A 72,089-nucleotide genomic window follows, 5' to 3' on the forward strand; every position below is an offset into this window, starting at 1 on the left:
GATGGAAATAACTGTTTACCAGTATATGCGGCAACAAGAGGTGCCTGAAATTACAGAAACATTTCAGTCGGCTAAACTATGCCGCTCTTGTAAACTTTGGATATTCCATCCATGAAAACCCGAGATGGAAGTATTAATTTAACTCTTTGTCACTTTCGTCAAATCATCTGGGAATAATGGTAGACATTATCCTGCTAAAAAAAAAAACAACAAAAATCAAGGTTTAGGTTGTGAAACCAATCAAAGTAACATCTACTTGAAGGCCAGGACTTAGGGGCGCTCAACAGAACATTACCCAGATCACCACATGGTCTCCACCAGCTTGTGTTCTTCACATAGTGCTTCTTGTTGCCCTTTCTTCCATCAGTAATTGATGTACAAGCTCACAGCCTTCCACATGATGGTAAGAAAAACGAAATTCACCAGCCCAGGCCACCTTCTTCCATTACTTCATTGTCCAGTTCTGGCGTTGACATGCCTATTGCTGGGACTTTTGGCAAAGACAAGTGTCAACATGGCGACTCTGGCTGACCAGACTATTACAGTGTGGAAGAGCACACATCGCTAGTCTACTGCTCTTCATTGGATGATTTCTGGTAAATACTAATTACTGAGAACCCCCCACAAGAACTACCATTTAGGGGATGCTTGGACTAAGTCCTTTACCCTTCACAATGTAGTCCTTGCATAACCTGAAATTAGCTAGTGGTGATGTGACCAATAGTTGTGCTGCAACACTCTTCTTAAACATATATGGCGGCAACTTTCCAGTCCTTCAATCGGTTGCATAAAAATAGAGCTTTTTTTTTTCATTTTTAAACAGCGCCAATCTTGTCCATGTTACAGCTCAATCCCATTATCTTGCTTACTGTAATACCATACAGGACCATGAACATGAAGTGGGGCTACTTTGTTTTTCTACTCTCATGCTACATCTTTTGGAATGAAGAAATTAAAGAAACTAAACTTGTTTAAATGTTTATTAAAGGGGTTGTCCAGCTTTGGGTTGCAAGTCTGCAGTCACTCTATGCGTTAGGATTCTCCGACGCGGGTGATCATGTGACAGCAAGTATGTGATTTGCATACTTCCGGCCAGAATCTGAGTAGACGTGTCTGGCTTCGCTCAATTCACTTATATTGAGTGAGGCTGCACACGTCTAGTTCACACGTGACCGCATGTGTGCAAATCACACACTTGAGGTTACGCACCCATCAGCTTCCAATGCTGGAAAGGGAGAATCCTGACTTCGCACAGTGTGTGCGTTGTAAGGATTCACAAGTCTGCAGCAGTCACATAGAGTGACTGCAGGCTGAAACCCTAAACCTGGACAACCCCTTTAAATGTAGTATGAGTGCATTCTGTTTGCCCTGTTCCTGATTTCCTGTTCTTTTGCATGTTTATTACACTTAAATGTACAGTGGGTACAGAAAGCATTCAGAACCCTTTAAATTTTTCACTCTTTGTTTCATTGCAGCCATTTGGTAAATTCAAAAAGGTTCATTTTTTTCTCATTAATGTACATTCTGCACCCCATCTTGGCTGAAAAAAAGCAGAAATGTAGTAATTTTTGAAAATTTATTAAAAAAGAAAAACTGAAATATCCCATGGTCATAAGTATTCAGACCCTTTGCTCAGTATTGAGCAGAAGCCCCTTTTGAGCTAGTACAGCCAGGAGTCTTCTTGGGAATGATGCAACAAGTTTTTCACCCCTGGATTTGGGGATCCTCAGCCATTCTTCCTTGCAGATCCTCTCCAGTTCCGTCAGGTTGGATGGTGAACGTTGGTGGACAGCAATCTTCATGTCTCTCCAGAGATGGTCAATTGGGTTTAGGTCAGGGCTCTGGCTGGGCCAGTCATGAATGGTTACAGAGTTGTTCTGAAACCGCTCCTTTGTTATTTTAGCTGTGTGCTTAGGGTCATTGTCTTATTGGAAGGTGAACCTTCGGCCAAGTCTGAGGTCCAGAGCACTCTGGAAGAGGTTTTCATCCAGGATATTTCTGTACATGGCTGCACACGTTTCCTTCAATGACAACCAGTCGTCCTGTCCCTGCAGCTGACAAACACCCCGCATAGCATGATGCTGTCACCACCATGGTTCACTGTTGGGATTGTATTGGGCAGGTGATGAGCAGTGCCTGGTTTTCTCCACACATACCACTTAGAATTATCACCAAAAAGGTCTATTTTCTTCTCATCAGACCAGAGAATCTTATTTTTCATAGTCTGGGAGTCCTTCATGTGTTTTTTTTTTTAGCAAACTCTATGCGGCTTTCATATGTCTTGCACTGAGGAGAGGCTTCCGTCGGGCCACTCAGCCATAAAGGCCTGACTGGTGGAGGCTGCAGTGATAGTTGACTTTGTGGAACTTCTCCCATCTCCCTACTGCATCTCTGGAGCTCAGCCACAGTGATCTTGGGGTTCTTCTTTACCTCTCTCACCAAGGTTCTTCTCCCACGATTGCTCAGTTTGGCTGGACGGCCAGGTCTAGGAAGACTTCTGGTGGTCCCAAACTTCTTCCATTTAATGATTTTGGAGGCCACTGTGCTCTTAGGAACCTTGAGTACTGCAGAAATTCTTTGTAACCTTGGCCAGATCTGTGCCTTGCCACAATTCTGTCTCTGAGCTCCTTGACCAGTTCCTTTGACCTCATGATTCTCATTTGGTCTGACATGCACTGTGAGCTGTGAGATCTTATATAGACAGGTGTGCGCCTTTCCAAATCAAGTCCTATCAGTTTAAGTAAACACAGCTGGACTCCAATGAAGGAGTAGAACCATCTCAAGGAGGATCACAAGGAAATGGACAGCATGTGACTTAAATATGAGAGTCTGAGCAAAGGGTCTGAATACTTATGACCATGTGATATTTCGATTTTTCTTTTTTAATAATTTTTCAAAAATGCCTATATTTCTGTTCATTTTTCAGTCATGATGGGGTGCAGAGTGTACATTAATGAGAAAAAAAAATGAACTTTTTTGAATTTACCAAATGGCTGCAATGAAACAAAGAGTGAAAAATTTAAAGGGGTCTGAATACTTTCCGTACCCACTGTATCAGATCACCAAACAAATGTAAATATTAGACAAAGATAACACAAGTAATCACAAAATACAGTTTTTAAATGAAGGTCTTTATTATTAAGGGAAAAAGAAATTCAAACCTATGGGGCCCGATGTGAAAAATTTGAGTGAGCCAAAATTCCTTTAGAGCGTTCTAAGAGACTCTTTGACAGTTATCGCAAACGCTTGATTGCAGTTGTTGCTGCCAAGGGTGGCCCAAATAGTTATTAGGTTTTGGAGGCAATCACTTATTCACACAGGGTCCTGAAGGTTTGGATTTCTTTTCCTCTTAATAATAAAGGCCTTCATTTAAAAACTGCATTTTGTGTTATCTTGAACTATTACAAATTTGGTGAACTCAAATGTTTAAGTGTGGCAAACAAGCAAAATAATAGGGAATCAGGAAGGGGGCAACACTTTTTCACACTACTGTATATACTTTTCTTCTCCAGTTTCCAGCGCCGCTCTGGTCATCTTCTCACTCGACAGAAATTACGACTCGCTGGATCACACTTGTGTTTATGTGTGAACATGAAGTTGCATTTAAAAAAATCTGAACGACTGCTTCTTTAATTATGATAATGAGCACAATTTAGCGCAAAAAGGGGTGGATGGGTAAATACTTTTTTTCAACACATTACATTGTGTAATTCAACCTGAACTCTATTAATATTTTTAAAATTGAAGAAAGGTGACACTATCGGATCCAATATGATAACTATTCCTTTCCATTCAATCATTTTTCCATTTCCTCCAAACGCTTGAATTATAGCACAAATGACAACACAAATGAGAAATCCAAATAAAATCTCAACTCCCCTTACAGCGTGTTCCTTCCCCGATACAACGTGTGCTATTTATTCCTCTTTATATCACTTAATCAGTTTATTTCATCATTAGGTTTGGATGAAACATCTGGGATCCTTTTTAATTTTAGAAAACTATAAAAAGAATCATTTTTGCCCCTTTTTAATAACAGCTTTAGTTCCGTGAATATATTTATATTCGGGAAAACCCATTTTGTGAAAGTAATTTTGCTTTATCGGCATGCACCGTGCCAACGGCATGTGGCCTACCTTTGTTTTTTACAATGGTCAGGAAAATGTTTCCGCTTAGCACTTAATCTAAACTAAACAAAAGTAGCCCTGTTTTAGGAACACAAAATAAGAAAAAAACTGCCCAAAGATAGAAAATTAGCTTGATCCAAAAACTGTTACCTTATGGACAACGACATGTACCAAGACGGAAAATTTGTGATCAATTGGGGTCAATTCGCGAAATAAACCTTTACCGGAGAGAATTGGAGTTGCTGTACCCCAAGCAGCTAAATGCAACATTTACGCGGGTACTACCAATCACAAGCGCGTTGTAGTCTTTTTCTTCTGCTGGTTGGTTCTGACGATCGTCCACCAGCTGGATAACACACGGTAATGGCTTACTCTCCGGATCGTCCATCAATTTTCAAGAAAAACTCCTTTGGATACAATATGCACCAGTTTTGTATCTCGAAAAATACACTGGTGGAAATTAATATCTGGAGCTTTATTCCAGCACCTACAGTTATCTATGATTGTTGAGGGTCTTTGGAACTCCCATCAATTACAAGAACATGAAAAGAAAAGTGCTCATGCACGAGACCATTTTGTCAGGGTTGTAGAGTCAGTCGGAGTTGGAGCCCATTTTGGTGGAGTCAGAGTCAGTGTCATGGAAATTGAGGACTCAGAGTCGGAGGTTTGGCTTACCGACTCCACAGCCCGACCATTGCTCCATGTACTCTCTATGTGGTCGTATCAGTGGGGGTGCGTACTACCACTCCATTCTCATGAGACTTTGGAACCCCCATTGAATGTCCACCTTTGACTATCATTTTGCTTTTACATTCTTATAGAAATTTCAGTCCTTGTTAATTTCATAAAATACATTTATATGGGGTCAGAGCTCCAAATCTTTTGCATAAACAGTCTTAAATTCTGTCTGCCTGCCGTCACTTTGAGGGGGAGCTTTTTATGAACAAATTTCAAGGGAACTCTGAGTCTCGAGATGAATCCCTGATAGGATCGTGTGAGAATCCCTGTGCCTAAAAAAAATATTGTCCAAATCTGGACATTAAGTTTAAAGGGAACCTGTCACCCCGAAAATCGCGGGTGAGGTAAGCCCACCGGCATCAGGGGCTTATCTACAGCATTCTGTAATGCTGTAGATAAGCCCCCGATGTTACCTGAAAGAGGAGAAAAAGACGTTAGATTATACTCACCCAGGGGCGGTCCCGCTGCTGGTCAGGTCAGATGGGCGTCTCTGGTCCGCTGTGGCGCCTCCCATCTTCTTTCCATGACGTCCTCTTCTGATCTTCGGCTCCGGCGCAGGCGTACTTTGTCTGCCCTGTTGAAGGCAGAACAAAGTACTGCAGTGCGCAGGCGCCGGGCCTCCCTGACCTTTCCGGCGCCTGCGCACTGCAGTACTTTGTTGTGCCCTCAACAGGGCAGACAAAATACGCCTGCGCCGGAGCCGTGGCTGAAGATCAGAAGAGGACGTCATGGAAAGAAGATGGGAGGCGCCGCAGTGGACCAGAGACACTCATCCGACCGGACCAGCAGCGGGACCGCCCCTGGGTGAGTATAATCTAACGTCTTTTTCTCCTCCTTCAGGTAACATCGGCGGCTTATCTATAGCAGTACAGAATGCTGTAGATAAGCCCCTGATGCCGGTGGGCTTACCTCACCCGCGATTTTCAGGGTGACAGGTTCCCTTTAATCTCTACCTTGGTCCAGTCTTATCCAATATTGCGATGCAAAGGAATATCAGTATAAACATCCTTTCTGTGCATTTACAAACGAATCAGTTTTATTGGTCACCCTTCTCCAATGCTAGTGCTTATGTAACAAAGGGAGGATTTAAAGGGGTTGTCCACATTCAAGTCTGCAGTAACTCTAAGTGGTGGAAAAATACAGTGCTAATCGCTGAGAAAAACAAACGCAGAACGACAATGCTGGAAAGCATCAGTGCTAACCACTGAGCCACAAACATAGAACCCCAGTGCCACAAGGAAACAGTGTTAACCACTGAGCCATAAACCCAAGTGCTGCAATAAAACAGTGCCAACCACAAACATAGAACTCCAGTGCTGAAAGGCAACAGTGTTAACCACTGAGCTATAAACACAGAACCTCAGTGCTGCAAAAATACAGTGCTAACCACTGAGAACAAACGCAGAACCACAATGCTGGAAGGCAACAGTGCTAGCCATTGAGCCACAAACATAGAACCCAGGTGCTGCAAGGCAACAACGTTAACCACTGAGCCATAAACACAGAACCAAAGTGCTGCAAGGTAACAGTGCTAACCACTGAGCCACAAACACAGGACCAAAGTGCTGCAAGGCAGCAACGTTAACCACTGAGCCATAAACACAGAACCAAAGTGCTGCAAGGTAACAGTGCTAACCACTGAGCCAAACACAGAACCAAAGTGCTGCAAGGCAGCAACGTTAACCACTGAGCCATAAACACAGAACCAAAGTGCTGCAAGGTAACAGTGCTAACCACTGAGCCACAAACACAGGACCAAAGTGCTGCAAGGCAGCAACGTTAACCACTGAGCCATAAACACAGAACCAAAGTGCTGCAAGGTAACAGTGCTAACCACTGAGCCACAAACACAGAACCAAAGTGCTGCAAGGTAACAGTGCTAACCACTGAGCCACAAACACAGAACCAAAGTGTTGCAAGGCAGCAACGTTAACCACTGAGCCATAAACACAGAACCAAAGTGCTGCAAGGTAACAGTGCTAACCACTGAGCCACAAACACAGGACCAAAGTGCTGCAAGGCAGCAACGTTAACCACTGAGCCATAAACACAGAACCAAAGTGCTGCAAGGTAACAGTGCTAACCACTGAGCCAAACACAGAACCAAAGTGCTGCAAGGCAGCAACGTTAACCACTGAGCCATAAACACAGAACCAAAGTGCTGCAAGGTAACAGTGCTAACCACTGAGCCAAACACAGAACCAAAGTGCTGCAAGGTAACAGTGCTAACCACTGAGCCAAACACAGAACCAAAGTGCTGCAAGGTAACAGTGCTAACCACTGAGCCACAAACACAGAACCAAAGTGTTGCAAGGCAACTATGCTATCTATTGAGTCAAAAACACAAAATTCCAGGCCTGCAAGGAAACAGTGCTAACCATTGAGCCACCGTGCTGCGTACACAGTACGATATGGACAATACCTTTTGTCCCAGAACATCTTGAATGCCTTCTCAGTGTTAAAAAAAAACAACAACAAAAACAAAATAGGACAAAACAATAATTTTCACAAGAAGTAAAAGTCATAAACAAATCATGACATTCGGAACGTGGAAACACTTCCCATAGAACGAGAGTCAGAACCAAAATGCGATTATCTCTGATTACAAACATTTATTCCATTTCTTCTTCTGGTTTACTGCACGTTTGCTTTGACCTCGGGCAATTTCTTTAAAATCCAAGACCGTAACTGTTCTAATTCCTGTAGACTGAGTTCATGAAAAAGGTTTGGGAAACTGTGGAAAGATGAAGTCACACCAAGCTCTTTCAGTCGTGTGCAAGTCTTTTCTCCCCACTGGTGAAAGACCAACTCATCAGCCTGTCCATGGCACTGAAACAATTCCGGTAGGTTCTGCAGAGTCGCTTCAAGGTCCTGAAAAATATGGGAAAAAAAGCGGTCAAAATAGAAAAAAAATCTATAAATATATATATATAAAGAAACATTCTGGTTTTATCAAATTCATGATATAATGGAACGTTGGACAATTTCCCTGTAATTATTAACCTTCATGAAAAATTTGCTTTGATCATATGACCGACACACACATGCATTGCTCGATACAAGACCTGATCTGATCATGACTATTCATAAAGTGGGCTGGCTGACTGGTCAATAGCTAAGCCAGCCCCCTCCTCCCTCTATTTATACTATGGCCACCACAGAGAAGGGGGCTGGCTTAGGTCCTGAAACGAGCCATCAGCCAGCCCTTTTCATGCACAGTTCTAGTCATCTGCCAACACGGGAAATGTGATGATCAGATTGACGTTAACAGGTAAAGATGAGAACATTTGCGACAATCTGATTTTTTTTGCAAAAAAACCTGCCATTTTGCAGGATTATAAAATATTGGGAATGGGTTAAAATTTATTTAAAAAAAAAAATTAAACCTTGACCTCACAAGCGTACATCCGCTACGATCTTTACTGGCATCTTCTGCGTTGACTAGGTCCCACTTGTCGCGGGGCCTAGTCAGTGCCAAAAGCTCCATGGATGCCACCAAAGAAGACAACCGGACCGGAGGAGGGCTGCACGGTGGGACAGCTGAGGGCTAGGTGGGTAAAATTGTTTTGTTTTTTTGTTTTGTTTTTTAAGAGACTTTGGAGTATAACAATGCACAATAGATTCACATGAAATAAATTTGATGTAAACAGAATTTAAAGGCCAAATTTGAGTAAATTTGCTGAATTCACAATTTGTCAGGGTCACTCATCCGTTGTAACAAGTCCCAAGTCCGTCCCAGCATCAGAACTAAATTTCATCCAATGCAATAACAATTTGAAATCCTAAAAACTTTACCCCCGGACCAGCGCCACAGATTACAACTACTAATTTAGGCTTATGTCTCTTTTTTTCAGTTGGACAACCCCGTCAAGCTGCCCATAGACATTAGATCTGCTCTGACTGGTTTGACTTGTTGTATTTCTTCGGTTATTGAAGGAAAGGGTCAGATTGGAGATTGGTGGCACCGGAGGTTTTCGGCCTGCCTATTGTGTTAGAAAAAAAAAAACCTCTCTCCCACACCTGCACGTGAATATTGGTCTTTTTAGGTGTTTTTTCATCTTTCTGGAATCACTTTGAAATTCCTTTAGGATGGACCTGTTCTTCCTGGTATCATGTTAGTGCTGAGCTCATCACTCATAACCAATCACATCTCTCCATTTATGCTCCTCCTCCCATCTCAAAGATGCAATCTCCGAGACACCAAAGCTGCAGCTGCATCCCCCTCCTCTCCCATCCTCCCTCAAAATTTTAGTGCATCACTATAAAAGGATTTTTTGAGGACTGGGGTCTTTGGAGGCAGAGAAAATCAAACTATACGCTACTGGAAAGGGTGGGGTTACCACTTATTATAACATTTATTACAAAGGTTCAGGTATCCACAAATATTACTGACTTATGCAAAAGAATAAAAAAGTAAACTATAGTAATAGAGGTTTTCCCGGTGAAAGCAAGTTACCAATAAAGGTCTGACTGCTGGGATTTTTGTTCCCGATGGAGAACTTTTATTTCAGTTACAAAATGGAGGTTGGACGCTCGACCATCATTATGGAATACAAGTCACAAAACGCCACAACAAATTCATCAGTGATACAAAAAATCAGAAGTTCGGTGACAGCCATCAGAAAAAAAAAATCTCTTAAAGTGTACCTGTAACGTTGCTCCTTGTGGAGCGTAACCTATCAGTATAAGGAGACTTATAGGCCTTGTGGAGAGTGACATGCTAGTGTATGGAGACTTACAAGCCTTGTGGAGAGTGACATGCCAGTGTAAGGAGACTCATAGACCTTGTGGAGAGTGACATGCCAGTGTAAGGAGACTCATAGGACTTGTGGAGAGTGACATGCTAGTGTAAGGAGACTTATATGTTTATAAGTCTCCTTACACTGGCATGTCATTCTACATAAGCAGAAATGTTACCCTTTAGACCGAGTCAGAGGCCTCTCATCCAGCCAAATCAGATCTCATGTTTTGCACTGAGGAGTGGCGAACACCCCAGAACACTGTCTGAAAATTGAGATTCTGGTTTGGTTCTCCTAAGTCATGTGACATGGCTCGTTAAAGGGTCAGTCAGTCCTGACTTTTAGGGTTCCCACTGACCATAGGTGGTACTAGAATACAAGTCCTCTTTCTCTAAGAGGAGGCAATTTGCATATTTAATGTACAGCTAATATTTTAGGCGACTTTTCAAAATAACACTATTCTTGGCCACATTATGACTTGTATTTGGATATTACATGACTTGACAGTAGATAATATCATGTCTCCTGTACACAGCACAGACGGACGAGAGGGATTCATATTTTCCTGTTTCTATGCAGTACATGCTCAGAAGCATGGAGGACATTATGCAGAGGTACTGAGCAGTGTAGCTGTGAATCCAGCATTTGGGTGAGATCAACACTCACTAGAAAGCAGCCTGTTCTGACACTGTGCTTCTCCTTCAGCCCACCTTACAAAAACTTGAAAAGAGTTGTAAAGCTGTTTTTCAGAGTGAAAAATGATTTAGAAAGGCAGGAGGAGGAATGGTTTGTATCAGGTGAAAGCACCATATACCTCTGATAAGATGTATTACCAGGTTTCCTTATTACCTTATAAACCACAGAGTTTTCATTGAGGAAGCTGGATAGAGCAAACACCCCGGGAACATCTCTATGGTACCGATAAGCCAAGTGCATAGCCATAGCACCACCCATTGAAAATCCACCTGAAAAAAGGAAAGAAATATATAATCACGAAAATGTAATTAGTAATCAAATGAGAACATCCTCAGCATTTACCATCCAGCCAGGTTGTCAAACCCCAAGCACCTACATAAAATATTGTGCAAGAAGGAATCACTAGTGACAGATGCATCTCCAAAGGTATAGAGTCGTACTGCAGTGAAAAGCATTGCTGTTTAATGCAGTCACATGTGCAGGCGCTGTGTACATACATTACATTATTTATACTGTATGATATTCCAGAGCTGTACTCACTATTCTGCTGGTGCAGTCACTGTGTACATACATTACATTACTGATCCGGAGTTACATCCTGTATTATACCCCACAGCTGCACTCACTATTCTGCTGGTGCAGTCACTGTGTACATACATTACATTACTGATCCTGCGTTACAACCTGTATTATACCCCAGAGCTGCACTCACTATTCTAATGGTGCAGTCACTGTGTACATACATTACATTACTGATCCTGAGTTACATCCTGTATTATACCCCAGAGCTGCACTCACTATTCTGCTGGTGCAGTCACTGTGTACATACATTACATTACTGATCCTGAGTTACATCCTGTATTATACCCCAGAGCTGCACTCACTATTCTGCTGGTGCAGTCACTGTGTACATATATTACTGATCCTGAGTTACATCTTGTATTATACCCCAGAGCGGCACTCACTATTCTGCTGGTGCAGTCACTGTGTATGTACATTACATTACTGATCCTGAGTCACATCCTGTATTAAACTCCAGAGCTGCACTCACTATTCTGCTGGTGCAGTCACTGTGTACATACATTACATTACTGATCCTGTATTACATCCTGTATTATACCCCAGAGCTGCACTCACTATTCTGCTGGTGCAGTCACTGTGTACATACATTACATTACTGATCCTGAGTTACATCCTGTATTATACCCCAGAGCTGCACTCACTATTCTGCTGGTGCAGTCACTGTGTACATATATTACTGATCCTGAGTTACATCCTGTATTATACCCCAGAGCTGCACTCACTATTCTCCTGGTGCAGTCACTGTGTATGTACATTACATTACTGATCCTGAGTCACATCCTGTATTATACTCCAGAGCTGCACTCACTATTCTGCTGGTGCAGTCACTGTGTACATACATTTCATTACTGATCATGTATTACATCCTGTATTATACCCCAGAGCTGCACTCACTATTCTGCTGGTGCAGTCACTGTGTACATACATTACATTACTGATCCTGAGTTACATCCTGTATTATACCCCAGAGCTGCACTCACTATTCTGCTGGTGCAGTCACTGTGTACATATATTACTGATCCTGAGTTACATCCTGTATTATACCCCAGAGCTGCACTCACTATTCTGCTGGTGCAGTCACTGTGTACATATATTACTGATCCTGAGTTACATCCTGTATTATATTCCAGAGCTGCACTCACTATTCTGATGGTGCAGTCACTGTGTACATACATTACATTACTGATCCTGAGTTACATCCTTTATTATACTCCAGATCTGCACTCACTATTCTGCTGGTGCAGTCACTGTGTACATACATTACATTACTGATCCTGAGTTACATCCTGTATTATACTCCAGAGCTGCACTCACTATTCTGCGGGTGCACTCACTGTGTACATACATTACATTACTGATCCTGAGTTACATCCTGTATTATACCCCAGAGCTGCACTCACTATTCTGATGGTGCAGTCACTGTGTACATACATTACATTACTGATCCTGAGTTACATCCTGTATTATACCCCAGAGCTGCACTCACTATTCTGCTGGTGCAGTCACTGTGTACATACATTACATTACTGATCCTGAGTCACATCCTGTATTATACTCCAGAGCTGCACTCACTATTCTGCTGGTGCAGTCACTGTGTACATACATTACTGATCCTGAGTTATATCCTGTATTATACCACAGAGCTGCACTCACTATTCTGCTGGTGCAGTCACTGTGTACATACATTACATTACTGATCCTGAGTTACATCCTGTATTATACCCCAGAGCTGCACTCACTATTCTGATGGTGCAGTCACTGTGTACATACATTACATTACTGATCCTGAGTTACATCCTGTATTATACCCCAGAGCTGCACTCACTATTCTGCTGGTGCAGTCACTGTGTACATACATTACATTACTGATCCTGAGTCACATCCTGTATTATACTCCAGAGCTGCACTCACTATTCTGCTGGTGCAGTCACTGTGTACATACATTACATTACTGATCCTGAGTTACCTCCTGTATTATACTCCAGAGCTGCACTCACTATTCTGCTGGTGCAGTCACTGTGTACATACATTACTGATCCTGAGTTATATCCTGTATTATACCACAGAGCTGCACTCACTATTCTGCTGGTGCAGTCACTGTGTACATACATTACATTACTGATCCTGAGTTACATCCTGTATTATACCCCAGAGCTGCAGTCACTATTCTGCTGGTGCAGTCACTGTGTATGTACATTACATTACTGATCCTGAGTCACATCCTGTATTATACCCCAGAGCTGCACTCACTATTCTGCTGGTGCAGTCACTGTGTATGTACATTACATTACTGATCCTGAGTCACATCCTGTATTATACCCCAGAGCTGCACTCACTATTCTGCTGGTGCAGTCACTGTGTACATATATTACTGATCCTGAGTTACATCTTGTATTATACCCCAGAGCGGCACTCACTATTCTGCTGGTGCAGTCACTGTGTATGTACATTACATTACTGATCCTGAGTCACATCCTGTATTATACTCCAGAGCTGCACTCACTATTCTGCTGGTGCAGTCACTGTGTACATACATTACATTACTGATCCTGTATTACATCCTGTATTATACCCCAGAGCTGCACTCACTATTCTGCTGGTGCAGTCACTGTGTACATACATTACATTACTGATCCTGAGTTACATCCTGTATTATACCCCAGAGCTGCACTCACTATTCTGATGGTGCAGTCACTGTGTACATACATTACATTACTGATCCTGAGTTACATCCTGTATTATACCCCAGAGCTGCACTCACTATTCTGCTGGTGCAGTCACTGTGTACATACATTACATTACTGATCCTGAGTCACATCCTGTATTATACTCCAGAGCTGCACTCACTATTCTGCTGGTGCAGTCACTGTGTACATACATTACATTACTGATCCTGAGTTACATCCTGTATTATACCCCAGAGCTGCACTCACTATTCTGATGGTGCAGTCACTGTGTACATACATTACATTACTGATCCTGAGTTACATCCTGTATTATACCCCAGAGCTGCACTCACTATTCTGCTGGTGCAGTCACTGTGTACATATATTACATTACTGATCCTGAGTCACATCCTGTATTATACTCCAGAGCTGCACTCACTATTCTGCTGGTGCAGTCACTGTGTACATACATTACTGATCCTGAGTTACCTCCTGTATTATACTCCAGAGCTGCACTCACTATTCTGCTGGTGCAGTCACTGTGTACATACATTACTGATCCTGAGTTATATCCTGTATTATACCACAGAGCTGCACTCACTATTCTGCTGGTGCAGTCACTGTGTACATACATTACATTACTGATCCTGAGTTACATCCTGTATTATACCCCAGAGCTGCACTCATTATTCTGCTGGTGCAGTCACTGTGTATGTACATTACATTACTGATCCTGAGTCACATCCTGTATTATACTCCAGAGCTGCACTCACTATTCTGCTGGTGCAGTCACTGTGTACATACATTACATTACTGATCCTGTATTACATCCTGTATTATACCCCAGAGCGGCACTCACTATTCTGCTGGTGCAGTCACTGTGTATGTACATTACATTACTGATCCTGAGTCACATCCTGTATTATACTCCAGAGCTGCACTCACTATTCTGCTGGTGCAGTCACTGTGTACATACATTACATTACTGATCCTGTATTACATCCTGTATTATACCCCAGAGCTGCACTCACTATTCTGCTGGTGCAGTCACTGTGTACATACATTACATTACTGATCCTGAGTTACATCCTGTATTATACCCCAGAGCTGCACTCACTATTCTGCTGGTGCAGTCACTGTGTACATATATTACTGATCCTGAGTTACATCCTGTATTATACCCCAGAGCTGCACTCACTATTCTGCTGGTGCAGTCACTGTGTATGTACATTACATTACTGATCCTGAGTCACATCCTGTATTATACTCCAGAGCTGCACTCACTATTCTGCTGGTGCAGTCACTGTGTACATACATTTCATTACTGATCATGTATTACATCCTGTATTATACCCCAGAGCTGCACTCACTATTCTGATGGTGCAGTCACTGTGTACATACATTACATTACTGATCCTGAGTTACATCCTGTATTATACCCCAGAGCTGCACTCACTATTCTGCTGGTGCAGTCACTGTGTACATACATTACATTACTGATCCTGAGTCACATCCTGTATTATACTCCAGAGCTGCACTCACTATTCTGCTGGTGCAGTCACTGTGTACATACATTACATTACTGATCCTGAGTTACATCCTGTATTATACCCCAGAGCTGCACTCACTATTCTGATGGTGCAGTCACTGTGTACATACATTACATTACTGATCCTGAGTTACATCCTGTATTATACCCCAGAGCTGCACTCACTATTCTGCTGGTGCAGTCACTGTGTACATATATTACATTACTGATCCTGAGTCACATCCTGTATTATACTCCAGAGCTGCACTCACTATTCTGCTGGTGCAGTCACTGTGTACATACATTACATTACTGATCCTGAGTTACCTCCTGTATTATACTCCAGAGCTGCACTCACTATTCTGCTGGTGCAGTCACTGTGTACATACATTACTGATCCTGAGTTATATCCTGTATTATACCACAGAGCTGCACTCACTATTCTGCTGGTGCAGTCACTGTGTACATACATTACATTACTGATCCTGAGTTACATCCTGTATTATACCCCAGAGCTGCACTCATTATTCTGCTGGTGCAGTCACTGTGTATGTACATTACATTACTGATCCTGAGTCACATCCTGTATTATACTCCAGAGCTGCACTCACTATTCTGCTGGTGCAATCACTGTGTACATACATTACATTACTGATCCTGTATTACATCCTGTATTATACCCCAGAGCGGCACTCACTATTCTGCTGGTGCAGTCACTGTGTATGTACATTACATTACTGATCCTGAGTCACATCCTGTATTATACTCCAGAGCTGCACTCACTATTCTGCTGGTGCAGTCACTGTATACATACATTACATTACTGATCCTGTATTACATCCTGTATTATACCCCAGAGCTGCACTCACTATTCTGCTGGTGCAGTCACTGTGTACATACATTACATTACTGATCCTGAGTTACATCCTGTATTATACCCCAGAGCTGCACTCACTATTCTGCTGGTGCAGTCACTGTGTACATATATTACTGATCCTGAGTTACATCCTGTATTATACCCCAGAGCTGCACTCACTATTCTGCTGGTGCAGTCACTGTGTATGTACATTACATTACTGATCCTGAGTCACATCCTGTATTATACTCCAGAGCTGCACTCACTATTCTGCTGGTGCAGTCACTGTGTACATACATTTCATTACTGATCATGTATTACATCCTGTATTATACCCCAGAGCTGCACTCACTATTCTGCTGGTGCAGTCACTGTGTACATACATTACATTACTGATCCTGAGTTACATCCTGTATTATACCCCAGAGCTGCACTCACTATTCTGCTGGTGCAGTCACTGTGTACATATATTACTGATCCTGAGTTACATCCTGTATTATACCCCAGAGCTGCACTCACTATTCTGCTGGTGCAGTCACTGTGTACATATATTACTGATCCTGAGTTACATCCTGTATTATACTCCAGAGCTGCACTCACTATTCTGATGGTGCAGTCACTGTGTACATACATTACATTACTGATCCTGAGTTACATCCTGTATTATACTCCAGATCTGCACTCACTATTCTGCTGGTGCAGTCACTGTGTACATACATTACATTACTGATCCAGAGTTACATCCTGTATTATACCCCAGAGCTGCACTCACTATTCTGCTGGTGCAGTCACTGTGTACATATATTACTGATCCTGAGTTACATCCTGTATTATACTCCAGAGCTGCACTCACTATTCTGCTGGTGCAGTCACTGTGTACATACATTACATTACTGATCCTGAGTTACATCCTGTATTATACTCCAGATCTGCACTCACTATTCTGCTGGTGCAGTCACTGTGTACATACATTACATTACTGATCCTGAGTTACCTCCTGTATTATACTCCAGAGCTGCACTCACTATTCTGCTGGTGCAGTCACTGTGTACATACATTACTGATCCTGAGTTATATCCTGTATTATACCACAGAGCTGCACTCACTATTCTGCTGGTGCAGTCACTGTGTACATACATTACATTACTGATCCTGAGTTACATCCTGTATTATACTCCAGAGCTGCACTCACTATTCTGCTGGTGCAGTCACTGTGTACATACATTACTGATCCTGAGTTACATCCTGTATTATACCCCAGAGCTGCACTCACTATTCTGCTGGTGCAGTCACTGTGTACATACATTACATTACTGATCCTGAGTCACATCCTGTATTATACTCCAGAGCTGCACTCACTATTCTGCTGGTGCAGTCACTGTGTACATACATTACATTACTGATCCTGAGTTACATCCTGCATTATACCCCAGAGCTGCGCTCACTGTTCTGCTGGTGCAGTCACTGTGTACATACATTACATTACTGATCCTGAGTCACATCCTGTATTATACTCCAGAGCTGCACTCACTATTCTGCTGGTGCAGTCACTGTGTACATACATTACATTACTGATCCTGAGTCACATCCTGTATTATACCCCAGAGCTGCACTCACTATTCTGCTGGTGCAGTCACTGTGTACATACATTACATTACTGATCCTGAGTTACATCCTGTATTATACTCCAGAGCTGCACTCATTATTCTGCTGGTGCAGTCACTGTGTACATACATTACATTACTGATCCTGAGTTACATCCTGTATTATACTCCAGAGCTGCACTCACTATTCTGCTGGTGCAGTCACTGTGTACATACATTACATTACTGATCCTGAGTCACATCCTGTATTATACCCCAGAGCTGCACTCACTATTCTGCTGGTGCAGTCACTGTATACATACATTACATTACTGATCCTGAGTTACATCCTGTATTATACCCCAGAGCTGCACTCACTATTCTGCTGGTGCAGTCACTGTGTACATACATTACATTACTGATCCTGAGTCACATCCTGTATTATACTCCAGAGCTGCACTCACTATTCTGCGGGTGCACTCACTGTGTACATACATTACATTACTGATCCTGAGTTACATCCTGTATTATACCCCAGAGCTGCACTCACTATTCTGCTGGTACAGTCACTGTGTACATACATTACATTACTGATCCTGAGTTACATTCTGTATTATACCCCAGAGCTGCACTCACTATTCTGCTGGTGCAGTCACTGTGTACATACATTACTGATCCTGAGTTATATCCTGCATTATACCCCAGAGCTGCGCTCACTGTTCTGCCGTTTTGCTGGCTATGATCACAGTGTACATACAGCTATTAATAGTACCCTGCTTTAGATTGATAATAAATGCATATGGTGGAATAACCGCTTTAACATAAACCTAATGAAACTGAACCCAAAATAAGCAAAAATATCTTATTCCAGACCCGCTCTCCACTCTGCCGTTGGGTAGGGGGGCACTAAGAGTTTACGGCCGCAGTAATGTTATATATGCACTCACACATACTAAACCCTCATATTTTATGGGCGCTGTTGCATAAGTCGTTCCGCGGACTAAACCCATTGAAATCGCATTTACTTCTGAGAAAACCCAAGTTACATTTTACACCCCGTTAGTCACAGCCTGGCAGATACACGGAGATGACTCACGTACAATCCTCTGCGATGCAGTCACCTCCAGCGTTGAATATTAAGTAATGATACTTTCATGTGGTGACTGCTATGTACAGAAGGCTGAATGTATGCACAGATTACCCCCATCTGCCCCCCCAAACCCAAAAAAGAAAAGTTATTTAAATGGAATTTTCCACGGAAAAAAAAACAAAAAAAAAACTCTGTGGCGTATCACTCAATAACCCGGTATTCCCAAGGTATAGACTGTAGTAAATTCTTTGCAGACAGTGATTTCAATAAATATTTATAGTTTGCGGCAACATTTTATGATTCGGAGAGATAGTATTTCAGAGCCGAGATCGACGTGATGCATAAAACACATGCTTTATCCTTCTTCTTTTTTTTTTTTCTTTTTTGAGGTCGGTAAGAATAATGCGAGTCTTTCTTGACATCGCTTCCAAAAAATGTTGACATAATGACTTGCCCTCTACGTGGAGAAACCGTTCGGCATTTCATAAAAGTCTTCACAAGAGCGAAAGGTAATTTCCTGCCAGGAGCCGAAGTTCTGTGTGTTTCTCCGCGGCGCACGTGACAAAAGGAGCAGCCCCGAATGTTCCATGAGTTCATTCCGATCGGCTTGGGTCAGGGTATCGTCTATCAGACGTGCGTTACATCTCTTCTGATCTACTAACAATGTGTTTGGGTTGTGGGAAGCGGCTGGGGAAAAAATCAGGAAAGGGTAAATACTTATGTGATGATTATTTTCCTTACTTTAGTTGTATATTAGAATTTTTATTTATCGTTTTCTTTTTTTTTTTATTGTAACTTTATATTGTTTCTGTTAAAAGGTGTAGTCCCATGTGTCACCGTTTATGCCACATCTGCAGGATAAGCCAAGTGATAAGGGTGAGTCTGGGGACCTCGGTCTGCCCGTTCCTGCCCTCTGCACCCTCTATATAAGACCCGGGCAGAGTGCGGTAAACAAGCCACATCTGGCTCTTTGGCTGTTCCTGTCCAGCACACGGAGCGGGAGAGTTAAATGGCTGGAAACGGTGGCATACCGCACCAAGCAGCCAAGAATACAATGATGGAACGGCGCAGCGGGGGCGATGATGTCGCTAGATCATGCCCAGCTCAATACACATGCTGCACAGACCAGATCAGCGCATTAGGGAACTGGGTTAGATAAGTAGTTATTTAGGGGTTTTTTAGTTGTCAAGCAATATTTTGGGAACACTGTGGGGCATCATCCTGTGTCTAGGGAGGCTGTCTGGTCCATCATACTGTGTTTGGGGGGCTGTGGGGCATCATACTGTGTTTGCGAAACTGTGTTTAGGGAGGCTTTCTGGTCCATCATACAGTGTTCCGGGGGCTATGGGGCATCATACTGTGTTACGGGCGGCTTTCTGGTCCATCATATAGTGTTCGGGGGGCTATGGGGCATCATACTGTTTGTGGAGGGTTATGGGGCATCATACTGTTTGCGGAGGGCTGTGGGGCATCATACTGTGTCTAGGGAGGCTGTCTGGTCCATCATACTGTGTTTGGGGGGCTGTGGGGCATTATACTGTGTTTGCGAAACTGTGTTTAGGGAGGCTTTCTGGTCCATCATACAGTGTTCCGGGGGCTATGGGGCATCATACTGTGTTTAGGGCAGCTTTCTGGTCCATCATACAGTGTTCGGGGGGCTATGGGGCATCATACTGTTTGCGGAGGGCTATGGGGCATCATACTGTTTGTGGAGGGCTGTGAGGCATCATACTGCGTTAAGGAAGGCTTTCTGGTCCATCATACTGTGTTTGGGGGGCTGTGGGGCATTATACTATTTAGGGGGCTGTTTGATCTATCATACTGTATGGGGGGCTGTGGTGTATCATACTGTGTTTAGGGGGGCTGCCTGGTCCATGATGCTAATTGGGGGGCTGTGGTGTACAATACTGTATGGGGGGCTGTGGGGGTCATCAATCTGTGAGTAATGAATCATAGGATCCATCATGCTATCTGGGGGGCTGTGGGGTCCACTATACTCTGTGTGGGGGGCTGTGGAGTATAATACTGTATGTGGGGAGCTGTGTAGGAACTGTCCGGTGTGTGTGTGGGGCAGTAACGTAATAATACTGTGTCTGGGGCATCATAATGTATGTGCGGGGCAGTGGAAGTACTTTATGGAGAACTTGGGGGGCATCATACTGTGTAGGAGGTGCTTTAGGGACATATTACTGTGTGTTGGCTGGGGGTATCCTATTGTGTGTGAGGCATCATACTGTGTGTGGGGCATCATACTGTGTGTGGGGCATCATACTGTGTGTGAGGCATCATACTGTGTGTGGGCTGTTGATCAAGGTACACGGCTGAATAACAGGAGAACTTTATAAAGAGCAGTAAATTATATGGTATTGACTAGCTTTTACAGGTAAGAATGCATATAGCAGCCTTGCAGCGCTGGGGTCCTGGGTTCTAATCCCACCCAGGACAACATCTGCAAAGAGTTTGTATGTTCTTTCCGTGTTTGCGTGGGTTTCCTCCGGGCACTCCGGTTTCCTCCCACATTCCAAAGACATACTGATAGGGATTCTAGATTGTGAGCCCCAATGGGGACAGTGATGATAATGTGTGCAAAACTGTAAAGCGCTGCGGAATATGTTAGCGCTATATGAAAATAAAGATGATTATTATTATTATTATTATTATATTACAATAAGCCCTATTGTATGTATAAGAATCAGATAGTTACATACTTAATTCAATAGGAAGTAATAAAAATTAATCTAAAACAATAATAATAAGGAGCAGAATTAAGTTTGGCCCTCCACAACAGTCCCGTTCACTCATGTGCTCTCTTGGAAAACTAAATTGCCGGTCTCTGCACTATATCCATCAAAGGAGACGTAGTCTTCACCTCTAAATTCTGACTGCGTTAGAGAAAGAGGTTCTCAATTGAACTATGTGAAAAGTGTGACAACTGTGCATCTGTGGAAAGGGATCACTGAAGCCATGTTCTCTCCATCGGCAAGAATCATCAGAGGTGGGAACTAAACCTATCAGACAAATACTTTTGAGGATCTTTTGATTTAATTTACATTGTCAGGCAGGTCCTATTTAAGTGATTTCTTGATTGAGAACAGGTGTGGCAGTAATCAGGCCTGGATGTGGCTAGAGAAATTGAACTCTGCTTTCCAAAGATGTGATGAACCACAGTTAATTTATGTGTTAAGGTGGGGGGTAATCGCATTTTCACACAGGGCCCTGTAGGTTTGGATTTCTTTTTCCCTTAATAAAGACCTCCATTTATAAACTGCATTTTGTGATTACTTGTGTTATCTTTGTGTAATATTTACATTTATTTGGTGATCTGAAACATTTAAGTGTGACAAACATGCAGAAGAATAGGAAATCAGGAAGGGGGCAAACACTTTTTCACACAAGTTCACAAAAAACATCTCTAAGCTTGTAAAGTCGTTTACCATTTCAATCATGACATGAAGCACGAATTTTACCATTTCTTTTCCTCCTGCACAGGACGTCTTAAAGTGTGATTCTTATTTTAGATATTGCATTTTCAGCAAAGGAACCCACGTAGATAGAGAAGCCGATGGCCACTTTCCTGCGGTTGCAAACAGTTTTATTCTTTAAGAAAGCAAAGGAGCAAGTGCTTAAATCTGGGCCAGCACCATCATAGGAGAAATGAAACATTACACAGGGGTCACAGAAAGCATAGGTCTGTCAGTGACGCGCTCACGATGTACTGCAGAGGTGTCAAACTGCATTCCTCGAGGGCCGCAAACAGGTCATGTTTTCAGGATTTCCTTGTATTGCACAGGTGATAATTTAATCACCTGCACAGAATGATTCCAGCACCTTGTGCAATACAAGGAAATCCTGAAAACACGACCTGTTTGCGGCCCTCGAGGAATGCAGTTTGACACCTCTGATATACTGTGTCCTCCAGAGGAAAGGATGCCAACTGTCGCTTCTCTGGGTATTAGATGTGGATCCCCATCCTCTAGAGGTGCTTCTACTAGGGTCTTTAAAATGGGTTTTCTAAACAAGTAGACCTCTTAAAAATGTCAATGTACTGGAACGAAAAAATTAGGGTCCACATAACACAAAAAAAGTGCAAAAATTACTTGACTATAAGAATAAGAACATTTTTTTTTGCTGCAATTTCACTCCAGTCGTTCCTTGGTGCACTTTTGAGTACTCCAAAATGTTGTTGCACTTTTTGCTCCAAAAGTCGCAAAAGCAGTTCAAGACAGGCAAGAAGCCCATTTTCAATTCTGCGCCACATTTATGAATCACACGCGCTGTTTTGATGAATTTTTCACCAGAAAACGGCAATTAATACAAGACACAAAAAAACAAAACAAGGAACATGACTAACAAAACTGCAAATGATGAAACAGGGTACATATGTACAATTCAAAACCCTGGCTATTAGCGGGCAAAATAATCTGGTTTTGAACCGATTGATGGGTGCATGGACCTGGATGTAGAAATGAACATCCAGGCTTCTCAATCATCTTTTATTGTATAAAATAAAACATTTTTCCGGATTCTGATAATTTCATGCAACCCCCTTTTAGCACCATGTGCCCCTTCGTCTGTTGGAAACTGATGTAGAAGGCAGTGATCTTGATTTGCGCCACGAAAATGCAACTTTCTGCAATAGCTACGGCGCAAAAACCTTCTGAACCGCATTACAAATCTTTGTAAATGATCATCGTCCCAGTAACTTCTAAGAAAAATAAACATTTCTGTGCATTAAAACCCAAGAAAAACCGCCATAAAGAGTAAATAGGGGTCTAACGACGGTGGATCTTACCCAGCAATATTCTGTTTTTGGAGATACCAGATGCCGTTTCTTCCCCGATTAAATCTGTTAATACTTGGCACATTGAATTGACGGAATCCAGATGTTCGGGGCTATCGATGGAGATTTTATGTCTGTCGAACCAAACATTGGAGATGCCTCCGTTCATAGGCGTATAGGGTCTAGAAAACAGGAAACACGGGAGACTTCAGAAATACTGTATACAGAAAACTGGGGGCTACCATGTTCCCATCTAATACAGTGATGGTAGGTTATGCACCATCAATTTATGACCGCTGGTAATCCGAATCCTGGGACCCCAAACTAGCAGTGTATTCCTGCACAGTACGGCCTAGGTCAGCGGCTGACTGCTGCACAGCTTTGTTTGTCTGCACAGTTAGGTGGCCGGGAGCGTCACTTCGCTGAAGGGGCTGCAACACTTGTTCAGCATTGTGGCCGCTAGTGAGAACCCAGAGTTCAGACCTGAACCGATCATAAAATAATGGTGCACCCTAAAAATATACCATTACTCAATAAAAATTCAAGATTACGTTCCCACTATCAGTGTTTGCTCAGGTTTTCATGCAGCTGAATTTCCGCATGGATCCCGCACCTCAGTTCACTTGCGTTTTTATCTCTCTTTGGTATGTTAGATTAGATGTGCATAGATATAAATAGATAGATATGGGACAGATAGATATCCGTGAAACTTTGTGTCTGTAGTTTACTGTACTTGTATTAACCTAATAAAGAAAAAAATGAATGAAAAAATTGACTTATTTTTGATAACCAGCCAAGGTAAAGCAGACAGATGTAGGTTTATGTTACTAACCAGCCAAGGTAAAGCAGACAGATGTAAGTTTATGTTACTAACCAGCCAAGGTAAAGCAGACAGATGTAGGTTTATGTTACCAGGCTAGGAAGGTCAATGGTTATTGGGCCCTTCGCAGCCTAACAGTACAAGCCTGCAGCCACCACAGAGTTGCAGCATCATATTAGATGCGCCAAATCTGGCACTTTGCCCGACTCTTCCTAATTGCCCTGGTGCGATGGCAATCAGGGTAATGGTAATTGGGGTTGATGACAGGTGTGGTTTGCCAAAATCACAGCTGCCATCAAGCCCATGGGTTAGTAATGGAAAAGTGTCTATCAGACACCCCCACAAACCAGTAGTAAAAAACACACAAACAGAACACACGGCGAGACCCGGTGGCTGATGAGTGTTGTAGTCATTACCTGGCACCTGTGAATAGTGGTAACTTTACTAATATTCACAGTTGCTAGAGATTCGGGAAACGTGGACTACGATGGAACTTCGTGGGAACATTTTTGGCAATGAATTGGTGAAAGAGGGACTGTCTCTAGTGATGAGCGAGTATACTCGTTGCTCGGGTTTTCCCAAGCACGTTCGGGTGGTCTTCGAGTATTTGTTAGTGTTCAGAGATTAAGTTTTCATCGCGGCAGCTGAATGATTTACAGCTCTTAGCCAGCCTGAATACATGTGGGGATTACCTAGCAACCAGGCAACCCCCAAATGTACTCAGCCTGAATAGTAGCTGTAAATCATTCAACTGAGGCGATGAAAACTTAATCTCTGAACACTAACAAATACTCGGAGACCACGCGAGCAACGAGTATATTTGCTCATCACTAACTGTCTCTTGTGTCCATTTCTGGACTACATCATATTTGGTAGACCGGCATGGTATTTTTTTTTTTTTTTAAATTTCAATAAATTGGTGAACGAGGGATAGTACTGGAACTTTCCAGCCTGATAATATCAGCCCACAGCTATCTGCTTTACCTGTGCTGGTTATGAAAAATAAAGGGGGGACCTCATGTCGTTTTTTTAAATTATTTATTAGGTTAAACCAGGTTAAAAACACCTGCTAAACGCACGCAACGCATGTTTTTTTTTTAACTGCGGCTTTTCCGCATATAATGCGAGTTTATAGGTAAATTCGGCACAGAAGACTGAGAAAGAGAAATTGACATGCTGTGGCTTCAAAACCAGCACCAAAGGCGAGTTTACGCGGCATAGAAAAGAAGCACAGTGGGCATTGGATTTCTATTAACCCCATCCACTGTGCTTGTACTGTACAATGCAGCGTCCGGACGCAGCGAAAATACACCGCACCCAGAACGCTAATATTACTGATCCTGGGAACGTACCCAAAGGATTAATAGCACTTCAGCTGTTACCAGGTCCTGCGGCTGCATTAAACTTGCAGTGAGCGGAGCAGCAATATTGCGGCTCTGGAGCTTTCTTCTAAGGGTCTGAATCCATCTGATTTTGGCCGCACATTCGGCAAATGCTTCGGGAAAACTTATGCTATTATTTTACCTATTATTCACTGTTTGTCTATGACAAAACCACACACGTAATACAAGAATGTAAAAAAAAACAAAGGGCATACAATATCCCCGGGCGAGACGTCTTCTGACAATCAGATAAAGGATTACCGTCTTGTATACACACTTACCTTTGATATGATCCGAACCGTGAAGAGTTGAAAAAAAAAACAAAAAAACCTTTTAAGTCTGAACAGTTGTTTAAATGTTTATTTGAGCAATTGTGTCTTCACAGATGATGGAGAATTTGGCAATTTTTTTTTTCTATTTTTCTTGGGTTGCAAATAAAGGTTTTCTTAAATTTATAACCGTCACGTTAAACCGCAGGGCCGGCCGTCTGAAGCGATCTAATCTCAGAAACCATTTCATCAGATTTCAGTGTTGCTTTAACACAGACGGGGCTTTGATCAAATGGAGATTTGAGATACTGGGAAAATTAAGACGGGTGCGGCCAGGAAAAGCTGAATTAAGTGGCGGATGTGCCCCGTCCCTCAATTCAAAGTCTACGGCACTGAGCCTGCGCTGCTCTACTCAAATTTACCTGAGGGGAGATTAAACTAGAACACCCCTTTAAATCGGGTACTATTGGCTATATGGGTCGCCCAACATCCGCCCCCCCCAAAAAAAAAAGCATTCTCTCCATGTCCTATGTGTAGTATCATATCTGCTATTGGAAAACATGCAGCGGTAATAACTTTTTCCTCCTATCACACATCTGGCTCCACTGACCCCAGTGTATAACACCTGGCCCTATTGTGACAGGTGTAAAACATCTGGGCTCTTCCCCCAGTGTATAAAATGAAGTCCCCCCCAGTGTTTAACATTCAGCCCCACTGCCCCCGGTGTATAACATGCACTGTTCCCTCCCCCCCCCGGTTTATAACATTCCGCCCCATGCCTCTGAAGCATAACATCCAGTCCCTCCCAGTGTATAACATTCAGCCTCATTGCCCCCCCGTAAATACCATCCAGTCCCCCTCCCAGTGTATAACATCTGGCCCCTTGCCCCTGTTGTATAACTTTTGGCTCCTCGTCCCCCATGTATATCGTGTGGCTCCTCGCCCTTGGTATATAACATTCGTCCCCCCCGATGGCTCGGGTGAGGTCCAGATCACTCCCAGTGTGTTTGCTTTCGGTTGACGCAGAGAAGGCCTTCGACCGGGTCAGTTGCAGCTTCATGTCGTCTTCCTTGCATCAATTGGGCCTGGGCACCAAATTTATTAAGAAGATTCTCTCTCTATATAGGGGCCCTACAGCTAGGGTTAGGGTTAATGGGTTCCTGTCGTCCCCTATCCACATCAACAACGGTACACGGCAGGGGTGTCCTCTGTCCCCTCTCTTGTATGTATTGATAATCGAACATCTGGCAATAGCCATTAGAAAGAACCCCAGCATTCACCGTATTCCAGTTGGGGTAGGACAATGTAAATCGGCCTTATATGCTGGTGTCCTTCTCATGTTTATACCACAGCCTCGCATTTCCTTCCCCTCCATAGTCAAAGAATTTGAGACATTTGGCCATCTTAGTAATTTTAAAGTGAATTATTCTAAATCAGAGGCCCTTAATATAACTTTATCTAGAGATGAAGTTCAACATCTTAAAGATAATTTTCCCTTTCAATGGCAGGAAACAGCATTAAAATACTTGGGAGTAACCATCCCGACAGATCATACTAAACTATATTCTTTAAACTTCCAACCCCTTTTGGATAAGACTTTGAAAGACTTAGGTAGCTATGATAAGCGGAAGCTCTCATGGTTCGGCCGTATAAATGCGATACAAATGGATGTACTTCCTCATTTCCTGTATATTTTCCAGACAGTTCCTCTAATTCCTCCTCCTTTTTCTTTTCCAGATTCCAATCAGCCATCTCGAGATTTGTGTGGCTACTTTATATAGGCACAAAGGCTCAGAAGGCGCGGGTCTTCCGAATTTCAAATGGTATCACAGAGCAGCGCTATTGACACGCATGCTAGACTGGCAGTTCCACAGTTCAGACAAACAATGGGTGGGAATAGAACAAATTAGCTCTACAATTCCACTCCATAACCTTCCCTGGATCAGCCCTAAAAGTAGAGGTCAATTGAGTTCTGAAGATGACCTCCTTAAAGATACACTTAGAGGATGGGATCTGGAGACCCGCACAGGCTCTCTGTCCTTAGGCAGTGGACCGCTTACGCCTCTCTTCTCTAATCCGGAGTTTCCCCCGGGGGTGGAGAGGGATCGTTTTCTTGGGTGGGAGAGAGGGGACAATACCAGATGCTTCATGTCCTCAAGGGTTCGGCCATGGCGGCTTTCGAATCAGTACAGCCGTTAGAGGGAGGGGGTCCTTCTGATTGGTTGGAATACCTCCAACTAAAATCCTTCCTCTCGTCTCCAGAGGGCGCAGGCTTACACTCCTCCCTTCCTACGCCGTTTGAAAAGCTTTTCCTGTTGGGGTCGCCGCCTGCGCATGCTGTCTCCTTAACCCCTTCCCGACCTTTGACGCATACGCTGCGTCATGAAAGTCGGTGCCATTCCGACCCATGACGCAGCATATGCGTCATGGAATGATCGCGTCCCTGCAGATCGGGTGAAAGGGTTAACTCCCATTTCACCCGATCTGCAGGGACAGGGGGAGTGGTAGTTTAGCCCAGGGGGGGTGGCTTCACCCCCTCGTGGCTACGATCGCTCTGACTGGCTGTTGAAAGTGAAACTGCCAATCAGAGCGATTTGTAATATTTCACCTAAAAAAATGGTGAAATATTACAATCCAGCCATGGCCGATGCTGCAATATCATCGGCCATGGCTGGACACACTAATGTGCACCCACCCCACTCCTCCGATCGCCCCCCCAGCCCCCCGATCTGTGGTCCGCTCTCCTCGGTCCTGTGCTCCGCTCCCCCGTCCTCCTGCCCGCTCCCCCCGTGCTCCAATCACACCCCCCGTGCTCTAATCAAACCCCCCCGCACTCCGATCACCCCCCCCGCACAGCGATCACCCCCCCCGCACAGCGATCCCCCCCCCGTGCTCCGATCCGCCTGCCCGCACAGCGTTCCCCCAGTCCGTGCTCCAATCCACCCCCCCCCGTGTTCCGATCCACCCCCCCGTGCTCCGACGCCCCCCCCGTGGTCCCCCCCCACCCTATCATACTTACCGATCCAGCCGGGGTCCCGTCCGTCTTCTGCCTGGGCGCCGTCATCTTCCAAAATGGCGGGCGCATGTGCAGTGCGCCCGCCGAATCTGCCGGCCGGCAGATTCGTTCCAGAGTGAATTTTGATCACTGAGATATAATCTATCTCAGTGATCAAAATAAAAAAAAAAGTAAATGACCCCCCCTCCCCTTTGTCACCCCCATAGGTAGGGACAATAAATTTTTTTTTTTTTTTTTTTCCACTAAGGTTGGGGTAAGAACTAGGGTTAGGGTTAGGGGTAGGGTTAGGGGTAGGGTTAGGGGTAGGGTTAGGGTTAGGGGTAGGGTTAGGGGTAGGGTTAGGGCTAGGGGTAGGGTTAGGGGTAGGGTTAGGGTTTCGGTATGTGCACACGTATTCTGGTCCTCTGCGGATTTTTCCGCTGCGGATTTGATAAATCCGCAGTGCTAAACCGCTGCGGATTTATGGCGGATTTACCATGTTTTTTCTGCGCATTTCAATGCGGTTTTACAACTGCGATTTTCTATTTGAGCAGTTGTAAAACCGCTGCGGAATCCGCAGAAAGAAGCGACATGCTGCGGAATGTAAACCGCTGCGTTTCCGTGCAGTTTTTCTGCAGCATGTGTACAGCGATTTTTGTTTCCCGTAGGTTTGCATTGAACTGTAAACTCATGGGAAAATGCTGCGGATCCGCAGCGTTTTCCGCAGCGTGTGCACATACCTTTAGAATTAGGCTATGTGCACACGGTGCGGATTTGGCTGCGGATTGGCCGCTGCAGATTCGCCACTGCGGATTCGCAGCAGTGTTCCATCAGGTTTACAGTACCATGTAAACATATGGAAAACCAAATCCGCTGTGCCCATGTTGCGGAAAATACCGCGCAGAAACGCTGCGTTGTATTTCCCGCAGCATGTCAATTCTTTGTGCGGATTCCGCAGCGTTTTACACCTGTTCCTCAATAGGAATCCGCAGGTGAAATCCGGACAAAAAACACTGGAAATCCGCGGTAAATCCGCAGGTAAAACGCAGTGCCTTTTACCCGCGGATTTTTCAAAAATGGTGCGGAAATATCTCACACGAATCCACAACGGGGGCACATAGCCTTAGGGCTAGGGTTGGGTTGGAATTAGGGTTGTGGTTAGGGTTAGGGGTGTGTTGGGGTTACGGGTGTGTTGGGGTTAGGGTTGTGATTAGGGTTATGGCTACAGTTGGGATAAGGGTTAGGGGTGTGTTGGAGTTAGAATTGAGGGGTTTCCACTGTTTAGGCACATCAGGGGTCTCCAAACGCAACATGGCGCCACCATTGATTCCAGCCAATCTTGAATTCAAAAAGTCAAATGGTGCTCCCTCACTTCCGAGCCCCGACGTGTGCCCAAACAGTGGTTCACCCCCACATATGGGGTACCAGCATACTCAGGACAAACTGCGCAACAATTACTGGGGTCCAATTTCTACTGTTACCCTTGAGAAAATAAAAAATTGCTTGCTAAAACATCATTTTTGAGGAAAGAAAAATGATTTTTTATTTTCACGGCTCTGCGTTGTAAACGTCTGTGAAGCACTTGGGGGTTCAAAGTGCTCACCACATATCTAGATAAGTTCCTTGGGGGGTCTAGTTTCCAAAATGGGGTCACTTGTGTGGGGTTTCTACTGTTTAGGCACACCAGGGGCTCTGCAAACGCAACGTGATGCCCGCAGACCATTCCATCAAAGTCTGCATTTCAAAAGTCACTACTTCCCTTCTGAGCCCCGACGTGTGCCCAAACAGTGGTTTACCCCCACATATGGGGTATCAGCGTACTCAGGAGAAACTGGACAACAACTTTTGGGGTCCAATTTCTCCTGTAACCCTTAGGAAAATAAAAAATTCTGGGCTAAAAAATTATTTTTGAGGAAAGAAAACGTATTTATTATTTTCACGGCTCTGTGTTATAAACGTCTGTAAAGCACTTGGGGGTTGAAAGTGCTCACCACATATCTAGATAAGTTCCTTTCGGGGTCTAGTTTCCAAAATGGGGTCACTTGTGGGGGGTTTCTACTGTTTAGCAACATCAGGGGCTCTGCAAACGCAACGTGACGCCCGAAGAGCATTCCATCAAAGTCTGCATTTCATAACGTCACTTCTTCACTTCCGAGCCCCAACATGTGCCTAAACAGTGGTTTACCCCCACATATTGGGTATCAGCGTACTCAGGAGAAACTGGACAACAACTTTTGGGGTCAAATTTCTCCTGTTACCCTTGGGAAAATAAAAAATTGCGGGCTAAAAAATCATTTTTGAGAAAAGATTTTTTTTTTTTTCATGGCTCTGCGTTATAAACTTCTGTGAAGCACTTGAGGGTTAAAAGTGCTCACCACACATCTAGATTAGTTCCTTTGGGGGTCTAGTTTCCAAAATGGGGTCATTTGTGGGGGATCTCTAATGTTTAGGCACACAGGGGCTCTCCAAACGCGACATGGTGTCCGCTAATGATTGGAGCTAATTTTCCATTTAAAAAGCCAAATGGCGTGCCTTCCCTTCTGAGCCCTCCCGTGCGCCCAAACAGTGGTTTACCCCCACATATGGGGTATCAGCATACTCAGGACAAACTGGACAACAACATTTGTGGTCCAATTTCTCCTATTACCATTGGCAAAATAGGAAATTCCAGGCTAAAAAATCATTTTTGAGAAAAGAAAAATTATTTTTTATTTTCATGGCCCTGCATTATAAACTTCTGTGAAGCACTTGGGGGTTTAAAGTGCTCAGTATGCATCTAGATAAGTTCCTTGGGGGGTCTAGTTTCCAAAATGGGGTCACTTGTGGGGGAGCTCCATTGCATAGGCACACAGGGGCTCTCCAAACGCGACATGGTGTCCGCTAACAATTGGAGCTAATTTTCCATTCAAAAAGTCAAATGGCGCGCCTGCCGTGTGCCCAAACAGTGGTTTACCCCCACATATGAGGTATCGGCGTACTCGGGAGAAATTGCTCAACAAATTTTAGGATCCATTTTATCCTATTGCCCATGTGAAAATGAAAAAATTGAGGCGAAAAGAAATTTTTTGTGAAAAAAAAAGCACTTTTTCATTTTTACGGAACAATTTGTGAAGCACCTGAGGGTTTAAAGTGCTCACTAGGCATCTAGATAAGTTCCTTGGGGGGTCCAGTTTCCAAAATGGGGTCACTTGTGGGGGAGCTCCAATGTTTAAGCACACAGGGTCTCTCCAAACGCGACATGGTGTCCGCTAACGATGGAGATAATTTTTCATTCAAAAAGTCAAATGGCGCTCCTTCCCTTCCGAGCCTTACCATGTGCCCAAACAGTGGTTTACCCCCACATGTGAGGTATCGGTGTGCTCAGGAGAAATTGCCAAACAAATTTTAGGATCCATTTTATCCTGTTGTCCATGTGAAAATGAAAAAATTGAGGCTAAAAGAATTTTTTTTGTGAAAAAATAGTACTTTTTCATTTTTACGGATCAATTTGTGAAGCAGCTGGGGGTTTAAAGCGCTCACTATGCATCTAGATAAGTTCCTTGGGGCGTCTAGTTTCCAAAATGGGGTCACTTGTGGGGGAGCTCCAATTTTTAGGCACACGGGGGCTCTCCAAACTTGACATGGTGTCCGCTAAAGAGTGCAGCCAATTTTTCATTCAAAAAGTCAAATGGCGCTCCTTCCCTTCCAAGCCCTGCCGTGTGCCCAAACAGTGGTTTACCCCCACATATGAGGTATCAGCGTACTCAGGACAAATTGGACAACAACTTTCGTGGTTCAGTTTCTCCTTTTACCATTGGGAAAATACAAAAATTGTTGCTGAAAAATCATTTTTGTGACTAAAAAGTTAAATGTTCATTTTTTCCTTCCATGTTGCTTCTGCTGCTGTGAAGCACCTGAAGGGTTAATAAACTTCTTGAATGTGGTTTTGAGCACCTTGAGGGGTGCATTTTTTAGAATGGTGTCACTTTTGGGTATTTTCAGCCATATAGACCTCTCAAACTGACTTCAAATGTGAGGTGGTCCCTAAAAAAAATGGTTTTGTAAATTTCGTTGTAAAAATGAGAAATCGCTGGTCAAATTTTAACCCTTATAACTTCCTAGCAAAAAAAAATTTTGTTTCCAAAATTGTGCTGATGTAAAGTAAACATGTGGGAAATGTTATTTATTAACTATTTTGTGTCACATACCTCTCTGGTTTAACAGAATAAAAATTCAAAATGTGAAAATTGCGAAATTTTCAAAATTTTCGCCAAATTTCCGTTTTTATCACAAATAAACACAGAATTTATTGACCTAAATTTACCACTAACATGAAGCCCAATATGTCACGAAAAAACAATCTCAGAACCGCTAGGATCCATTGAAGCGTTCCTGAGTTATTACCTCATAAAGGGACACTGGTCAGAATTGCAAAAAACGGCAAGGTCTTTAAGGTCAAAATAGGCTGGGTCATGAAGGGGTTAATATATGCTCTTTTGAACCAAAATACCAAAGACGAGTTCCCCAAGTATGTGGAGAGGTGGAGGGGTGAGTTGGGAGTTGCTATATCGGAGGCAGAGTGGAGGAAGGTGTTCATATATTCACATAAATTCTCTTTTGCCTTTGCCGCACAGGAAAAGAATTACAAAATTCTCACCAGTTGGTATCGCTATCCTGATGTCTTACACGCCGCTTTTCCCTCCGTCTCCGATAAGTGCTGGCGTTGTGGAGTAGAGAGAGGTACCATGCTACACATTTGGTAGGGATGTAAGCATATTAAGCCATTTTGGGATTCTGTCTTTTCCGCTTATCAAGCCATTAGCGGTCATTTGGTGACCAACTCCCCCCAGGTGGCATTATTATCTATCCTCCCGGGCTCATTTCGCTTCCAGAAAAAGGGGCTCCTAAGATTCTGTCCCGAGACATTGGAAATCCTCCCAATCTCCTAATGTGTCTGAATGGGTCAAGGAGATGACCAGCCTTCAAAGTATGGAGGAATTGTCCACTGAGATTAACGGTTCAATGGAGAAATATCTGCAGGTCTGGAGTCCTTGGATTTTGTATATGGACTCTCAGGACTTTCAATCCCTCTTTTCTAAGCCATAAGGAAGATAGATTGAACAATACGGGTTAGACGGACGTCATTATAGGGGTGCAAGTTGCCCCCTTCTATATCAGACTCCATGGTTCCTCACCCTCCCCCCTTTTTTTCATCCTCTCTCCTCCCCCATATTCCTCTTCTTAGTCTCATTCTTTCCGTTCGTGTTTATACCATTATTACTTGGAGTGACCTAGCTCCTCTTGTTTGGGTCGCTCTCTTTCAGAGGATACCTCATATGTATCACCAAAGGTCATACACTCTCCCTGGATAGGGGATTCCTACATCCGCCATGGATTTTTTTTGTTCAGATCTTGTTGGACTTGATTGAAAATGATTTTGACCTGAAAGCTATACTATTTCGGGACTTGTTGGTTACAGGTCTTGATATACAGTTGTATATGAGATTTCTTTTTGTACTCAATATTTTTTATGTTTGTTCCTAGCTTGTTTTGAAGTTCTTTTCAATAAAAACCAGATTAAACATAACATTCGTCCCCTTGCCCCTGGTGTGTAACGTCCGGCTCCTTGCCCTTGGTGTATAACATTCAGCCCTATTGCCCTCCCCCCCGTAAATACCAACCAGTCCCCCTCCCAGTGTATAACATCTGGCCCCTTGCCCCTGGTGTATAACATATGGGTCCTCGTCCTCCATGTATATCGTCTGGCTCCTTGCCCTTGGTGTATAACATTCAGCCCTATTGCCCTCCCCCCCGTAAATACCAACCAGTCCCCCTCCCAGTGTATAACATCTGGCCCCTTGCCCCTGGTGTATAACATATGGGTCCTCGTCCTCTATGTATATCGTCTGGCTCCTTGCCCTTGGTGTATAACATTCAGCCCCATTGCCCCCCCCCCCCCGTAAATAGCATCCAGTCCCCCTCCCAGTGTATAACATCTGGCCCATTGTCCCTGGTGTATAACGTTTGGCTCCTCGCCCTTGGTATATAACATCTGTCCCCTAGCCCCTGGTGTGTAATGTCTGGCTCCTCGCCCTTGGTGTATAACATCCAGCCCGTTTTCCTCAGGGTAAAACAATCAGCCCCTCGCCCCCCGGTGTATAACCTCCAATCCACCGCCATGTCACTTCAACCCACCGCCATGTCACTTCAACCCACCGCCATGTCACTTCAACCCACCGCCATGTCATCTGTCTTTACTAACATGTGGCAGAATGGCCGGTGGTGTAGAGCTCAGATACTAGTCCTGTAATAGGAGACACCGATGTAACAAGACCGTCCATGACATTTCTTCCCCCCTAGTAGTAGTAGAGCAATAGGCGGCTTTTCCTGAGCTGCTGGCGATATCCCATAAATGGTTTAGAGAGATCAATAGGATAAAAACAATTTTATCTCATGGTGTAAATCTACGCGTTTCGACGTTATCTAACCTCTTCTTCAGGACACACCCACAATGAAGATACAATGACATTTCTTCCTCCAAACCTTCTCCAATCACCTGTGAGTGACATTACTGAGAAGTGGAAGGAACAGCAGCAACTTTATCCAAGAATATTATATGGGAAAATCTCATGAACTGACTCAATACAGACAACTGTGTCAGGCGACTTGTATTTTCAGCCACGGCTTCATACATTGGCTTTGTTTTATCATGGTACCAAACTGTAGCAGCCAGCGCGCGTCGCCATCTGCTTCCCATCAGTACGTATGTGGGAAACCTCACATGGCAGATAAAGGACGGCTATTGTTCACTCAGCGAAGGAAAGGGTTAACACTACCCCCACTCTACTGACAGGGGGCTGGATTATATATTATATACAGTACATGTGGTATGTGTATGAATTTCTCATTATTACCTAAAAAAAAATCATGGTATCACAGGAGAAAAGATGGATTTGTGTATTCTGGAAATAAGTAGTGATACTCAATGTCAAGCTGCAGCTGCAAAAGGAGGTATAAAAAAAAGATACAAACCCATGACGCAGGGTAATATTTTCCCAAAGTAAGAGTACATCTTAAATATGGCAGACAGATGGGTAAATATAAAAACAAAGGTACAGGTGCTTCTCACATAATTAGAATATCATCAAAAAAGTTAATTTATTTCAGTTCTTCAATACAAAAAGTGAAACTCATATATTATATAGAGTCATTACACACAGACAGATCTATTTCACGTGTTTATTTCTGTTAATGTTGATCATTATGGCTTATAGCCAATGAAAAACCAAAAGTCATTATCTCAGTAAATTAGAATACTTTATAACACCAGCTTGAAAAATTATTTTAAAATCTGAAATGTTGTCCTACTGAAATGTATGTTCAGTAACTGCACTCAGTACTTGGTCGAGGCTCCTTTGGCATCAATTACTGCATCAATGCGGCGTGGCATGGAGGCGATCAGCCTGTGGCACTGCTGAGGGGTTATGGAAGCCCAGGTTGCTTTGATAGCAGCCTTCAGCTCTTCTGCATTGTTGGGTCTGGTGTCTCTCATCTTCCTCTTGACAATATCCCACAGATTCTCTATGGGGTTAAGGTCAGGCGAGTTTGCTGCCAATCAAGCACAATGATACTGTTGTTTGTAAACCAGGTATTGGTACTTTTGGCAGTGTGGACAGGTGCCAAGTCCTGCTGGATAATGACATTTCCATCTCCAAAAAGACTGTCGGCAGAGGGAAGCATGAAGTGCTCTAAAATTACTTGGCAAACGGCTGTGCTGACTTTGGTCTTGACCTACACCAGCAGATGACATGGCTCCCCAAACCATCACTGATTGTGGAAACTTCACACTAGATCTCCAGCAGCTTGGATTGTGGCCTCTCCACTCTTCCTCCAGACTCTGGGACCTTGATTTCCAAATTAAATGCAAAATTTACTTTCATCTGAAAACAACACCTTGGACCACTGACAACAGTCCAGTTCTTTTTCTCCTTGGCCCAGATAAGACGCTTCTGGCGTTGTCTATTGGTCATGAGTGGCTGACACAAGGAATGTGACACTTGAAGCCCATGTCCTGGATACGTCTGTGTGTGGTGAAGCAATGTCTTCAGCAGCAGTCCACTCCTTGTGACTCTCCACCACATTTTTGAATGGCCTTTTCTTAACAATCCTTTCAAGGCTGCAGTTATCCCGGTTGCTTGTGCACCTTTTTCTACCACACTTTTTCATTCCACTCAACTCTCCATTAATCTGCTTGGATACAGCACTCTGTGAACAGCCAGCTTCTATAGCTATGCTCTTTTGGGGCTTCCCCTCCTTGTGGAGTGCGTCAGTGACTGCCTTCTGGACATCTGTCAGGTCAGCAGTCTTCCCCATGATTGTGGAGCTACTGAAATAGACTAAGGGACTTTTCTTCACTTAGGAAGACTTTGCAGGTGTTTTTTGTTAAATATTCTAATTTACTGAGATAATGACTTTTGGGTTTTCATTGGCTGTAAGCCGTAATCATCAACATTAACAGAAATAAACACTTGAAATAGATCACTCTGTAATATGACTCTATATGAGTTTCACTTTTTGTATTGAAGAACTGAAATAAATTAACGCTTTGATGATATTCTAATTTTGTGAGAAGCACCTGTACACGACAGCTATAGAGATTGTTCAAAGGACAGTGATACAGAAAAGGAAATGAAGCGATGCGTCCAAACGTGTAATATATAAAAAGGTATAAGTTTATTACATGATTAGAGAAAGAATATTAGTACATGTTAACAATATAATATATATAAATTACTAATAGAGACAATACAGAAGTAGGACCAGGTAGAGAGCAGCATGTACGCTCACATCATATCACATGGGCATTTTAACCATGGTAATAAAGTGCATAGAGACAATAGAATATAGTGGGGAAGATATAAGTATTATGTAGTAGGCCTCTGCCTGAAATCAGATCAAGGTTGATATATTGAGACCCCACCATGTCCCTGCAGGTTCTCACCCATATTGTGAAGTGAGAGATGACACACCGCTAGCCCCAACGCGCGTTTTACGCCTGCTACTAATTCAGTTCCGATTGCTGACCAATTTTCAAGATCAAAATAAGCGGACTCTTTTTCTCAGATGGAGAGAAAACGGTTGTGTTCACTTACCCTTACCGACAGCAGCAAGACAGTCCTTGATCAGCCTGATCTGTGGGGGAATCAGTGTTTAATTTCCCTACAGCACCACCACAGGTGAAATGGAGTATTACACCATTCCCAATAAAATTAGAGGGCAGTTAATATCAAACACAGAAGCGTCAGAGACCCACTTTCTACTCCTTCTAGTAAATATGGATCCAGAAAGAGTGAATTCCCAAATAGGGTATCTAACAATGAATTCTCATCAGACAACCACTTCAAAAACAATGTTCTAAGTGCATACCTTGCAAAAACCATTCGTGCACAAGTTGGAGTCAAGCTTTGCAGTAGCCACTAGATGGTATTGCTGATTTACAGAATGAAACTTGTGATTCCAGCTCCGGAGCCGCGTTTACTGCTTTATTACATTTCTTTCATCGCTCTATGAGGTCAAGTGATTTCTTGTCGCTGCTGCACGAGAAAATCTAATTAAACCCCAACATTTAGAACTTAAAAATAATTAGAAAAAAAAAGTATATAAAAGTGAAGTAATAGCCAGGGATCATCAATAAAGCTATATCCAGCCGGTCAAAAACATTCTGCAAATCAGGAAAAACGGGACGACGGGTACGAGCGCTGTCCAATTTGCGACACTCATCAAAAAGCAGCAAAAGAATGAAAAAGAGATTTGTGTACGGGCCAAGAGCGACGTATAATGCCAAAAATTCCTCTACAGAACCGCAATTGTAAACTAAGAACGAGGGATGTAGGGGCCACGTACGACCACGAGCACAGTCCAGGCGGCTCCTGGAAAAGTCGGAGGTGGTCAGTATTAATCCAGGTCCTGGATGTAGAGCAGAGTCACAACTAGAGTGTATACGTACAGATGTAGCAGAGCTGAATATCCAATTTACAGGTATATTCACAGGAGAGAATTTGGACAGGACAACCCCTCTAACTCTTTAAATAGACCTCCAGAGACCACAGAAGATATCTGCAGAACGGGGCATCTTTAATAAGTTAGCTGCATTAGTAAGTTGTATAATGTGCTAATTTAGCCATATTTAAAACAAAAAGTGGTAAATCCATAGAATATATAATCACTATACAATCGGTGGGGGTCCGACATCCAGAACCAACCAATCAGCTGTAATCAGGTCCTGATGTGACCAGCGAGAACACCACAGCGCCGTACACTGTGTAGTGGCTGTTTTTGGGTACTGCAGGCCAGCTCCTGTTGACTTCACTAGGAGATGAGCCGCAGTACCCGAGAACGGCCATTACGCTGAGTAAGGAGCTGTGGTATTTAGTTCCAGAAGAGGCAGGAGCTGCCAACAGCTGATCGATGGGTACCTGGTGGTGAAATCCCACCGATCTGATACTGATGACTGATCCTTAGAAGAGGGAACCAATAGCGAAGTCCTGAACGACCCCTTAAAGAGGATTTGTCACTAAATAAGAAGTGTCCGGTATTGGCTCGTATTTTATTTCTGTTGCTCATCTGAATATTCTTTTTCAATTTTCTGGTTTTTTTTTTTCTTAAATCCGTCATCAGATTCCAGACTTTGCATTTACTGCTACTAGAGATGAGCGGATCGATTCGCGGGACTCCCGTCCAGCATCCAGGTTAGTCGTACATGGCAACTAGACATGGGGCCCGTGAATCTATTCCTCTTCGGCACCCCCGGTGCGGCATTTGATCTGTTAGGGCTGGTGCGACATCATCTGTGGGTAGCACAGACAATGTAGTGCCAGCCCTGGCTAATCAAAAGCCGCACCTGATGGTAAGAGATCCACAGGCCTCCCATCTACCCACCAGGTACCACTAACCCATACACTGAACCAGAATCCCTCAAATCGATCTTCTCATCTCTGTTACCTTTTATGGTCTTAACCAGGAGGCGTGGCTCATAGCTTAATTATGCGCTGCAGCCTAAAGACACGCCCCAGAGGATCCTGTGAGCCACGCCCCCGCCCCTTGAAAAAGACCATAAAAATCTGCAGTAGGCCCATATCTCTGGATCTGTATGGAGGATTTTTAAAAAAAGAAACAAACCTTTTTATGTCATGACGCTTTCTCTTTAAAAACAATTTTCTGGACAGTATCTTTAATTACTTTTCTATTGGCCTCAGTTTGAGTTTAGTAGTACTGAATCTGCATCTTTTTTTTTAATGCCTTCACAAGACCCAAAAATCACCCTTTAAAAAAAAAAACATACACAAAAGCACTAACTTGACTCTCCGATGGATTTCGAGTCCAAATTTTCTTTTTTTTTAATCATGTGCTTGAGCGATAGGTTTGGGAGTGGCAGCATGGCTTCCTGACTCCATGGCGAGCTCTTTATAGTAAGTGCTTGCTGGTAATTGCCTCTAGGAATTTGGCATTGGGAATGTTTGTGAGTTACAGGAGGGTTTTGGCCGACTCTTCTCACTTTTTATGGCCTTTCTGACTTCTTACCAGTAATAAAAGACAGAGGGGGGAAACCCATGGCCAAAATCCAACTTACACTGCCTCTGCCCATTGACCCTCTGGGGACACCAGCAGATAATACCAGCAGACGCCACTGCCGGGAGGACACCCATGTAATGCTTTGTGCTTCCTCATTTATGGGAACTAAGTCCGTGAATCACCCACAGTGTGATCCAAGCCTGAACGGTAACACATCAGCCCGAGAATAAGAGAATAGGATCTCCGGATTCCAATACGTGATTCATCTTTTAGACATTTTCCTGGAATGAATGGGAAAACTTATAGAATGTTGAGGAACGTGCGGGACAAAGCTCCGGCCATAAAAAAAAAAGAAAAAGAACTACAAGTGGCCACATAAAAAAACAAGCCCTCACCTGGATCCATCAACGGAGAAGTAAAACAAGGTTTCAGAAAAAGACGACAACCAAAATTCTTTATCTTCACAAAGTTTTGAATTTAACAACTAAAATAAAAAAGAAAAATCCCTCACATAACGTAGTGATCTGGAAAATCCCCAAATCTGGATGCCATAAATTCCGGGTATTGTAGTACAGCTCATTTCCATTGGGGCTGAGATGCAAGACATCAATCCTCAAGAATCCTCGAGAATCTTCTGCATTGTGTGACGTTCCTCTGGTATTTCTCCTAGAAATTTATGGATTAATTAAAAACTCTCGTATCGAAGAGACATTGTTGGACATTAGCTGTACTGATTGGACGTATTTCAGTTACCACTCGGCCGGTAACAACCAATTCATAAATTTCTAGGAGGAAAAACAAAGGAACGGCAGAACACTGAATTCTAAGAAAATATTATTAAGTATTTATTAAAACTTGTCAGGAGAGGCGGCGAGTCCTCTATAAATCCTGGACATCTCTTTAAAATCGACAATGAAAAAAAGAAATAAACCTTACCGGGCCGGAGCTGTCGGGAATATGACTTTTATATGGCTAAATGCTAAATCCTTCTTCAAGACTTCCCGTAGCCATGATTTAATTCCTGGTCCTGTGTCACCTACAGAAGACAGGAATATTCATCAGTTCCAACCTTTGGTACAGCGTCCCTAGATTGCCAACATGAATGTCCCGTCGGAATGGAGTAGCGGCCATACACCGGCGCCACTTCTCTATGGGACTGTCAAAGGTAGCCAAGAATGGCACTCAACTTTCTCCAGAAGATGATCAATGGAGCGCTCCCGAAAGTCGATCCAACCCCAAACCGCAAGTTTCCCTATCCTTTGGATAGGTTCTAACTTGTAATGAAGGGGGGAAACCCTTTAACTTGAGGGACATGTGGACAATACTGACAAAATAAGTTATACTAATAGTAGGGTCACACGACAGGTTTCTCCACATCCGACAATAAAGAGCCGGTTATTCTGATCAGACTTTGGTCCGAGGATAAAATCATATTAATGCGGGTACGAGTGCTATTCGTCAAAACCACAGTTGAGTGCATGAGCCCTAAGGTTGGGGGTAGAGATGAGTGAATTTCTCTAAATTTGTCCTGGGCACATTCACTCAATTTCGTTTGGCAGATTCAATTACAAGTTCCCCCGATTGCCGCTTATTATGTTGAGATCTTTCCACACCCCAAAGCATAATAAATTGGAGGGGAGCGCTCCAATCTTCAGTTCCTCCTTCGGTGCCAAATCCTGTGACAGAGACACGTGGGGGGCTTCACATGTCAATGACCACATGAGGCAATTCTCTGGTCTCCGCACAGCAATGACGTGTGTCCCCCACCCCTCTAAGTGACCGGGTGAGATAAATCACCAACCATTGGTCTCAGCCCCGGAAGAACTGTAGATCGGATCCGAGGCGAGACCCTAGGACAGGTGTGTTTTATTATTCTAACCCCTTCACGGTCCTCAAAAAATCCAGCGTAATGGTGGTCAGCACTTCGCCATTTGGCTAGATTCATGCATTTTGAATCTTCCAAATTTTCATATTCGTAAGAATCAGAGCTTTTAGGGAAATTCATAATGAATAGATTTGCTGGGGATCAATCTTTTCAATTCAGGTGTGGAGCATGCTGCCGATAAGTAAAACAAAATAGCGCTCGAGTCATAATGCGCAATTTCAGACCACCCACTCCCTATAGAGGACTGGAAAGTAAATGTACTAACAGAATTAAAGGGAACCTGTCACCCCCCTCCTGGCGTTTGTAACTAAAATAGCCACCTTCTGCAGCACTAATGCTGCATTCCGTGAAGGTGGCTCTTCTTTTTGTGGTCCCTTCCAACGCTGCAATATTAACTTTTATAATTTTCGCGCCATACCTTTAAGTCTGTCCGAGGGGGCACATCTTGTCCCCCGAACACAGCCGCCTCCCAGCCATCAGTCAACCCCTCCATGTGCCGGGCTCCGCCTCCTCTGTCACCTGTGCTGTGATTTCCGATTTTGGGCACACTGCGGGGCGGGATCTCGGGCACACGCAGAAAAAAAACACAAAAATTGAGCTTAACTTGAGTTGGTACACATGCAGAAGTCAAACGCATGTTAACATTGGCCACAAAACACATAAAACCTACAAGAGAAAAAAATTAGCAAAAAACCCCTGACACTGACCGTGTAGGACTGTCCCGATCAGAGTTACCTCGACGAGGTGGGATGGCTTTTGTGCTATTTTTTGATCAAAAAACAGTATTGCTAAGAACTCTGTGTTATTTAAATGCACTTTTGCTTTTTTACTTAATTACAGCAGGGGTTTTTTGCAAATTTTTTCTCTTCTAGGTTCTCGGGTACACACAGGCACGAGATGATTTCGAAATTGGAATTATAGCGCAGGCGCCGGGTACGTTACTGAAGACAGAGGAGGCAGCGCCCGGAGGGGCTGACTGATGGCTGGGAGGCGGTTGGGTCCGGGGGAAAAGAAGTGCCCCCCTGGACAGACTAAAGGTATGGCGCAAAAATTATAAGTTAATATTGCAGCGTTGGAAGGGAGCACAAAAAGAAGAGCCACCTTCACAGAATGCAGCCTCAGTGCTGCACAAGATGGATCTTTTAGTTAAAAACGCCAGGAGGGGGGTGACAGGTTCCCTGTAAGAGTTATTGGACTTTCAAGTAACTTTTCAGAATAAGCTGTTGTAGAATATTACTATATCTGGCCAGGATATGGCTTGCATCATGGATATTTCACAAGATTCACCCTCTGCAGGCTGTGTCTCGTAACTTGCAATTCATTCTGAGCTGGTGGGTACCGACTTACTGCTACAACGTCTCTCACATACCATCTAACAGATAGAGAGATAGGGATTTCCCTGATTCTTGTTTTTTTTCACATCAGTACCAGCTTGGAGGAAATTAAACAGAAGTACTGGGCTGTGTAGATGGGAATCCAGTTCTGGGGTTGAAGTAAAAGACTTATTAGAAAGCTCAGCATGATCTTTTTGTGTCTCCCTCTGCTTGTTTTCTCACTCTGCTTCTTGCTCCTCCCCATAGAGTATAATAGGTTGTGTAACCAGACACCACAATGAGCTGATAGAGTAGGGAAAGAAGTGGCTATTAAATGGAGAAAGAACCATATTTCTTTAATAAGATATATTACAAAGGTTCTTATATTCACCTGGACTATTGATTTATGTAAAGTTTGTTGAAGGCCTGGACTGTGCCCTTTTACGTAAAAGCAGTGAACTGATACTCCTCTACTTTTCAGAACATCCACTATTTTCACCACAGTATGTTCACTGACTTCTCTTGTTTTAGTGTCTCCAAATGCTCAATTTTCGGAATTTATCTATACTTTATTGATGTTCTTTGTTATGTCTCACCTCCTTTCTTCCCTTAGTATCCATTTTTTTTTTAAAAAAAAGCAAATCAATGAAATGTCTTCAAAACGTAATTTTTCCGCAGACTGGACCTCCACCAAGAAAGGATTTTCAGATTTAATAAACTTTTGTTTATTGTGTGTTTAGTCAAAATTGCAAAAACATTGCTAGAAATCACAGGGAAAAAAAAAACCCATAAAAACAATAGAGAGTAATAACGATGCCAAATACGCCAACTAGCGAACCAAGGAACAATCCTCAAATAAGCGAAGCCTAAAGAAAGCAAATGAGAAGAGTGTTTTGGTTTAAGGGATTAACTAATGATCAGGCCCATGCTCCATTCTGGAAAGTTAAACCCCGGCGGATCATTTCAAACATATACAAGATTACCAGAGGATATAAAGTTCTCCAGCTAATCACGGCGTAAAATGACAAAGTCCCGAAAAAAGTAACTAGCAAAATACGATTCATACAACAGTAGATGGGTGGCAGATACTTCATTTTTGGGCACAACTTTTAGACCCATGACCTCAATCGACTCAGAATTTGCAAATCAGTAATGTGAAAACATTTAAAAAGGATCTGCAACTTCTCATAAATACATTATTTGTTGATTTGGTGTAAATGCCGCCATTCTCCTGAATCCGGCGTTGTTTTTCTTTTGTTTCTACGCCACTCCGTTCCCGAGATATGACCTCATTCTCCCCGGATATAGCGCTAATTTGACCAGGGTGTGGTCAATAGAACACAGCTGTAAAGAACGGTTAAGAGCAACGCCCACTTGGCTAACAAGCCTGGAGGTACATACAGGGAAGAAAGAGCCATATCTCAGGAATGGAGAGGAGCAGGAACAAAAGAGAAACATCGCCGGATTCAGGAGAACAGCGGCATTAACTCCAGAGAAAAATACCGTACATATCTACGGCAAAAAAAAAAAAAAAATTAAACATAACATTAAAGGCTATTTCTTATTGTGAACACTGCTAATCAGCCGCCACGTGCCAATCTGAGCTGGAAGAGAGAGCTGCAGACTATCTTTCCGGCTTGAAATGTGTTTGACCGCTGCAGTCAAACAGTGGGTAGTCTCGTGACATCCCTCACTTGTTTCACAGGACTGTATTTTCAGCAATTTTTTTCCCCAAATGTTCTTGTGAAAAAAAAAATATTGCAAAATGCACTGGTTTCTTACATGTGCCAGATGAGATTCACCCATTTACGGATCCATACAAGATGGAAAACCAATGTCCGCTAACTGATGGATCAGGTTACAGCTGCCCAGTGAAGTCTATGAAGGTGTGGAGGGAGCGAGCAAAATAGGCACAAGCACACGCCGACCGGTGCTGCTGCTTACAAGTAAGAATATGTGCGTACACCGCAAAAAATGAACATAAAGCACAGCAATATGAAAATGAACAAGCTGCGCACATGTTCTGTCTTTTCTCGCTTCTTTTAATCGCTTCAAAGTTAGGAAACTCTGTATCGGGTAAAAGAAGTGATATGTTCATTCTTCAGGCGTCTTTGGAAGAGTACAGAGCAAAGAAGTCGGCAGCTGAGTGGTCGCAAAAATAACTGAAAAGACGTGTGAGAAGACGCTTTAAGAAAACGATTGCCAGCGTTTTCCCAAAAGGTTTTCCCCTTGGAAAAGTCAGTGGTTCTTAAAGGCGCTGTGTGCACATAGCCTAAGTGTTATATCTCATCCCAGAGCTGGATTCACAGCTACCATGCTCAGCACTGCTGAATAATGTCTTCCTTGCTGCTGCTTCTGAGCAAGAGTTACATGGAAACAGAAGGGTAGGAATCCCTCATGTCTGTGTGTGAGGTGTATGGGAGACATAATTCATCATGGGATCTTCCACTTATATCTGATCCCAGTGCTGGATTCACAGCTACCATGCTCAGCACTGCTGAATAATGTATTCCATGCTGCCGCTTCTGAGCATGAGTTACATGGAGAATGAAGAGCAGGAGTCCCTCATGTCTGTGTGTGCGGTGTATGGGAGACATGATTCATCATGGGAGCCTCCACTTATATCTCATCCCAGAGCTGGATTCACAGCTACCATGCTCAGCACTGCTGAATAATGTCTTCCATGCTGCTGCTTCTGAGCATGAGTTACATGGAGAATGAAGAGCAGGAATCCCTCATGCCTGTGTGTGCTGGGTATGGGAGATATCATTCATCATGGGAGCCTCCACTTATATCTCATCCCAGAGCTGGATTCACAGCTACCATGCTCAGCACGGAATTCACAGCTACCATGCTCAGTACTGATGAATAATGCATTCCATGCTGCTGCTTCTGAGCATGAGTTACATGGAGAATGAAGAGCAGGAATCCCTCATGTCTGTGTGTGCTGTGTATGGGAGAACTTAATTCATCATGGGAGCCTCCACTTATATCTCATCCCAGAGCTGGATTCACAGCTACCATGCTCAGCACTGCTGAATAATGTCTTCCATGCTGCTGCTTCTGAGCATGAGTTACATGGAGAATGAAGAGCAGGAATCCCTCATGCCTGTGTGTGCTGGGTATGGGAGATATCATTCATCATGGGAGCCTCCACTTATATCTCATCCCAGAGCTGGATTCACAGCTACCATGCTCAGCACGGAATTCACAGCTACCATGCTCAGTACTGATGAATAATGCATTCCATGCTGCTGCTTCTGAGCATGAGTTACATGGAGAATGAAGAGCAGGAATCCCTCATGTCTGTGTGTGCTGTGTATGGGAGAACTTAATTCATCATGGGAGCCTCCACTTACATCTCATCCCAGAGCTGGATTCACAGCTACCATGCTCAGCACTGCTGAATAATGTCTTCCATGCTGCTGCTTCGGAGCATGAGTTACATGGAGACAGAAGAGCAGGAATCCCTCATGTCTGTGTGTGCCGTGTCTGGGAGACATGATTCATCATTGGAGCCTCATCTCAGACCTCAGACACAACTGGAAATTAAAGACAGAACCTACAGAGGGAAAAAATGGTAAAGGTGCAATATTCTAAAAAGTCACAGGATTTGTTGTATATTTTCTGCGTGGATTCTGCAATCAATATGCTGAGAAAATTACAAGGTTTTAGAAAGCACAGGTGAGGTGGTGCATGTTACTATTGGGACTCCCGTGCTCGCTAGTACAGGGGACCCAAATTTTCTATTTCCTCCTCACCAGCAGAATCAAGGTGACGATGAGCTGTAAGAACCAAAAGTGGAGAAGCTACACAGAAGCTCCGCATAACCATATATTTCATGGAAATGTTCACACCTATCCTGGAAAGCTGCGGGATTGCTAATGCTCTACAGGGTCCCTTAGTTCTTGGAGCTGTTCTGAAAGTTGGACAAGGCTGCATTTCATATAACAAAGAAAGAGTAGCTAAGTCATCAAGATCCGCGCTTGCTCCAGCGCTCTCTTTCACCAGTTTTTTCATGGTGACGTTCCGCCTACAGTAAGTGACCGCTGCAGCCAACCAACCCGTGGCATCACCTTTATAAACTGATATGGATGGCCAACCGTGTAACATATGGATGGGTCGGTTCTCGAGGGCAGAAGTCTCCATAAAGGGTTACTTCGTTTCCCGCCAATCAGTGAATTTATCCCTTGTATGTATCGCACTCCTGCCCTTCAATGATCTCCAAAATGCCAGCACTTGTGTACAGACCACTGTCATCGACAATCGGATCGTAACGAAAGAGAGGGGTCACTATACCATCGTAGGTAATCAATGCCGTACAGCTCTCTCCTCCACCACTTACAAGCTCCTCTGAATCACGTCGGATTCTTTTTTTTCTTAATTGCTTAATTCCAGACATAATCTGGTGTCAGAAAGCAGCAGCACAGATGTAACACGGCGCCCAAGACCGAAAGCCTTCATGCTCAATAAGAATAGAAAACCTCGGAGCGGAGCGCCGGCCGCTGACTCACAGGTGACCTCATGCCCATTAGTGGCGCCTAGCTCGTTAACATCGGAATTACGGCACGTTATGATTGTCGGCCGCGCGAGGTACAAAGAGAACTAACGAGTCTTCAAATGCATGATTGCAGAACGCGAACGTTCACTTCGGTTTACGGGGAAGCTAACGGCTTGGGACATGACACATGGAAAAACAAGGTCGAGGGGAGTCTTACACAGTGACCACGTTATGGTCGTTTAAAGCCACCGGATTAATTACCTGCACTGAGTCAAGGGCTTTTCCAGAATTTTAAGAAAACTGCCTACAAGGAAGAAATGAGACGGGCACTACGGCAACAAACACTGATCCAGGAGTCCTGTTATCGGGACTGTTGCTACCAATGGTATTTGGGCACCGATACTCGGAAATTATGTTGGTGCGGTCAGATGATTTATGGGGGGCGCATGTGTCGGAGTTCTGATATCTCCTTCATCTCTGAAACCATTACTGAAGCCGTGTTCACACGTGTCAAACGCTGCGTCTTTAAAAGGGGTTGTCCAGGATTGGGCTGAAAGTCTGCAGTCACTCTATGCGGCTGCAGATTTCTGAATCCTCACACCGTGCGCACCAAACACCGTCGGGATTCTCACACGTTGGTGGTCACGTCGCCACCACAAGTATGAGATTTGCATGGTCACATGCCAACTAGAAGTCCTCGGCCTTGCATCAGGCGAGATCACACACGTCTAGTCGGAATGTTGACGGACGTAGGCAAATCGCTTACTTATGGTTACGTGATCCCTTGCTCTCGCCACCAGCAGAGGACATTCCCAACAGCTCGTGGGGATCTAGAAGTCTGCAGTCTAGTGATGAGCGACAATGCTCGTTACTCGAGACTTCCCGAGCATGCTCGGGTGGTCTCCGAGTATTTGGATGTGCTCGGAGATTTAGTTTCTGTCTCCATAGCTGCACGATTTGCGGCTGCTAGACAGCCTGAATACATGTGGGGCTTTCCTAACAAACAGGCAACCCCCACATGTAGTCAGGCTGTCTAGCGGCTGTAAATCATGCAGCTATGGAGACAGAAACTATCTCCGAGCATGCTGAAATACTCGGAGACCACCCGAGCATGCTCGGAAACTCATGTAACGAGTATTCTCGCTCATCACTACTGCAGTCACATGGAGCGATTGCAGACTTTCCACCTGAGCTTAGACAAACCCCTTTAATGGTCCATGAGATGTGAATGCGATTTAATGAAAACTCGTGATTAAAGCGGATAACGAACTGTTGTCGGCTTTTCGCCTTCTATTGGGAGCCAGAAAGAGCGCGTTCAAAATAATGCGGATGCCTTTTTAAAGGGAACCTGTCACCCCATTTTTTCAGTAGGAGATAAAAATACCGTTAAATAGGGCCTGAGCTGTGCTTTACAATAGGGTATTTTTTGTCCCGATTCCCTACCTATGCTGCCGAAATACCTTACAAAAGTGGCCTTTTTCACCTGTCAATCAGGCTGGTCAGGTCGGATGGGCGTGGTCACAGCGCTGTTTCTTCCCCCAGATCTTGCTTATGTTCCCGTTGGTGGCGTAGTGCTTCTCGCATGCGCAAGTGCCGAATGCACTGCGCAGCTGCAGAAAAAGAGCGCGCTCGCCGCTATTCAGCGGTTTCTTGCTGGGCGCGGCCATTTTCCTGAAGCCCCCGGGAAGCAGGAGACTCCATCTGCGCACGCGCGGCCATTTGTAAGGTATTTCGGCAGCATAGGTGGGGAATCAGGGGACAAAAAATACCCTATTGTAAAGCACAGCTCAGGCCCTATTTAACGGTATTTTTATCTCCTACTGAAAAAAACGGGGTGACAGGTTCCCTTTAAGTGCAAAACCCATGCATTTTTGCACTAAAAAAACACATAAAAGAAACATTGCACCAAAAATCTACGGGGCTTGTCATTTTCCAAGACCCGTAACATTTTTATTTTTGTCGATGGAGCCGTGTAAGGGATTGTTCTTGTGACGAGCTGATGGTTTAATTGATACCACCTCAGGGTGCAGGACACACTTTGACGTATCTTTTTTTTTTTTAGTGAGGAGTGGTGACAAGAAGACGGCAATTCTGGAGTTAGATTTTTTTTTTCCAGTTACGGCGTTTACCGATCGGGTGAAGTTATTTAGTATTTTGATAGATCAGACTTTTCTGAGCAGGACGACACCAAATATATTCCTTCTTTTTTGTTATTTCTATATTTTTAAGGTGGGAAAAAAAGCGATTTGAATTTTTATATTTTTTTTTTACATGTATAAAAAAATTTTATTTTTTTTTTTACATATTTTTAAATTGATTTTTTCAGTCCCCACAGGGAAGTCGAACCTGCGCCCTTCGGATCGCTTATACTACACAGTGCTATTCCACAGTATTGTAGCATATAGTGAAGATCGCAGTCTCCATGGAAGCCCAGAATATAGATGGAGATGGCGGGGGCTTTCAGCAGACCCCCCAGCTGTCATAATAACCCATCTGCGCCCCCTGATTGCATCACGGGGCGCTGAAGGGAGCCGCTACGCACTAGCAGGGGGCAAATTTCCATTTAAACACCATTTCCTTCATGTCATAGCACAAGTATATGTCACTGAGCTAAAGGGTTAAAGATCAAGATTTTTTTGCTGCCATTTCAATTTTTCTCCTTTATTTTTTCGAGATGAATTATAGTTTTGGCTCGCGCCATTGATTTCTTTGTTTTTTGTCCTTCCATTGTTGTTCTTTGTGCAATGAGAAGTCGTTTTTATCGGCCTCATTTTGGGGTACGGGTGAGATTTTGTTAGTTTTTTTATTCCATTTTTTGTGCTAGAAAAAAAAACAACTTTTCCTGCTGATTTTATTATTTCCTTATGACTTTTTCCATAGGAGTTAATTATCTTCCTACACTTAAAGATGGGATCTCTATGGATCCAGCAATAATAGTATTTTTTTTCCTTTTCTTTGGGGGTGGGGGTTAAAAAAATGCAGGAACAGAATTCTTATATATGTATATATATAAATATATATATATATCTCCCCGACCCGGTGGCTCCGTCCACATGCCCGCGGAGCCATCACCAGACCTGGCAGCGGTGACATCGTCTCTTCGGTCCCCCGGAGAGCACTTTTGCTTTTTTTTTCCTTTTTACATTTATTAAAGGAAAGAAGAAAACCCCTTTACAAATAGTGAAGTCTTCCCCTGCTCTCAGCTCCTCCTCCTGTGAGATCCCCCCACAATATACATTATATACAGAAAAACACGGTCTAAAGGGACTAAACCCGGCGTCTGCAGAACTACAAGTACCAGCAACACCAGAGCAGCAGCTCTGCTGACACTTGTGGTTCCATCCCCAGCAGCGCAGGAAGAAGAAATGACACCCGGAGGACGAGGACAGGGGACAGCACCTGATCCGTGCAGGAAGATGACGGAGGCCGAGTGCTTCCCTGCAGGAGACACCGCACAGCGAGACAAGGAGGCCGCCATGACGATCACGTGACTGCCCGCAGCGCGCATGCGCACTGTGCACAGGTTTACTCCTGCTAGTGTTACTACTGTTACGTGATGGGAGGTCCGGCTCTTTTTGGATCATCCTAAATGGTACTGTAATGAGGCTACAAAGCGTCACCTACAACTACACGGAGCAGCCACAGATCCGGGGTCACAGCAGCTCCACCCGCGGGACCGCACTGTCTGCAAGGGGCTGTATATGTCCATTACCCTGTACTGTGACGTCACTACGTGTATTATCCCTGTACTGTGACGTCACTACATGTATTATCCCTGTACTGTGACGTCACTACATGTATTATCCCTGTACTGTGACGTCACTGTGTGTATTATCCCTGTACTGTGACATCATTGTGTGTATTATCTCTGTACTGTGACATCACTGTGTGTATTATCCCTGTACTGTGACGTCACTGTGTTTATTATCCCTGTACTGTGACATCACTGTGTGTATTATCCCTGTACTGTGACATCACTGTGTATTATCTCTGTACTGTGACATCACTGTGTGTATTATCTCTGTACTGTGACATCACTGTGTGTATTATCCCTGTACTGTGACATCACTGTGTATTATCTCTGTACTGTGACATCACTGTGTTTATTATCCCTGTACTGTGACATCACTGTGTGTATTATCCCTGTACTGTGACATCACTGTGTGTATTATCCCTGTACTGTGACATCACTGTGTGTATTATCCCTGTACTGTGACATCACTGTGTGTATTATCCCTGTACTGTGACATCGCTGTGTTTATTATCCCTGTACTGTGACATCACTGTGTTTATTATCCCTGTACTGTGACATCACTGTGTTTATTATCTCTGTACTGTGACATCACTGTGTGTATTATCTCTGTACTGTGACATCACTGTGTGTATTATCTCTGTACTGTGACATCACTGTGTGTATTATCTCTGTACTGTGACATCACTGTGTGTATTATCCCTGTACTGTGACATCACTGTGTTTATTATCTCTGTACTGTGACATCACTGTGTGTATTATCCCTGTACTGTGACATCACTGTGTGTATTATCCCTGTACTGTGACATCACTGTGTGTATTATCCCTGTACTGTGACATCACTGTGTTTATTATCTCTGTACTGTGACATCACTGTGTTTATTATCTCTGTACTGTGACATCACTGTGTGTATTATCCCTGTACTGTGACATCACTGTGTGTATTATCCCTGTACTGTGACATCACTGTGTTTATTATCTCTGTACTGTGACATCACTGTGTTTATTATCTCTGTACTGTGACATCACTGTGTGTATTATTCCTGTACTGTGACATCACTGTGTGTATTATCCCTGTACTGTGACATCACTGTGTGTATTATCCCTGTACTGTGACATCACTGTGTGTATTATCCCTGTACTGTGACATCACTGCGTGTATTATCCCTGTACTGTGACATCACTGTGTGTATTATCCCTGTACTGTGACATCGCTGTGTTTATTATCTCTGTACTGTGACATCACTGTGTGTATTATCCCTGTACTGTGACATCACTGTGTTTATTATCCCTGTACTGTGACATCACTGTGTTTATTATCCCTGTACTGTGACATCACTGTGTGTATTATCTCTGTACTGTGACATCACTGTGTGTATTATCTCTGTACTGTGACATCACTGTGTGTATTATCCCTGTACTGTGACATCACTACATGTATTATCCCTGTACTGTGACGTCACTACATGTATTATCCCTGTACTGTGACGTCACTACATGTATTATCCCTGTACTGTGACGTCACTGTGTTTATTATCCCTGTACTGTGACATCACTGTGTGTATTATCCCTGTACTGTGACATCACTGTGTGTATTATCCCTGTACTGTGACATCACTGTGTGTATTATCCCTGTACTGTGACATCACTGTGTGTATTATCCCTGTACTGTGACATCGCTGTGTTTATTATCCCTGTACTGTGACATCACTGTGTTTATTATCTCTGTACTGTGACATCACTGTGTGTATTATCCCTGTACTGTGACATCACTGTGTTTATTATCTCTGTACTGTGACATCACTGTGTGTATTATCTCTGTACTGTGACATCACTGTGTGTATTATCTCTGTACTGTGACATCACTGTGTGTATTATCTCTGTACTGTGACATCACTGTGTGTATTATCTCTGTACTGTGACATCACTGTGTTTATTATCCCTGTACTGTGACATCACTGTGTTTATTATCCCTGTACTGTGACATCACTGTGTTTATTATCTCTGTACTGTGACATCACTGTGTGTATTATCTCTGTACTGTGACATCACTGTGTGTATTATCTCTGTACTGTGACATCACTGTGTGTATTATCTCTGTACTGTGACATCACTGTGTGTATTATCCCTGTACTGTGACATCACTGTGTTTATTATCTCTGTACTGTGACATCACTGTGTGTATTATCCCTGTACTGTGACATCACTGTGTGTATTATCCCTGTACTGTGACATCACTGTGTGTATTATCCCTGTACTGTGACATCACTGTGTTTATTATCTCTGTACTGTGACATCACTGTGTTTATTATCTCTGTACTGTGACATCACTGTGTGTATTATTCCTGTACTGTGACATCACTGTGTGTATTATCCCTGTACTGTGACATCACTGTGTGTATTATCCCTGTACTGTGACATCACTGTGTGTATTATCCCTGTACTGTGACATCACTGTGTGTATTATCTCTGTACTGTGACATCGCTGTGTTTATTATCTCTGTACTGTGACATCACTGTGTGTATTATCCCTGTACTGTGACATCACTGTGTTTATTATCCCTGTACTGTGACATCACTGTGTTTATTATCCCTGTACTGTGACATCACTGTGTGTATTATCCCTGTACTGTGACATCACTGTGTTTATTATCTCTGTACTGTGACATCACTGTGTTTATTATCTCTGTACTGTGACATCACTGTGTGTATTATCCCTGTACTGTGACATCACTGTGTGTATTATCCCTGTACTGTGACATCACTGTGTTTATTATCTCTGTACTGTGACATCACTGTGTTTATTATCTCTGTACTGTGACATCACTGTGTGTATTATTCCTGTACTGTGACATCACTGTGTGTATTATCCCTGTACTGTGACATCACTGTGTGTATTATCCCTGTACTGTGACATCACTGTGTTTATTATCTCTGTACTGTGACATCACTGTGTGTATTATCTCTGTACTGTGACATCACTGTGTGTATTATCTCTGTACTGTGACATCACTGTGTGTATTATCTCTGTACTGTGACATCACTGTGTGTATTATCCCTGTACTGTGACATCACTGTGTTTATTATCTCTGTACTGTGACATCACTGTGTGTATTATCCCTGTACTGTGACATCACTGTGTGTATTATCCCTGTACTGTGACATCACTGTGTGTATTATCCCTGTACTGTGACATCACTGTGTTTATTATCTCTGTACTGTGACATCACTGTGTTTATTATCTCTGTACTGTGACATCACTGTGTGTATTATCCCTGTACTGTGACATCACTGTGTGTATTATCCCTGTACTGTGACATCACTGTGTTTATTATCTCTGTACTGTGACATCACTGTGTTTATTATCTCTGTACTGTGACATCACTGTGTGTATTATTCCTGTACTGTGACATCACTGTGTGTATTATCCCTGTACTGTGACATCACTGTGTGTATTATCCCTGTACTGTGACATCACTGTGTGTATTATCCCTGTACTGTGACATCGCTGTGTTTATTATCTCTGTACTGTGACATCACTGTGTGTATTATCCCTGTACTGTGACATCACTGTGTTTATTATCCCTGTACTGTGACATCACTGTGTTTATTATCCCTGTACTGTGACATCACTGTGTGTATTATCCCTGTACTGTGACATCACTGTGTTTATTATCTCTGTACTGTGACATCACTGTGTTTATTATCTCTGTACTGTGACATCACTGTGTGTATTATCCCTGTACTGTGACATCACTGTGTGTATTATCCCTGTACTGTGACATCACTGTGTTTATTATCTCTGTACTGTGACATCACTGTGTTTATTATCTCTGTACTGTGACATCACTGTGTGTATTATTCCTGTACTGTGACATCACTGTGTGTATTATCCCTGTACTGTGACATCACTGTGTGTATTATCCCTGTACTGTGACATCACTGTGTTTATTATCTCTGTACTGTGACATCACTGTGTGTATTATCCCTGTACTGTGACATCACTGTGTTTATTATCTCTGTACTGTGGCATCACTGTGTGTATTATCACTGTACTGTGACATCACTGTGTTTATTATCCCTGTACTGTGACATCACTGTGCTTATTATCTCTGTACTGTGACATCACTGTGTTTATTATCCCTGTACTGTGACATCACTGTGTTTATTATCTCTGTACTGTGACATCGCTGTGTTTATTATCTCTGTACTGTGACATCACTGTGTGTATTATCACTGTACTGTGACATCACTGTGTTTATTATCCCTGTACTGTGACATCACTGTGTTTATTATCTCTGTACTGGGACATCACTGTGTGTATTATCCCTGTACTGTGACATCACTGTGTTTATTATCTCTGTACTGGGACATCACTGTGTGTATTATCACTGTACTGTGACATCGCTGTGTTTATTATCCCTGTACTGTGACATCACTGTGTGTATTATCCCTGTACTGTGACATCACTGTGTGTATTATCCCTGTACTGTGACATCACTGTGTTTATTATCTCTGTACTGTGACATCACTGTGTGTATTATCCCTGTACTGTGACATCACTGTGTGTATTATCCCTGTACTGTGACATCACTGTGTTTATTATCTCTGTACTGTGACATCACTGTGTGTATTATCACTGTACTGTGACATCACTGTGTTTATTATCCCTGTACTGTGACATCACTGTGTTTATTATCTCTGTACTGTGACATCACTGTGTGTATTACCCCTGTACTGTGACATCACTGTGTGTATTATCTCTGTACTGTGACATCACTGTGTTTATTATCCCTGTACTGTGACATCACTGTGTGTATTACCCCTGTACTGTGACATCACTGTGTGTATTATCTCTGTACTGTGACATCACTGTGTGTATTATCCCTGTGCTGTGACATCACTGTGTTTATTATCCCTGTGCTGTGACATCACTGTGTGTATTATCCCTGTACTGTGACATCACTGTGTGTATTATCCCTGTACTGTGACATCACTGTGTGTATTATCCCTGTACTGTGACATCACTGTGTGTATTATCCCTGTGCTGTGACATCACTGTGTGTATTATCCCTGTGCTGTGACATCACTGTGTGTATTATCCCTGTACTGTGACATCACTGTGTGTATTATCCCTGTACTGTGACATCACTGTGTGTATTATCCCTGTACTGTGACATCACTGTGTTTATTATCCCTGTACTGTGACATCACTGTGTATTATCCCTGTACTGTGACATCACTGTGTATTATCCCTGTACTGTGACATCACTGTGTGTATTATCCCTGTACTGTGACATCACTGTGTGTATTATCCCTGTACTGTGACATCACTGTGTATTATCTCTGTACTGTGACATCACTGTGTGTATTATCTCTGTACTGTGACATCACTGTGTGTATTATCTCTGTACTGTGACATCACTGCGTGTATTATCCCTGTACTGTGACATCGCTGTGTGTATTACCCCTGTACTGTGACATCGCTGTGTTTATTATCCCTGTACTGTGACATCACTGTGTGTATTATCCCTGTACTGTGACATCACTGTGTTTATTATCTCTGTACTGTGACATCACTGTGTGTATTATCCCTTTACTGTGACATCACTGCGTGTATTATCTCTGTACTGTGACACCACTGTGTGCATTATCCCTGTGCTGTGACACCACTGTGTGCATTACCCCTGTACTGTGACACCACTGTGTGTATATCCCTGTACTGTGACACCACTGTGTGTATTATCCCTGTACTGTGACACCACTGTGTGTATTATCCCTGTACTGTGACATCACTGTGTTTATTATCCCTGTACTGTGACATCACTGTGTGTATTATCCCTGTACTGTGACATCACTGTGTGTATTATCTCTGTACTGTGACATCACTGTGTGTATTATCCCTGTACTGTGACATCACTGTGTTTATTATCCCTGTACTGTGACATCACTGCGTGTATTATCCCTGTACTGTGACATCACTGCGTGTATTATCTCTGTACTGTGACATCACTGCGTGTATTATCCCTGTACTGTGACATCACTGTGTGTATTATCTCTGTACTGTGACATCACTGTGTGTATTATCCCTGTACTGTGACATCACTGTGTTTATTATCCCTGTACTGTGACATCACTGCGTGTATTATCCCTGTACTGTGAAATCACTATATTTATTATCCCTGTACTGTGACATCACTGTGTGTATTATCCCTCTACTGTGACATCACTGTGTGTATTATCCCTGTACTGTGACATCACTGCGTGTATTATCCCTGTACTGTGACATCACTGTGTGTATTATCCCTGTACTGTGACATCACTGTGTTTATTATCTCTGTACTGTGACATCACTGTTTATTATCCCTGTACTGTGACATCACTGTGTTTATTATCCCTGTACTGTGACGTCACTGTGTGCATTATCCGTGTACTGTGACATCACTGCGTGTATTACCCCTGTACTCTGACGTCACTGCGTGTATTATCCCTGTACTGTGACATCACTGTGTGTATTATCTCTGTACTGTGACATCACTGTGTGTATTATCCCTGTACTGTGACATCACTGTGTGTATTACCCCTGTTCTGTGACATCACTGCGTGTATTACCCCTGTACTGTGACATCACTGTGTGTATTATCCCTGTACTGTGACATCACTGTGTGTATTATCTCTGTACTGTGACATCACTGTGTGTATTATCCCTGTACTGTGACATCACTGTGTACATTATCCGTGTACTGTGACATCACTGCGTGTATTATCTCTGTACTGTGACATCACTGTGTGTATTATCCCTGTACTGTGACATCACTGTGTTTATTATCCCTGTACTGTGACATCACTGTGTTTATTATCCCTGTACTGTGACATCACTGTGTGTATTATCTCTGTACTGTGACATCACTGTGTGTATTATCCCTGTACTGTGACATCACTGTGTACATTATCCGTGTACTGTGACATCACTGCGTGTATTATCTCTGTACTGTGACATCACTGTGTGTATTATCCCTGTACTGTGACATCACTGTGTTTATTATCCCTGTACTGTGACATCACTGCGTGTATTATCCCTGTACTGTGACATCACTGCGTGTATTATCCCTGTACTGTGACATCACTGTGTTTATTATCCCTGTACTGTGACATCACTACGTGTATTATCCCTGTACTGTGACATCACTGTGTGTATTATCCCTGTACTGTGACATCGCTACGTGTATTATCCCTGTACTGTGACATCACTGTGTTTATTATCACTGTACTGTGACATCACTGTGTGTATTATCCCTCTACTGTGACATCACTGTGTGTATTTCCCCTGTACTGTGACATCACTGTGTGTATTATCCCTGTACTGTGACATCACTGTGTGTATTATCCCTGTACTGTGACGTCACTACGTGTATTATCCCTGTACTGTGACATCACTACGTGTATTATCCCTTTACTGTGACATCACTTTGTGTATTATCCCTGTACTATGACGTCACTACATATATTATCCCTGTACTGTGACATCACTGTGTGTATTATCCCTGTACTGTGACATCACTGTGTGTATTATCCCTGTACTGTGACATCACTGTGTGTATTTCCCCTGTACTGTGACATCACTGTGTGTATTATCCCTGTACTGTGACATCACTGTGTGTATTATCCCTGTACTGTGACGTCGCTACGTGTATTATCCCTGTACTGTGACGTCGCTACGTGTATTATCCCTGTACTGTGACATCACTACGTGTATTATCCCTGTACTGTGACATCACTGTGTGTATTATCCCTGTACTGTGACATCACTGTGTGTATTATCTCTGTACTGTGACATCACTGTGTTTATTATCCCTGTACTGTGACATCATTGTGTTTATTATCCCTGTACTGTGACATCACTGTGTGTATTATCTCTGTACTGTGACATCACTGTGTGTATTATCCCTGTACTGTGACATCGCTGTGTTTATTATCCCTGTACTGTGACATCACTGCGTACATTATCCGTGTACTGTGACATCACTGTGTGTATTATCCCTGTACTGTGACATCACTGTGTGTATTATCCCTGTACTGTGACATCACTGTGTATTATCTCTGTACTGTGACATCACTGTGTGTATTATCCCTGTACTGTGACATCACTGTGTTTATTATCCCTATACTGTGACATCATTGTGTTTATTATCCCTGTACTGTGACATCACTGTGTGTATTATCTCTGTACTGTGACATCACTGCGTACATTATCCGTGTACTGTGACATCACTGTGTGTATTATCCCTGTACTGTGACATCACTGTGTGTATTATCTCTGTACTGTGACATCACTGTGTGTATTATCCCTGTACTGTGACATCACTGCGTACATTATCCGTGTACTGTGACATCACTGTGTGTATTATCCCTGTACTGTGACATCACTGTGTGTATTATCTCTGTACTGTGACATCATTGTGTTTATTATCCCTGTACTGTGACATCACTGCGTACATTATCCGTGTACTGTGACATCACTGTGTGTATTATCCCTGTACTGTGACATCACTGTGTGTATTATCTCTGTACTGTGACATCACTGTGTGTATTATCCCTGTACTGTGACATCACTGTGTTTATTATCCCTGTACTGTGACATCACTGTGTGTATTATCCCTGTACTGTGACATCACTGCGTGTATTATCCCTGTACTGTGACATCACTGCGTGTATTATCCCTGTACTGTGACATCACTGTGTGTATTATCCCTGTACTGTGACATCACTGCGTACATTATCCCTGTACTGTGACATCACTGTGTGTATTATCCCTGTACTGTGACATCACTGTGTTTATTATCCCTGTACTGTGACATCACTGCGTGTATTATCCCTGTACTGTGACGTCACTGCGTGTATTATCCCTGTACTGTGACATCACTGTGTGTATTATCCCTGTACTGTGACATCACTGTGTGTATTATCTCTGTACTGTGACATCACTGTGTGTATTATCCCTGTACTGTGACATCACTGTGTTTATTATCCCTATACTGTGACATCATTGTGTTTATTATCCCTGTACTGTGACATCACTGTGTGTATTATCCCTGTACTGTGACATCACTGTGTGTATTATCTCTGTACTGTGACATCACTGTGTGTATTATCCCTGTACTGTGACATCACTGTGTGTATTATCCCTGTACTGTGACATCACTGTGTGTATTATCCCTGTACTGTGACATCGCTGTGTTTATTATCCCTGTACTTTGACGTCACTGCGTGCATTATCCGTGTACTGTGACATCACTGCGTGTATTACCCCTGTACTGTGACATCACTGTGTGTATTATCCCTGTACTGTGACATCACTGTGTTTATTATCCCTGTACTTTGACGTCACTGCGTGCATTATCCGTGTACTGTGACATCACTGCGTGTATTACCCCTGTACTGTGACATCACTGTGTGTATTATCCCTGTACTGTGACATCACTGTGTGTATTATCTCTGTACTGTGACATCACTGTGTGTATTATCCCTGTACTGTGACATCACTGTGTTTATTATCCCTGTACTGTGACATCACTGTGTTTATTATCCCTGTACTGTGACATCACTGTGTATTATCTCTACTGTGACATCACTGTGTGTATTACCCCTGTACTGTGACATCACTGTGTGTATTATCTCTGTACTGTGACATCACTGTGTGTATTATCCCTGTACTGTGACATCACTGTGTGTATTATCCCTGTACTGTGACATCACTGTGTGTATTATCCCTGTACTGTGACATCACTGTGTTTATTATCCCTGTACTATGACATCTCTGTGTGTATTATCCCTGTACTGTGACATCACTGTGTGTATTATCTCTGTACTGTGACGTCACTACATGTATTATCCCTGTACTGTGACATCACTGTGTATTATCCCTGTACTGTGACATCACTGTGTATTATCCCTGTACTGTGACATCACTGTGTGTATTATCCCTGTACTGTGACATCACTGTGTGTATTATCCCTGTACTGTGACATCACTGTGTGTATTATCTCTGTACTGTGACATCACTGTGTGTATTATCTCTGTACTGTGACATCACTGCGTGTATTATCCCTGTACTGTGACATCGCTGTGTGTATTACCCCTGTACTGTGACATCACTGTGTTTATTATCCCTGTACTGTGACATCACTGTGTGTATTATCCCTGTACTGTGACATCACTGTGTTTATTATCCCTGTACTGTGACATCACTGCGTGTATTATCTCTGTACTGTGACATCACTGTGTATTATCCCTGTACTGTGACATCACTGTGTGTATTATCCCTGTACTGTGACATCACTGTGTGTATTATCCCTGTACTGTGACATCACTGTGTTTATTATCCCTGTACTGTTACATCACTGCGTGTATTATCCCTGTACTGTGACATCACTGCGTGTATTATCCCTGTACTGTAACATCACTGCGTGTATTATCCCTGTACTGTGACATCACTGTGTGTATTATCTCTGTACTGTGACATCACTGTGTGTATTATCCCTGTACTGTGACATCACTGTGTTTATTATCTCTGTACTGTGACATCACTGTGTGTATTATCCCTTTACTGTGACATCACTGCGTGTATTATTTCTGTACTGTGACACCACTGTGTGCATTATCCCTGTGCTGTGACACCACTGTGTGCATTACCCCTGTACTGTGACGCCACTGTGTGTATATCCCTGTACTGTGACACCACTGTGTGTATTATCCCTGTACTGTGACACCACTGTGTGTATTATCCCTGTACTGTGACATCACTGTGTTTATTATCCCTGTACTGTGACATCACTGTGTGTATTATCCCTGTACTGTGACATCACTGTGTGTATTATCTCTGTACTGTGACATCACTGTGTGTATTATCCCTGTACTGTGACATCACTGTGTTTATTATCCCTGTACTGTGACATCACTGCGTGTATTATCCCTGTACTGTGACGTCACTGCGTGTATTATCCCTGTACTGTGACATCACTGTGTATTATCCCTGTACTGTGACATCACTGTGTATTATCCCTGTACTGTGACATCACTGTGTGTATTATCCCTGTACTGTGACATCACTGTGTGTATTATCCCTGTACTGTGACATCACTGTGTGTATTATCTCTGTACTGTGACATCACTGTGTGTATTATCTCTGTACTGTGACATCACTGCGTGTATTATCCCTGTACTGTGACATCACTGTGTGTATTATCTCTGTACTGTGACATCACTGTGTTTATTATCCCTGTACTGTGACATCACTGTGTGTATTATCCCTGTACTGTGACATCACTGTGTGTATTATCTCTGTACTGTGACATCACTGTGTTTATTATCCCTGTACTGTGACATCACTGTGTGTATTATCCCTGTACTGTGACATCACTGTGTTTATTATCTCTGTACTGTGACATCACTGTGTTTATTATCCCTGTACTGTGACGTCACTGTGTGTATTATCCCTGTACTGTGACATCACTGTGTGTATTATCCCTGTACTGTGACATCACTGTGTGTATTATCCCTGTACTGTGACATCACTGCGTGTATTATCCCTGTACTGTGACATCACTGCGTGTATTATCCCTGTGCTGTGACATCACTGTGTGTATTATCTCTGTACTGTGACATCACTGTGTTTATTATCTCTGTACTGTGACATCACTGCGTGTATTATCCCTGTGCTGTGACATCACTGTGTGTATTATCCCTGTACTGTGACATCACTGTGTTTATTATCTCTGTACTGTGACATCACTGTGTGTATTATCCCTTTACTGTGACATCACTGCGTGTATTATTTCTGTACTGTGACACCACTGTGTGCATTATCCCTGTGCTGTGACACCACTGTGTGCATTACCCCTGTACTGTGACACCACTGTGTGTATATCCCTGTACTGTGACACCACTGTGTGTATTATCCCTGTACTGTGACACCACTGTGTGTATTATCCCTGTACTGTGACATCACTGTGTTTATTATCCCTGTACTGTGACATCACTGTGTGTATTATCCCTGTACTGTGACATCACTGTGTTTATTATCCCTGTACTGTGACATCACTGTGTGTATTATCCCTGTACTGTGACATCACTGTGTGTATTATCCCTGTACTGTGACATCACTGTGTTTATTATCTCTGTACTGTGACATCACTGTGTGTATTACCCCTGTACTGTGACATCACTGTGTGTATTATCTCTGTACTGTGACATCACTGTGTGTATTATCCCTGTGCTGTGACATCACTGTGTGTATTATCCCTGTACTGTGACATCACTGTGTGTATTATCCCTGTACTGTGACATCACTGTGTGTATTATCCCTGTACTGTGACATCACTGTGTGTATTATCCCTGTACTGTGACATCACTGTGTGTATTATCCCTGTGCTGTGACATCACTGTGTGTATTATCCCTGTACTGTGACATCACTGTGTGTATTATCCCTGTACTGTGACATCACTGTGTGTATTATCCCTGTACTGTGACATCACTGTGTGTATTATCCCTGTACTGTGACATCACTGTGTTTATTATCCCTGTACTGTGACATCACTGTGTATTATCCCTGTACTGTGACATCACTGTGTATTATCCCTGTACTGTGACATCACTGTGTATTATCCCTGTACTGTGACATCACTGTGTGTATTATCCCTGTACTGTGACATCACTGTGTATTATCCCTGTACTGTGACATCACTGTGTGTATTATCTCTGTACTGTGACATCACTGTGTGTATTATCTCTGTACTGTGACATCACTGCGTGTATTATCCCTGTACTGTGACATCGCTGTGTGTATTACCCCTGTACTGTGACATCGCTGTGTTTATTATCCCTGTACTGTGACATCACTGTGTGTATTATCCCTGTACTGTGACATCGCTGTGTTTATTATTTCTGTACTGTGACATCACTGTGTGTATTATCCCTGTACTGTGACATCACTGTGTTTATTATCTCTGTACTGTGACATCACTGTGTGTATTATCCCTTTACTGTGACATCACTGCGTGTATTATCTCTGTACTGTGACACCACTGTGTGCATTATCCCTGTGCTGTGACACCACTGTGTGCATTACCCCTGTACTGTGACACCACTGTGTGTATATCCCTGTACTGTGACACCACTGTGTGTATTATCCCTGTACTGTGACACCACTGTGTGTATTATCCCTGTACTGTGACATCACTGTGTTTATTATCCCTGTACTGTGACATCACTGTGTGTATTATCCCTGTACTGTGACATCACTGTGTGTATTATCTCTGTACTGTGACATCACTGTGTGTATTATCCCTGTACTGTGACATCACTGTGTTTATTATCCCTGTACTGTGACATCACTGCGTGTATTATCCCTGTACTGTGACATCACTGTGTGCATTATCCCTGTACTGTGACATCACTGCGTATATTATCCCTGTACTGTGACATCGCTGTGTTTATTATCTCTGTACTGTGACATCACTGTGTTTATTATCCCTGTACTGTGACATCACTGTGTGTATTATCCCTGTACTGTGACATCGCTGTGTTTATTATCTCTGTACTGTGACATCAGTGTGTTTATTATCCCTGTACTGTGACATCACTGCGTATATTATCCCTGTACTGTGACATCACTGTGTTTATTATCTCTGTACTGTGACGTCACTGCGTATATTATCCCTGTACTGTGACATCACTGTGTTTATTATCTCTGTACTGTGACATCACTGTGTTTATTATCCCTGTACTGTGACGTCACTGCGTGTATTATCCCTGTACTGTGACATCACTGAGTGTATGATCCCTGTACTGTGACATCACTGTGTGTATTATCCCTGTACTGTGACATCACTGTGTGTATTATCCCTGTACTGTGACATCACTGTGTGTATTATCCCTGTACTGTGACATCACTGTGTTTATTATCTCTGTACTGTGACATCGCTGTGTTTATTATCCCTGTACTGTGACATCACTGTGTTTATTATCTCTGTACTGTGACATCGCTGTGTTTATTATCCCTGTACTGTGACATCACTGTGTTTATTATCCCTGTACTGTGACATCACTGTGTTTATTATCCCTGTACTGTGACATCACTGTGTGTATTACCCCTGTACTGTGACATCACTGTGTGTATTACCCCTGTACTGTGACATCACTGTGTGTATTATCTCTGTACTGTGACATCACTGTGTGTATTATCCCTGTACTGTGACATCACTGTGTGTATTATCCCTGTGCTGTGACATCACTGTGTGTATTATCCCTGTACTATGACATCTCTGTGTGTATTATCCCTGTACTGTGACATCACTGTGTCTATTATCCCTGTAAGGTGACATCACTGTGTTTATTATCCCTGTACTGTGACATCACTGTGTATTATCCCTGTACTGTGACATCACTGTGTATTATCCCTGTACTGTGACATCACTGTGTTTATTATCCCTGTACTGTGACATCACTGTGTATTATCCCTGTACTGTGACATCACTGTGTGTATTATCCCTGTACTGTGACATCACTGTGTGTATTATCCCTGTACTGTGACATCACTGTGTATTATCCCTGTACTGTGACATCACTGTGTGTATTATCTCTGTACTGTGACATCACTGTGTGTATTATCTCTGTACTGTGACATCACTGCGTGTATTATCCCTGTACTGTGACATCGCTGTGTGTATTACCCCTGTACTGTGACATCGCTGTGTTTATTATCCCTGTACTGTGACATCGCTGTGTGTATTATCCCTGTACTGTGACATCGCTGTGTTTATTATCTCTGTACTGTGACATCACTGTGTGTATTATCCCTGTACTGTGACATCACTGTGTTTATTATCTCTGTACTGTGACATCACTGTGTGTATTATCCCTTTACTGTGACATCACTGCGTGTATTATCTCTGTACTGTGACACCACTGTGTGCATTATCCCTGTGCTGTGACACCACTGTGTGCATTACCCCTGTACTGTGACACCACTGTGTGTATATCCCTGTACTGTGACACCACTGTGTGTATTATCCCTGTACTGTGACATCACTGTGTGTATTATCCCTGTACTGTGACATCACTGTGTGTATTATCCCTGTACTGTGACATCACTGTGTGTATTATCTCTGTACTGTGACATCACTGTGTGTATTATCCCTGTACTGTGACATCACTGTGTTTATTATCCCTGTACTGTGACATCACTGCGTGTATTATCCCTGTACTGTGACATCACTGTGTTTATTATCTCTGTACTGTGACATCAGTGTGTTTATTATCCCTGTACTGTGACATCACTGTGTTTATTATCTCTGTACTGTGACATCAGTGTGTTTATTATCCCTGTACTGTGACATCACTGCGTATATTATCCCTGTACTGTGACATCACTGTGTTTATTATCTCTGTACTGTGACATCACTGTGTTTATTATCCCTGTACTGTGACATCACTGTGTTTATTATCTCTGTACTGTGACATCACTGTGTTTATTATCCCTGTACTGTGACATCACTGCGTGTATTATCCCTTTACTCTGACATCACTGTGTGTATTATCACTGTACTGTGACATCACTGTGTGTATTATCCCTGTACTGTGACATCACTGAGTGTATGATCCCTGTACTGTGACATCACTGTGTGTATTATCCCTGTACTGTGACATCACTGTGTGTATTATCCCTGTACTGTGACATCACTGTGTGTATTATCTCTGTACTGTGACATCACTGTGTTTATTATCCCTGTACTGTGACATCACTGTGTTTATTACCCCTGTACTGTGACATCACTGTGTGTATTACCCCTGTACTGTGACATCACTGTGTGTATTATCTCTGTACTGTGACATCACTGTGTGTATTATCCCTGTACTGTGACATCACTGTGTGTATTATCCCTGTACTGTGACATCACTGTGTGTATTATCCCTGTACTGTGACATCTCTGTGTGTATTATCCCTGTACTGTGACATCACTGTGTCTATTATCCCTGTACTGTGACATCACTGTGTGTATTATCTCTGTACTGTGACGTCACTACATGTATTATCCCTGTACTGTGACATCACTGTGTATTATCCCTGTACTGTGACATCACTGTGTATTATCCCTGTACTGTGACATCACTGTGTGTATTATCTCTGTACTGTGACATCACTGTGTGTATTATCTCTGTACTGTGACATCACTGCGTGTATTATCCCTGTACTGTGACATCGCTGTGTGTATTACCCCTGTACTGTGACATCACTGTGTTTATTATCCCTGTACTGTGACATCACTGTGTGTATTATCCCTGTACTGTGACATCACTGTGTTTATTATCCCTGTACTGTGACATCACTGCGTGTATTATCCCTGTACTGTGACATCACTGTGTATTATCCCTGTACTGTGACATCACTGTGTGTATTATCTCTGTACTGTGACATCACTGTGTGTATTATCTCTGTACTGTGACATCACTGCGTGTATTATCCCTGTACTGTGACATCGCTGTGTGTATTACCCCTGTACTGTGACATCACTGTGTTTATTATCCCTGTACTGTGACATCACTGTGTGTATTATCCCTGTACTGTGACATCACTGTGTTTATTATCCCTGTACTGTGACATCACTGTGTGTATTATCCCGGTACTGTGACATCACTGTGTGTATTATCCCTGTACTGTGACATCACTGTGTGTATTATCCCTGTACTGTGACATCACTGTGTATTATCCCTGTACTGTGACATCACTGTGTGTATTATCTCTGTACTGTGACATCACTGTGTGTATTATCTCTGTACTGTGACATCACTGCGTGTATTATCCCTGTACTGTGACATCGCTGTGTGTATTACCCCTGTACTGTGACATCACTGTGTTTATTATCCCTGTACTGTGACATCACTGTGTGTATTATCCCTGTACTGTGACATCACTGTGTTTATTATCCCTGTACTGTGACATCACTGCGTGTATTATCTCTGTACTGTGACATCACTGTGTATTATCCCTGTACTGTAACATCACTGTGTTTATTATCTCTGTACTGTGACATCACTGTGTGTATTATCCCTGTACTGTGACATCACTGTGTTTATTATCTCTGTAATGTGACATCACTGTGTGTATTATCCCTTTACTGTGACATCACTGCGTGTATTATCTCTGTACTGTGACACCACTGTGTGCATTATCCCTGTGCTGTGACACCACTGTGTGCATTACCCCTGTACTGTGACACCACTGTGTGTATATCCCTGTACTGTGACACCACTGTGTGTATTATCCCTGTACTGTGACACCACTGTGTGTATTATCCCTGTACTGTGACATCACTGTGTTTATTATCCCTGTACTGTGACATCACTGTGTGTATTATCCCTGTACTGTGACATCACTGTGTGTATTATCTCTGTACTGTGACATCACTGTGTGTATTATCCCTGTACTGTGACATCACTGTGTTTATTATCCCTGTACTGTGACATCACTGCGTGTATTATCCCTGTACTGTGACATCACTGCGTGTATTATCCCTGTACTGTGACATCACTGCGTGTATTATCCCTGTACTGTGACATCACTGCGTGTATTATCCCTGTACTGTAACATTACTGCGTTTATTATCCCTGTACTGTGACATCACTGTGTGTATTATCCCTGTACTGTGACATCACTGTGTGTATTATCTCTGTACTGTGACATCACTGCGTGTATTATCCCTGTACTGTGACATCACTGTGTGTATTATCCCTGTACTGTGACATCACTGTGTGTATTATCCCTGTACTGTGACATCACTGTGTGTATTATCCCTGTACTGTGACATCACTGTGTGTATTATCCCTGTACTGTGACATCACTGTGTGTATTATCTCTGTACTGTGACATCACTGCGTGTATTATCTCTGTACTGTGACATCACTGTGTGTATTATCCCTGTACTGTGACATCACTGCGTGTATTATCCCTGTACTGTGACATCACTGCGTGTATTATCCCTGTACTGTGACATCACTGCGTGTATTATCCCTGTACTGTGACATCACTGCGTGTATTATCCCTGTACTGTGACATCACTGCGTGTATTATCCCTGTACTGTGACATCACTGTGTGTATCATCCCTGTACTGTGACATCACTGTGTGTATTATCCCTGTACTGTGACATCACTGTGTTTATTATCCCTGTACTGTGACGTCACTGCGTATATTATCCCTGTACTGTGACATCACTGTGTTTATTATCCCTGTACTGTGACGTCACTGTGTGTATTATCCCTGTACTGTGACGTCACTGCGTGTATTATCCCTTTACTCTGACATCACTGTGTGTATTATCACTGTACTGTGACATCACTGTGTGTATTATCCCTGTACTGTGACATCACTGTGTGTATTATCCCTGTACTGTGACATCACTGTGTGTATTATCCCTTTACTCTGACATCACTGCGTGTATTATCCCTGTACTGTGACATCACTGCGTGTATTATCCCTGTACTGTGACATCACTGTGTGTATTATCCCTGTACTGTGACATCACTGCGTGTATTATCTCTGTACTGTGACATCACTGTGTATTATCCCTGTACTGTGAAATCACTACATTTATTATCCCTGTACTGTGACATCACTGTGTGTATTATCCCTCTACTGTGACATCACTGTGTGTATTATCCCTGTACTGTGACATCACTGCGTGTATTATCCCTGTACTGTGACATCACTGTGTGTATTATCCCTGTACTGTGACATCACTGTTTTTATTATCTCTGTACTGTGACATCACTGTTTATTATCCCTGTACTGTGACATCACTGTGTTTATTATCCCTGTACTGTGACGTCACTGTGTGCATTATCCGTGTACTGTGACATCACTGCGTGTATTACCCCTGTACTCTGACGTCACTGCGTGTATTATCCCTGTACTGTGACATCACTGTGTGTATTATCTCTGTACTGTGACATCACTGTGTGTATTATCCCTGTACTGTGACATCACTGTGTGTATTACCCCTGTTCTGTGACATCACTGCGTGTATTACCCCTGTACTGTGACATCACTGTGTGTATTATCCCTGTACTGTGACATCACTGTGTGTATTATCTCTGTACTGTGACATCACTGTGTGTATTATCCCTGTACTGTGACATCACTGCGTGTATTATCCCTGTACTGTGACATCACTGCGTGTATTATCTCTGTACTGTGACATCACTGCGTGTATTATCTCTGTACTGTGACACCACTGTGTGCATTATCCCTGTGCTGTGACACCACTGTGTGCATTACCCCTGTACTGTGACACCACTGTGTGTATATCCCTGTACTGTGACACCACTGTGTGTATTATCCCTGTACTGTGACATCACTGTGTGTATTATCCCTGTACTGTGACATCACTGTGTGTATTATCCCTGTACTGTGACATCACTGTGTGTATTATCTCTGTACTGTGACATCACTGTGTGTATTATCCCTGTACTGTGACATCACTGTGTTTATTATCCCTGTACTGTGACATCACTGCGTGTATTATCCCTGTACTGTGACATCACTGCGTGTATTATCCCTGTACTGTGACATCACTGCGTGTATTATCTCTGTACTGTGACATCACTGCGTGTATTATCCCTGTACTGTGACATCACTGTGTGTATTATCCCTGTACTGTGACATCGCTGTGTTTATTATCTCTGTACTGTGACATCAGTGTGTTTATTATCCCTGTACTGTGACATCACTGCGTATATTATCCCTGTACTGTGACATCACTGTGTTTATTATCTCTGTACTGTGACATCACTGTGTTTATTATCCCTGTACTGTGACATCACTGTGTGTATTATCTCTGTACTGTGACATCACTGTGTTTATTATCTCTGTACTGTGACATCACTGTGTTTATTATCCCTGTACTGTGACGTCACTGTGTTTATTATCCCTGTACTGTGACATCACTGTGTTTATTATCTCTGTACTGTGACATCACTGTGTTTATTATCCCTGTACTGTGACGTCACTGCGTGTATTATCCCTTTACTCTGACATCACTGTGTGTATTATCACTGTACTGTGACATCACTGTGTGTATTATCCCTGTACTGTGACATCACTGAGTGTATGATCCCTGTACTGTGACATCACTGTGTGTATTATCCCTGTACTGTGACATCACTGTGTGTATTATCCCTGTA

General features: G+C 43.0%; 1 protein-coding gene across 1 annotated transcript; it reads right to left on the reverse strand.

Moving 5' to 3' along the window:
• Positions 1 to 7,350: 7,350 nt before the first annotated feature.
• Positions 7,351 to 51,592, reverse strand: LYPLAL1 (lysophospholipase like 1). Its single transcript, XM_069768484.1, has 5 exons — positions 51,500 to 51,592; positions 41,338 to 41,437; positions 23,398 to 23,567; positions 10,454 to 10,569; positions 7,351 to 7,736 (listed from the first exon to the last, which is right to left on the reverse strand). The coding sequence occupies exons 1-5, from the start codon at positions 51,576 to 51,578 to the stop codon at positions 7,500 to 7,502; spliced, it is 702 nt and encodes a 233-aa protein (XP_069624585.1). The 5' UTR covers positions 51,579 to 51,592; the 3' UTR covers positions 7,351 to 7,499.
• Positions 51,593 to 72,089: the final 20,497 nt, after the last annotated feature.

The sequence above is a fragment of the Ranitomeya imitator genome, chromosome 5 (assembly GCF_032444005.1).
Source record: "Ranitomeya imitator isolate aRanImi1 chromosome 5, aRanImi1.pri, whole genome shotgun sequence".
Classification (NCBI taxonomy): Eukaryota; Metazoa; Chordata; class Amphibia; order Anura; family Dendrobatidae; genus Ranitomeya; species Ranitomeya imitator.

Bases quoted from the DNA above. Each gene is read 5' to 3' on its own strand.
- LYPLAL1 (XM_069768484.1), bottom strand. From the start codon at position 51,578: ATGGCGGCCTCCTTGTCTCGCTGTGCGGTGTCTCCTGCAGGGAAGCAC. The intron at 41,438-51,499 runs GTGCTGTCCCCT...TGTCTTCTGTAG, and splicing joins CATCTTCCTGCACGGATCAG to GTGACACAGGACCAGGAATT. The intron at 23,568-41,337 runs GTAAGGTTTATT...CCTGTTTTCTAG, and splicing joins TTCCCGACAGCTCCGGCCCG to ACCCTATACGCCTATGAACG.